Source organism: Rhinichthys klamathensis, unplaced genomic scaffold, assembly GCF_029890125.1.
Source record: "Rhinichthys klamathensis goyatoka isolate OS25496 unplaced genomic scaffold, OSU_Roscu_1.1 h1tg000510l_1, whole genome shotgun sequence".
Lineage (NCBI taxonomy): Eukaryota > Metazoa > Chordata > Actinopteri > Cypriniformes > Leuciscidae > Rhinichthys > Rhinichthys klamathensis.
Genome location: NW_026606991.1, coordinates 49,592 through 118,686, shown reverse-complemented (window position 1 = coordinate 118,686; position 69,095 = coordinate 49,592). Strand labels below are relative to the sequence as shown.

At 37.9% G+C, this 69,095-nt stretch overlaps 7 protein-coding genes, 1 long non-coding RNA gene and 2 other non-coding genes across 25 annotated transcripts in view; 9 read left to right on the top strand and 1 right to left on the bottom strand.

The window, feature by feature from the left end:
• Positions 1–7,645, top strand: part of rnd1a (Rho family GTPase 1a) — an 8,040-nt gene extending 395 nt beyond the window's left edge. The window contains exons 2-5 of the mRNA XM_056238222.1: positions 254–341; positions 5,506–5,615; positions 6,884–7,018; positions 7,102–7,645. Of these exons, the coding sequence (XP_056094197.1) occupies positions 254–341; positions 5,506–5,615; positions 6,884–7,018; positions 7,102–7,347 (579 nt within the window). The 3' untranslated portion in view covers positions 7,348–7,645. The remainder of the gene's footprint in view (positions 1–253; positions 342–5,505; positions 5,616–6,883; positions 7,019–7,101) is intronic.
• A 13,398-nt stretch (positions 7,646–21,043) lies between these two features.
• On the top strand, positions 21,044–24,884 carry prim1 (DNA primase subunit 1). The gene is made up of 13 exons (XM_056238242.1): positions 21,044–21,246; positions 21,487–21,644; positions 22,068–22,174; positions 22,294–22,367; positions 22,472–22,608; positions 22,746–22,804; positions 22,882–22,991; positions 23,087–23,178; positions 23,293–23,428; positions 23,968–24,037; positions 24,140–24,246; positions 24,347–24,445; positions 24,787–24,884. The coding sequence occupies exons 1-13, from the start codon at positions 21,138–21,140 to the stop codon at positions 24,804–24,806; spliced, it is 1,278 nt and encodes a 425-aa protein (XP_056094217.1). The 5' UTR covers positions 21,044–21,137; the 3' UTR covers positions 24,807–24,884.
• Positions 24,885–24,909: 25 nt separating this feature from the next.
• On the top strand, positions 24,910–25,066 carry LOC130072914 (uncharacterized). The gene is made up of 2 exons (XR_008804184.1): positions 24,910–24,946; positions 25,001–25,066. It is a non-coding gene; the product is annotated as an uncharacterized LOC130072914 (long non-coding RNA).
• Positions 25,067–25,266: 200 nt separating this feature from the next.
• On the bottom strand, positions 25,267–34,201 carry tfip11 (tuftelin interacting protein 11). The gene is made up of 14 exons (XM_056238241.1): positions 34,090–34,201; positions 33,245–33,454; positions 32,949–33,108; positions 32,310–32,463; positions 32,042–32,169; positions 30,288–30,443; positions 30,007–30,198; positions 28,625–28,939; positions 27,545–27,651; positions 27,302–27,470; positions 26,953–27,196; positions 26,728–26,870; positions 25,780–25,945; positions 25,267–25,687 (listed from the first exon to the last, which is right to left on the bottom strand). Exons 2-14 carry the CDS (start codon positions 33,448–33,450, stop codon positions 25,326–25,328), a joined length of 2,502 nt encoding a protein of 833 aa, XP_056094216.1. The 5' UTR covers positions 33,451–33,454; positions 34,090–34,201; the 3' UTR covers positions 25,267–25,325.
• On the top strand, positions 34,113–45,336 carry naca (nascent polypeptide associated complex subunit alpha). 12 transcript variants are annotated; one of them, XM_056238237.1, is made up of 11 exons: positions 34,113–34,234; positions 35,101–35,176; positions 39,471–40,904; positions 41,052–41,102; positions 41,151–41,870; positions 42,243–42,328; positions 44,001–44,078; positions 44,177–44,323; positions 44,604–44,732; positions 44,867–44,989; positions 45,216–45,336. In XM_056238237.1, exons 2-11 carry the CDS (start codon positions 35,107–35,109, stop codon positions 45,228–45,230), a joined length of 2,853 nt encoding a protein of 950 aa, XP_056094212.1. In that variant the 5' UTR covers positions 34,113–34,234; positions 35,101–35,106; the 3' UTR covers positions 45,231–45,336. The 12 variants fall into 12 exon arrangements, with proteins under 12 accessions (XP_056094212.1, XP_056094209.1, XP_056094207.1 ...); XM_056238234.1 differs by adding an exon at positions 40,953–40,976 and having other exon boundaries at positions 41,052–41,870; XM_056238232.1 differs by adding an exon at positions 40,953–41,003 and having other exon boundaries at positions 41,052–41,870.
• LOC130072917 (small nucleolar RNA SNORD59) lies at positions 44,449–44,524 on the top strand. Its single transcript, XR_008804186.1, has one exon. It is a non-coding gene; the product is annotated as a small nucleolar RNA SNORD59 (small nucleolar RNA).
• Positions 45,068–45,143, top strand: LOC130072916 (small nucleolar RNA SNORD59). The gene has a single exon (XR_008804185.1). It is a non-coding gene; the product is annotated as a small nucleolar RNA SNORD59 (small nucleolar RNA).
• Positions 45,337–46,791: 1,455 nt separating the features above from the next.
• LOC130072897 (uncharacterized) lies at positions 46,792–47,958 on the top strand. Of its 2 annotated transcripts, none has more exons than XM_056238214.1 (3): positions 46,792–47,077; positions 47,279–47,464; positions 47,629–47,958. In XM_056238214.1, exons 1-3 carry the CDS (start codon positions 46,961–46,963, stop codon positions 47,818–47,820), a joined length of 495 nt encoding a protein of 164 aa, XP_056094189.1. In that variant the 5' UTR covers positions 46,792–46,960; the 3' UTR covers positions 47,821–47,958. The 2 variants fall into 2 exon arrangements, with proteins under 2 accessions (XP_056094189.1, XP_056094188.1); XM_056238213.1 differs by having other exon boundaries at positions 46,792–47,083.
• A 139-nt stretch (positions 47,959–48,097) lies between these two features.
• Positions 48,098–57,293, top strand: LOC130072898 (calcium-independent phospholipase A2-gamma-like). Its single transcript, XM_056238215.1, has 10 exons — positions 48,098–48,380; positions 51,549–52,997; positions 53,762–53,911; positions 54,011–54,168; positions 54,886–54,980; positions 55,526–55,697; positions 55,777–55,834; positions 55,911–56,105; positions 56,184–56,379; positions 56,936–57,293. The coding sequence occupies exons 2-10, from the start codon at positions 51,702–51,704 to the stop codon at positions 57,196–57,198; spliced, it is 2,583 nt and encodes an 860-aa protein (XP_056094190.1). The 5' UTR covers positions 48,098–48,380; positions 51,549–51,701; the 3' UTR covers positions 57,199–57,293.
• A 6,566-nt stretch (positions 57,294–63,859) lies between these two features.
• nfascb (neurofascin homolog (chicken) b) overlaps positions 63,860–69,095 on the top strand; it is a 12,231-nt gene continuing 6,995 nt past the window's right edge. For 2 of the 4 annotated variants that reach the window (XM_056238207.1, XM_056238206.1), the window contains exons 1-11: positions 63,860–63,983; positions 64,112–64,217; positions 64,444–64,634; positions 64,713–64,835; positions 65,752–65,922; positions 66,197–66,308; positions 66,425–66,609; positions 68,212–68,343; positions 68,425–68,568; positions 68,657–68,768; positions 68,925–69,088. In XM_056238207.1, the coding sequence (XP_056094182.1) occupies positions 63,884–63,983; positions 64,112–64,217; positions 64,444–64,634; positions 64,713–64,835; positions 65,752–65,922; positions 66,197–66,308; positions 66,425–66,609; positions 68,212–68,343; positions 68,425–68,568; positions 68,657–68,768; positions 68,925–69,088 (1,540 nt within the window). In that variant the 5' untranslated portion in view covers positions 63,860–63,883. Of the gene's footprint in view, positions 63,984–64,111; positions 64,218–64,443; positions 64,635–64,712; positions 64,836–65,751; positions 65,923–66,019; positions 66,065–66,196; positions 66,309–66,424; positions 66,610–68,211; positions 68,344–68,424; positions 68,569–68,656; positions 68,769–68,924; positions 69,089–69,095 lie in introns of those variants that run through there. The other 2 variants (XM_056238208.1, XM_056238209.1) reach the window with 2 other exon arrangements.

The following is a 69,095-nucleotide window of genomic DNA, read 5'->3' as shown; positions in this document are numbered from 1 at the left end:
TATACTGCGAAATATATTACGCTTATCCTGGATGTTCATTCATCAAGGTGATAAGTTTCTCCATGTATCTTTCTCGTGTGAGTTGTGTGCTGTGCACGTGTTGACGCGTGGGGGGGGGATCAACACATTTGCAACAAACCATAACCTAGGATATATACTATGGCCTTTTATGCGACATGAACAAATTGTTTTTATACAAACTTTAAATGATTAAGTCATTATGTAACGTTTTATTTCGTTCCCAACCTCACAGACTTACGTCCCAACAGTGTTTGAGAACTACACAGCTGGACTGGATTTAGAGGAGCAGCGCGTGGAGCTCAGTTTATGGGACACGTCAGGTGAGAGAGAAAGACCGACTATAGCACATAACACAGCATTTAAACTGATGAACACATTTGCACTCAATCATTTTAGCTAATTAATACAGTTTTACACATGAGACAGCACTTTTGAGAAATATCATTAAATGGACCCTAAATTGAAAACTATGTAATCATTTACTCGTTCCAAACCTTCTGTGGAACACAAGAGATGCTATTCTGAAAAACGGATACAAGAAATACAAGGGAAAAAAATGTCAGTGTTGTTTTGGACGCCATTTACATAAACTGTCTGGATAAGATTAACATGAATAAAACAACCATTAACCGCTTCACTATGAAATGGAAGAAAAGTGTAACCCAGGTCCCTGATTGACTATAAATTGAACTTTTAATTCAAGGCATCATATGTTGCATTATTAACTTCTTTATCTTGTTAATGACTTTTTAGTTAGACAAAATGCTTGTTTATATTTTAAAGTAGATTTAGAATAGATTTGATTTTATTATGTTTTGTTGGATAGCATTACAACAAACTTTCACTTTACAAAATGACTTTCCGTAAATCATCCATTTTCCATCCATCCATCCGACATGCATTTGTTTGTGTGCATTCCCGGCTCTTGTGTTGACTGTTCTTGGGCTAGTTAGTAGGTCAGTCAGACGTTACAGGAAAGACACACCATCAACACCTGAGCCCTGAGTCAGGGAATGCAAGCAGACATATGTGAAGCTGCAGTAAGTGCGTGAGAGTATCTGGCATCTGCAACACCTGAGACCTGTCCTCAGGCGTGAGACGCTGCAGTGTGATGTCTTCACCTTCTGTCTGCCTCTGGATCAGACAAGATCTCTGATTGGTTATTAAAATAACCAGGGCTGTGTATAAGACTACACAGTGAGACATTCCAAAACATGACAAAACCCTGTGACATGCAGTCTCTCTGAAGGGGATTACAAAGATCAGCTCCTGTTTCAGTGTCTGTGATTCAATATAGTATCAAGTTATTTGGTCAGGGAATGTTTAGTCTGTGTGTTTGCCTGTGTATCTGATTAAGATTAGGCTGGTAGTAGAACGCCGTGGTCCAATGACTGATAGCTATAGCTCTTATCTAGTAAAAAGACATGGAATGCTCTTCTGATAGTCTAATTTCTTTAGTCTGTGTTTGGATTCACAGAGCTTTAAGTGAAAAAAAAAAGACATCTCTTAAAGAGATAGTTCCCCTCAAAAAGAAAACTGTCATCATTTACTCGCCGTCATATGGTTTCAAACCTGTATGACTTTCTTTCTTCAGCAGAACAAAATATATATATATTCTGAAGAACCTTTAAACAAAAACAGTTGAAACAATGAAAGTCAATGGGGTCCAAAACAACATTATGGGGGTGAATTAGTGTTTTTTGGGGGGTACTAGTGTGAACTGTGAACTATCTCTTTAAATAGGATTTAGGTTTCTTCCCTCAAATTTAATATTACTGTTATCATACCAATTATGTACCCAACCGTCTATCTGGCTCTAAACTTCTCTTTTAGTCCCATCTTTACTTCATATATCATTATCTTTCTACTCTACTATCTGCTCGAGTATCACTGGATATTGTTTTGGATATTATGTCATGCCCTCCCCAAATGTCCTTATTTTATAACTGATATTTCAACTGAGATTAATCTTTGCAAGTGTATAGGTTTAATATTTTTAAATCCCATGCTGTCATATTGGGTGCCGAGTGAAAAGCGGAGTTCTTTAGGGTCATGTTGTGTAACGTATCAGTCAGTGATGCCTGATGGATCTGAATCTGTTAATTGTCATGCCTGACTGCTTGACTGAGTGCCTACTTTTAGGATGAGTGGATGGGATATTGCTTTTCTATAATAGGTGCCTGGTTAGGGAGATTATTAGTTTTTTTTTCCCCTAATTTTGTTGTTTGCTATACAGAATCTTCCAATGTGAGACAACTAAGTTTTTTTTTTTCCCACCTGTGGCAACTGGGACATTTTGCTAGCAAAATAGAACATTTCAGCTTTTGTTTCAAAATTGGTATGAATTTTTTCATTTGTTCACATTAGAAATAGACGGACTTAGCAGCTGGGAAAAAACAAATTATTTTTATATACAGAACTAAATAATAATTATTGTTTAAATTTAGCTTTTTAAAATAAAACAATTTAAATTATTAAAATGTAAATAATAGTTTATTAGTAGTAGTAGTGGTACTTTGATAATAAACATGATATATATTTATATAATTATATATCTTAATCATTTAATTGTTGTTGTCATTAATACTAGTACTAGTAATACTTTATATATATATATATATATATATATATATGTATATATATATGGAGAGAGAGAGAGAGAGAGAGAGAGAGAGAGAGAGAGAGAGAGAGAGAGAGAGAGAGAGAGAGAGAGAGAGAGAGAGAGAGAGAGAGAGAGAGAGAGAGAAAACGTGGTTGTGCAAGGCAAGGAGGACTTCCTGTCTCAAGGTATTTCCTGCTATACATTTCATCTTATTATGGAATGTTAAAAACACTCAGATGGAATTTCCCTGTCATATTGACCTGGAACAGTGAAACAATACTGGAAAAACTGTCAAACAAACTACACTGAAAAAATATATATATTTTTGCTGCTTGTTCAAATTACTTCATTAAAATGAGCTAAAGCAACACAGTTGCTACACATTTTGTCCTAACTTAATTTCATTGTGGTCAATCTACTTAAATATATTTATAATTTAATTTCAGATTTTTTGTTGGGATTACATGAATGATTTTTGTTGTATTAACTGAAAATAGACAGAGGATTTTTAGTTCCCAGCATGCTTTGCATATGGCTGGATCAGGAGAGTAAATGTTGAAATGAAGTGTTATTTTATGTGTTTTTGAGTGAAGGGAAAGACCTGTGTGAGTATTTAATGTTTAGTTATGTTTCACATTTAAAAGAGGTTTTATGGTTACCATTGTGCTGAAGAGTAGAGTCTCTGGTTATGTTGTGGATGGCTGCATGTACAAAGACTATGATGCATGATGCTATGTCCAATGAGCAATAGCTTTACTAATGCCAGTGGAGTAACAAGTATCTTTTTACTTGTGCTGTGCTAGTTACAGACAGTCTTTCAATTGTACAATATGAATGTCAAATACAAACAAGTCTTTTCCATTCACTCAATCGCAGACTGAATATATTGGAAACTACTCAATATATATTGGAAACTACTCAATATATATTATATATATAACTGAAATAACTTAAAAAACATGATTTAAGTTCAAATCAAAATGTTTAAAATGAAGATAAATTAATTTAGTGTAACCACTTGCCTTAATTTTTTTTTAGTAAAATCAAAAAGCCATTTTTTTTAGTGTAACCCCAGACACTGAATCCAGATCAGAAGAGAAAAGAGTAACTGTGTGGAGGAACATACATTTTATCATGTTCAAGAACTGACTCAGAATCTTGCATATAAGATCAGAGCTTGAGAAGACAATCAAACAGCCCCCATCTATTCCCTCATTACGGCAGTTAGGCTTTGTTAATTGTGCACACAGCCTCGTTAGGTGGCGACGCACAGGAGGAACATTGGCAGAGCGGTAGATGCTTGTGCACCCACACGCAAACACTCATCAGCATACATGCACAAACACACTCTAATCACGACTAATTACAGAAGCTTTAATTGAATTTGCTCATCTGGCTCTCGCTGCTTCAGGCATCTCTTCACACACTCTCCAGATCAAAGAGGTGACGGGCATGAGAGGCTGCTCTCTGGTCTGGTGTGGGCCACTTCTGTAGCTCTTATCATTGGAAATTTGATTCAAGAGGAATATACAGTGTTTTAATTTGTTTTTCAAACAGTCAGCTGTAAAGAGCAATTGCCTCCTAGAACGGATACAGGAAGATGTCCTACCATTGAGGTTAATGTCTAAATAGATCCATGACCCCTCGTAGAGAAGATCTGCAACCCAAATAAACTATATATTTTTGTCAGAATAACATATATTTATATATTTCATTAAAAAAAATATTTACAAAAAGATATGTATATATTTAAAACCAATGAATTATGTGTTATAAGTTAATTAGCTATTTCAAAGTATAACTATAATACAACAATTCATAGTGATAGTTGTAAAATCATAATTTTTCAACGAAAAAACGAGAGAGAAAAAAGATATTAAAAAAATATGTAATTGGTTTTAAATGTATAAATAATTTAATTAAAATTAAAAGCATAATATATTATTTACAATGACAGCTGTAAATAAAACAATTTTCATTAAACAACTTTTCTTTACAGAAATGTATAATAATTGATTTAAAATATATAAAAATCATCAATTAATAATATAATATAATTAATAGTGACAAATTCATGATCAATAGTCTTTTACTGGAAAAAGATGGTACATGGTAACTACATGGTTTATGATTGTCAACCTCTTTTTAATGATACTTTAGTTGAAACAAACCTCATCTCTGTTTGCAAACTAATTCATTTGACCATGGTGACATTTAAAGCAGTTAAACTGGAATTAATTCGCTACAACGACCTTACTGTTGAGAGCTGTATAGTCTAGTTGAGTGCATAGACCGTGATATCAGGATTGCATGTAGATTCATTGTTTTGTCTAGTCATATCTCTCTTATCTTTCTGCTGGTAAGCCATATACTCCGTCTAAACCTAGTAGGCTGAGTCACTGTCTACACATAATACAGCAGTAGTACGTGACCCAGAGAGGCTCACACAACACCCAACATCTGAGCTGAGAGTCCATACTCTAAAAAGCACAAATACATAAATATTGGGTGAAATGCGTATTTAATGGACTCGCTTTATTTGCTATCAAATAGAGCTATAGTGTGGCAGTGTTTTTGTGTGCATCCTTCAATTCCGTTGCCGTAGTTACTACGAAATGAGATGAGGTTTGCTGTGTGTGGGGGACAAGACCTCCTCGGCAACTCATTCTGTCAATATAAAGGAATCTCCGAGATTCGCCCACACACACCTATTACAAGACCTCCCATATGATTGCTATTTACATTACTATGACCGTCAGATCCCCTTCGTAACATTTGATATTCCATATTTAGTCACGTTTGTTTCTTTCTCACCAGTATAATGTTATTTGATGCTAAGTTTCCATTACTGATGTTTGTTGTGTGTGTGGTTGCTCCTGCAGGTTCACCATATTATGATAATGTCAGGCCTCTCTGCTACAGTGATGCAGATGCGGTTCTGCTCTGCTTCGATATAAGTCGCCCTGACACCGTCGAAAGCTCTCTGAAAAAGGTGAAGTACATTTTATGACTTCTTAAATTTAAAATATTCTATTTTGTTACTTTTTTTTTACAGTTAAAATCAGATTAATTCATTTGAATAAACATTGCATAAAATATTAAGACCTTTCAGAAAATGTGTGTATTTTGTCTCATTGCACTGGCACTTATTTTAGATTAAACCTATCAAAACACAACTTAAAGGGATAGTTCACCCAAAAAATGACAAAAACATTTTTGCCAACTACTACAAGAGAACTACTTCGTACATAGTGTTGCTTTTCAAGAAAAAAAATACGCATTAAGAATATGATTTTGCAGTATATTATAGGGCTGTGTTGAAAAAATCGATTCACCAATTCTGAATCGATTTTCATATTAATTTCTGAGGATCGATTTAATAATAGGCTTACATTTTCCCCGTGAACTTTAACTTGCCGCGACTGGGAGATCCCTGTATGCGCATTGAAAGGCTTTCACTCAGCGCGCACACTGTTACAACAACGGGCTTTGAGTGAGTCATTCGTTCATTCAACGAACACGTTCAAAAAAGCTGATTCATTAAAAGAGATGTAATGAAACAAGGTGTTAATTATTTTTTAACTTTGAGTTCCACTTTTCAAGGCTCAGCTGAGCTGCAATGCGTCGCATGGGTAACGCTGAAGCTGATGCTTCACTTATTAGAGACCAAAATGGCATTGATTCAATGCGTGACTCGCTGATTTTATTTCCCCGCGGCTTCCTTGCGCTGTGGAATGCTGACCAGCGCTGCTGCTGACGCGCATTTATGGTAAATACCCGTGACGTGAACGTTAAAAGGATGATACGACAAATATTTCGCTTTCCTTTGACACGGCAACCTTTTTCACGAATACATATGACTTCAAAGACAGACGCAGGTAATCCGCACGCGCTCTGCCGATCTCTCTCATTCACTGTCTGTGCGAAGCCTCTGTAGGCTACACATCACCACGATAAACAGTCTTGTTTGTTATCATTATGAACTTGTTTAACATTCAATACACATGCATGAAGTTCAAAACAAGCAGTTAAATGTCTATAATAGCCTAATAGTATCAATATGTTGCATAACTACAGTCCTGTAATTCACTGGAAAAAAACAAGAAAACTAATTTCTAAATCTCGAAAATCGGATCAGATCGGATCGGATCGAATCGAATAATGATAATCGATTCAAGATCTTGAGAATCGGAATCGAATCGATTCTTGAAATTTGAATCGAAACCCAGCTCTAGTATATTAACAGTTCTCTCCCTGCAGTGGAAAGCCGAAATCATGGATTTCTGCCCCAGTACTCGAATAATCCTAGTTGGCTGCAAGACAGACCTGCGAACAGATGTTTGCACACTGATGGAGCTGTCCAATCAGAGACTGACACCCATCTCCCATGAGCAGGTCAGTGAATTGAACCCTCCCTGTGTAAACTAGACTCCTCGGCTCTCTTTTTCCATCTCTGACTGCATTCTGTCTGTATGTAGGGCACCCTGTTGGCGAAGCAGGTAGGAGCGGAGGTGTACCTGGAGTGCTCTGCGTTCACATCAGAGAAGAGCATCCACAGCGTGTTCCGCTCAGCGGCGCTCACGTGCCTCAACAAACCACAGCCCCCCATAAAGCAAAGTCCCACCCGCCGGCTCTCCAAACGCCTCCTTCACCTGCCCAGCAAGGCAGAGCTCCTGACCTCCTCCTTCAGCAAGGAGAGAACCAAGAGCTGTTCCATCATGTGAGCCCCACGCGCAACGCCCCAGCTCCAGAAAAAGAAACGCATTTTTGCTCTTCGTGAGGGTTGGTAGGAGGGGTTTGAGAGAAAGGGAGGTCATGACCTTTCATGACCCCTCCCTCTCTCTCTCTACACTTATGTTGTTCTTCTTCCATTCTGACACCCCACCTGCAAACACACTCATCCCTACGACAAAGAGCTGCTGCCATCGTTCAAGGTTTTTGCCTGTTACACATCCTAATGCTAAAGTATCGATTGATTTCCCTTTACATGAACTGCATTTTGTATTAATGATCAATCAATCAGACGAAGAAGGAAAAGCAGAATATATTGCACATTGTTGAATATTTATGTGGGTAGTCATATTTGTTAGTGTGCATACATGTATAAGAATGCGGGTTGAGCTGTGAACGTAATTTAATATTTAAGGGAAGAGAATGAGTTTCTGTTTCACAGTACGCACTTTAGTGAATATGGATGTGATTGTTGATTGGAAAGTGAGAGGATGATTTAATACAGGTTGGCATTAGTTGCTGTTTCAAAACAGAATTATGCATTGCTTGTACTTGCTGAAGTCTCTGGCACTGATCTACAAAGAATCAAAATATCAAGCTATCCTGTTGGAAGTCACGCAAACGTTTGAGGAGCCAAACAAGATTTTATGTCCTCCTGAAAAAGGATGACAGTGTTATAAATCTGCTAGATGAAGCATCCAATCACATTTGTACAAACCAGATGTATTGGACATGCTGTCTCTCTCTCTCTCTCTCTCTCTCTCTCTCTCTCTCTCTCTCTCTCTCTCTCTCTCTCTCTCTCTCTCTCTCTCTCTCTCTCTCTCTCTCTCTCTCTCTCTCTCTCTCTCTCTCTCTCTCTCTCTCTCTCTCTCTCTCTCTCTCTCTCTCTCTACCTCTCTCTACCTCTCTCTCTCTCTCTCTCTCTCTCTCTCTCTCTCTACTGTAGTCCTTCTGATTGATTTCTGCCCCTATAGAATGGGTCATAAATCTCAGTCAATGAGGAGAAACCCAGCATTGCCCAGGCCATTTCTATGTATAGAGCAGGAGTTATTTCCACAAAGGTCCCTTCCAGATGTTCCAGGCATTCTTTTCTAGAAAACAGAATCTTTCGCTGAAATAATTTTAGAGATGGACTGGGAAGGTCATGGGGGATTACTAAGAGACTTTGCTGTTCATCAAAACTAATCAATGTTGCATAATCAAGAAAACAATTTGAACGCGCCAGATAACTTTTTTTAAAAATTGCCCCAGCACCTAATTCTCAATAACAGGCCTGTAAAGAGTTATGTGGTGAAGCTACTGGTTATTCTCTGGGTTGGGCATTAGATTGCATTGTAATTTCAGCGATTCTGATGTATTCAGTTGGATCACTGTCACAGGACTCTCCTCTCATTTTTTTAACCTCATTCTGGTAATCTCTGACTTAAATCCCACAACCCCTGGTTGTGTAATGCTTAATCGTAAAACAACTAAATCCTCACTTTGGGCTTATAAATGGCCAAATAGTAATGAACTGAGAAGTCAGACAAGACAGCATTACGAAAAACCTGACCTCAGAATCAGTGTTCCTACTCAAGTAGTTCATCAAATTTAAAATGATCAAAGAAACGGTTTAAGGGAATAACATAGACTACCGTTTAAAAATGTGGGGTCATTAAAGGCCAAGTATGTCACTTCTCAAGACATTCCAAGACCAAACAAACTCAGATTAAACACGTTCAATTGGCGAAAGCCAGACCAGACCAATGCAGACAGAACCCGACTGTCAGCATCAGTGTGAATTGGCCTTAAGAGTTGTTGTTTTTTAAATAAATCAATATTTTTATTCACCAAGGATGCTTTCAACTGATCAAAAATGACAGTTAAGACAGTACATTTACAAAAGATTTCTATTTCAAATAAATGCTGTTCTTTGAACTTTATAATCATCAAAGAATCCTGGAAACCCGTATCATAGTTTCCACAAAAATAGTCTTCAGCATTGATAATAACAATAAAATGTTTCTAAAGCATCAAATCAGCATATTAGGATCATGTGACACTGAAGATTTGATTTTTAATTGTAATAATATTTTTGATCAAATAAATGCAGCCTTGGTGACCATAAGAGACCAAAATTTTACAGAACCCAAACTTGTGAACGGTTGTGTATGTTTGATGACTTAGTTTTCCTCATTCATTGAACTTAGCTGATTTTCTTGGCGATTTGTCTAGTTATTATCAGTTGACATTGCCTGAAACATTTCGTGATCTCTTGAAAATCGAAATATTGCATCAAAATTACACGTCACATTATTGAGGATTTTGTTTTGCGGGTCTAATAGCTCATTAAGCAGAAATTTTGTCTAAAGAATTACGTTTTTAAATTACTAAATTACTTATTTTAATTAATGTCAACCCAAAATGTTGTGAAAACTCCGTCACTATCTGAAGAATGAGTGAAAATACTGTACATAAAAAATGGTCTTGCCTTAACTGCACCTCAGAACTACATTAATATATCATTCTCATCTGAAAGGAACTTTAGGAGTCAAACATTGACCTGCATCACTTCATGCTACATACCGATCGCCGTTGCTTAGGAACAGACAAGTCAGATAAGCTGGACTACATGTCGGAAAAACCACCCAAGAGAAGTTGAGAGAGAGAAAGCGGGTGTAAACAAAGGAAAAATAAGGGCAAGTTTTCTCACTGTAGCATAACAAATGGCTTTTTCATGGCTATAGTTTATGAGTCAGTCAACATACAAACCATCATCTTGATATGAATTTGTTACTGTTGTCTGGTTTAGTAGCACTCTTATATGTTATATGTTTGAAGTGGTGAAACTCCACAATCTTCCTTTTGTTACTTAAGTCTCTGGACGTTGTGCATAATCAGTTTTGTACAGCCCATTAAATGATGTCTGTGTGAAGCAAACAATTTCAAAACAGACATGATTGTGTGTGCTATGTAATGTGTTTAACTTATTAATGGTTGATGCTGGTTCTGTTTTATTCTTTAGTTTCAGACAGTCTATTTTATATTGAATATGTTTATTGGTTATTTTCCCTTGTCTTTGGTGTCATGTGTCACTCTTAAATTAATTAAAACCTGGATTTGTTCAGTAAGTTGACACATGTTCCCTTCTTTTCCACATTCATTAAGACAAAACCCTTCATCTAAAGATATGTTGCATCTTCCTGACCTTTTTACATAGGTTAAGATCCAGATCCTTGCAGATCCAGTGGCATTACAAAATTTGAGAAGTTTAACATGTCTAAATAACATGTATTTAACATGCAAATAAAAATGTTTGGCAGCAGCAGTCTCTGTAAAATGAATTTAGCCATCATTAAAAAAAACTGGAAGTCATGGCAATTCATTCAAAAAAGCATGGAAACCCGATGTCCTTTCAAAACAGACAACCACCTTATATGACAGACTCTTAAATTAGCCATTTATTCACACAGCATTCAAAACTAGGCCAACATGTCTAAGAAAATCCAGGAGCAAAGCAAGTCATGTGGTTCTGCAGGAATAGCAATGAAACAGCATAATACTAAATAATGAAGTGTGTGCATCTTCACATCTAACAGAACTTCAGTGAGTGCTGCACACTCACAATCAACAAGCAGACAAGGCTCTGTCTGGAATATATGCTGATATAGTTAGGTATAAATAGCTTTAGCTAAGTAAACCATATTCCAATCTGCAGTCAGTGACATGCACTGCTTTTTAATGTTTTTGAAAGTCTCGTGCTAACCAAGGCTGCCTTTATTTGATCAAAAATTCAATAAAACCAGTAATATTGTGAAATAATGTTAAGGAAATGGTTTTCTATTTTTCATATATTTTAAACAGTGACATGCAGTGGTGTTCTGACATATTTTCCAGGTTAAATAATAAGTAAATAAACATTACTTACACTGTCAAAAACTAAAAAACCTACCCCATCAAACCCACAGCATGAATTGGGGGTATATAACATCATATTTCTTAATATTGGCATTGTTTTATTTTTGTGCAATAGATTTTTTTTCTCATCAAATTTTCTGACACTACCTCCTGGAAGGAAACATTTTAAAATGTAATTTATTCCATGACAAAGCTGAACTATTGATGGACAAACAGAGCGCTAGTATAACACATCATGTTCAGCTCTTTCATTTAATACATTAGATCCAGACAACCTTGACCAGCCACCGCTTAAAGGCACGACTTTCAAAGGCTATTTCATTCATCATATAGAATAGAACCTGAATAAAACAGCAGAGTCTGTTAAGCATGATTTTAGGAAGAAAGCTATAAAGGAAAAATACAGCATCAGGAAGGGAATGCTTATGGAAAGAGCTGCCGCTTCCAGCTGCTTGAAGTCTTCTACACCCCAGAGCTTTAGAGAGAAGAGAGAGACTGGGGCTGTTTAGGTGGAAAGTAAGGGAATGACAGAATGCCAGCTCATTACCAATGACTCACATCTATCAGGCAGAGACCTAGAGAGAGAAACTGGGGAGAAATCAGTAAAGGAGGGAATGAAATGATGGAGGGAGACTTATTTTCTCCAATTACTGATGAGCTGCAGTCTGCCATATAGAGATGCACACAAACACACACACGCGCGCGCGCGCGCAGCCATCAAACCAGCCACCGTGACTCCAGTGCTAACAATGCCATATATCGTCTAGAACCGCTGCAACAATGTGGGATCATAATGACAGGAGAATGTGTTCGGTATGCATTCAGACCTTCAAATGTGCCGATGTTGTGTTATTTGCCTTCTCACAGTCATATTATCAGAGGAACATTGCTTTAAGGTTCATAAGGGACTTTTAGAGATGTTTAAATGCAACAAGCTCAGTCAACCCTAGTTGAATCAGTCAGGGTGACTGTCTGTTCACTGGAGCAGAAAGCATGTCTCAGACACACACACACACACAACTGCAGGCCTTGTGGTCTCAGGGGAAATGAATGTACTGTACATAATCAGCATATTAAATTTATTCAGATATTAGCATAAACAATGTGAATCCTCTCAACTCACATCATCATAAATTTCTGATTTATATTACTAGCATCCCCTTTTAGAGATGCATTATATATGGGCAGCATATTGGTCATTGGACAATATTGGATATCTATCTATCTATTTATATTGAATAATTAATGGTACATTTTACATTTGGATTACCACTACCATCACCTAATGCTCAAAGCAGCGATTCATACTTTTTTTGTTAGTCAAACTCATTTGATGTAAAATACTAAAAATATAAGAACTCTGACAAAAATAATAATAATAATAAATATAGCTGCAAGCAGCCATTACCGGGGCCAAGCGCAAAAGCAGACGACAAGACATGCCAACATGGCTGGGAGTTTCAGACCAACTGCAGCAAGGAGCAATTAAAGACATTAAAAAAATGAATTTAGGCAAAATGGCTCAAAAATTACATAAACAGTCGCTTATAAAATTATTTAATGGTTTATCACTTTCGACCAATAGGTGGCAAAGTTATGAAATCGATGCATTGTCATCATTGAGTCACCATTGAGTGAGGTGACAATGACACATACAAAGTTTGCTGTCAAAATGTAAAGGCATTGCAGAGATAAAGCCTGAATAGTCATTTTGGCAGCATGCCTCAACTTTGATGCTGTGGTATACGAAAACGGTTTCGTCAATCGTCACGAAATCAATAACTTTTAGTCGGCACGGACCACGGTCTGGAGATGACACGATTCGATTTTGGTGAAAATCGGACCAACGGTCTAGGAGAAGTTTGAAAAAGTAGGTATTGAATGAAAATCAAGATGGCGGACAGGAAGTTAAGCCAAATACGGCAAACTTGGTATCTATGTTCTCGGGGTGACCCAAGGAATCTATTAAGACCAGTGACATTTCAATAGGCAGAAAATTCAAAAGTTATTAGCATTTTTGGAAATGTTATTACAACTTTGACCAAAAGGTGGCGCTGTCTCAAAATATTTTGAGTACCTTCAGTGCATGGTGCTGGTGGCACATTCTGAGTTTCATAAAGTTGCAGCAATGCATTTGTTAAGTATAGCATTTTACATCACAAAACTGTATTAAATTTTCATTAAAATTTCATGTTTTGTTCTATTATAGCGCCACCAAGAGGCTCAGTCCCACCATTTTTTATGTGTCCTCAGAGTGAGCCCATACATCTCTGTGTCAATTTTGGTGAATCTATATCTCAATTCGCTTCAGAGTTATAGACATTTATGTGAAAAAAAAACATCAAAAATGACTGACACGTGACTTTGATTGGATTTTACTACCCCTTAGTATCAATATTTTGACATTTGGGCATTAGCAAATAGCCAACGACCTATGTTTCCAAACTTCTGACGGTGGTTTCATTTCGATCGGACTAGCGGTTTCGAAGATATTGGCAAATGTTTTTAAGCGCTAAATTACAACGCTGCACAAACCATATGCCGAAACCTGGCAAGTCTGGTATCGTTGGACTCGGCAAGGATTCATGAGTCTAATGATATCACTCCTGTGAAAATAAGTCAACCACAGCCAGAGTTATAAGCATTTGAAAATTTTACCACTAGGTGGCGCTTTTTCGAAACTTCTCAGGCTCCTTCAGGGCATCGTACTGATGACCCATACCGAGTTTCGTGACAATCCGTTTATGCGTTCATAAAATACAAAATTTTAGCACATAATTCAAAATGGCCGACAGCCAGAATGGCCGACCTTGGAAAATTGGATTATCCAATTTGGATATCACTCGACTCGGCATGAAGCCCTGAATCTAAAAATACAACTTTTATGATTTTTGGGCAAACCGTTCAAAAGTTGTAAGCCAAAATAGCCATTTTTCATATCTCCGGACCAGTAGGTGGCGCTGCGCCGAAACGCAGCATGTAGCCTCAGGTCATGCTTGTGATGACATGTACCAAGTTTGGTCTGAATACAACAAAGCGTTGCGGAGATACAGCCTTAAGTCTGTTTTTATGACGGAAAATTACATCATAGGGTGCGATCGAATCGTCATAAGCTCAGGGATCAGAAGAAAAGGGAATTTTGTTGATAGGCCTTACGGTTTAAAAGTTATTAGCATAAATATGAGTGAAAGCCAGCAGCCATATCACCCTGTAGCCCAAGACTGATTGCCCACTGAAGCTAAGCAGGGCTGAGCCTGGTTAGTATCTGGATGGGAGACCTTCTGAGAAAACCAGGTTGCTGCTGGAAGAGGTGCTAGTGAGGCCAGCAGGGGGTGCTCACCCTGTGGTCTGTGTGGGTCCTAACGCCCCAGTATAGTGACGGGGACACTATACTATCAAAGAGCACCGTCCTTCGGATGAGACGTTAAACCGAGGTCCTGACTCTCTGTGGTCATTAAAAATCCCAGGATGTCTTTCGAAAGAGTAGGGGTGTAACCCCGGCATCCTGGCCAAATTTGCCCAGTGGCCTCTGTCCATCATGGCCTCCTAATCATCCCCATATATATATACACTGATTGGCTTCATCACTCTGTCTCCTCTCCACCAATAAGCTGGTGTGTGGTGAGCGTTCTGGCGCACTATGGCTGCCGTTGCATCATCCAAGTGGATGCTGCACATTGGTGGTGGTTGAGGAGATTCCCCCTTCCATGTGAAGCGCTTTGAGTGCCTAGAAAAGCGCTATATAAATGTAATGAATTATTATTATTATTATTGAAACCTTGGACAGGTGGTGGCGCTAGAGGGAATGAGTTAGACGCACCAAAATTGGTATATTTGATGTTGGGACTGTCCTCTATCAGAATGTCAAATCGTTACAACTTTCCCGCAAGCGGTTCTATGGTCTGCCATAGACTCCCAGTCGGAAGAAGAAGAATAATTTTGAGAACGCCAACGGATACAATAGGTGCCTACGCACATTCTGTGCTTGGCCCCTAAACACTTGTATATTCAGAATTTTTCCATGTCAGTGGTTACTGGTCACATCATATACAGGTAAACATAAAGCACTTCATCGGTTTAGTGCCTATTTTTAATTTTCTTTTTACTATTTATTTTATTTAACGTTTCATCAACTCACAAACCCCCTACAATTCCCTTACAAACCCCAATTTGGAAAACCCTGCTTAAAAGGATAAAAAATAAAAATAAAAAAATTGCCATTTGAAGACCTGTTTTTGTCCAAACAATGAAAGTAAATGGGGTCCAAACCAATATTAGATACCAATGACTTTTACACATTTTTCAAAATATCTTTCTTTGTGTTCCACCAAAGGAAATAAGTCATACAGATTTGCAACAACATGAGTGTGAGTAAATTGGAGATTTTAATACTGTAGACTAGTGTTGCAAGTCTCTTGCACAGCTGATTTCTGCTGTGTTGGCAACAGAACAAAATAACCGCACACACGTTCCCTCATACAAGCATCCCTCTCGCACTGCCATAGGCCTTTTCTTCCCAAGGGAGTCCCCAAGGCTGCCCTAAAAACCCATGAGGTACGCCCAACCCCCACTATCACTCACTCTTAGACATATGTACAGTTTGTCATGGTGAACCCCTAAGGTATGTTGATAATGGATGAGCATATTTGGCTGTTTAATTAGCCAACCGTGCTTTTATGGCATCTGGGTCTCGGGTCCATAGAGAAGGAAGAAGGTGTGGGTTGTGTTTGGACAGTCCAGGATGCCCATGCGTGTCTGGTTTAAAACAGCACAGGTTTTTTGCTGGTTACAGCTGAAAATATAGGCAGAAATACATGTTTTAGTGTAAAAAAAATACTGACCTATTTTAAGGGCTACAAACTGCCCATATGTCCTATGCCCAGGCTCAGGTGCTTGATTTCGATTGACCTGTGTAAACAAACAATATAAAGTTAACTAATATGATATGGTATGCTAAAGCTGTTTTATGAACATAAAGTTGCATGTACTGTACGTTTTAGTCTTGATATGGTACTAAAAAAGAGATTTATGTTTATTAAGGACAAATTTGAACATACGGAGTCCAGTTATGCGTGAAACTGTAAATAACTAATTAGGTCAGGGTGCATTACACATGCAGTAGTGCCCACAATCACAGCAGGGTGGGGCAACTTCCCGGAATGCCTGAATATGCTACAATATCATGAAAATATTAGTAACTTTTTTTCTTACATAAAGAAAAAAGAAAAAGTTTCTTTGTACTTCCATGATACAATATTTTTCTTGTAATAACAGGAAGCAAACAATCATATACAACAATGAAGCCTGATTGCTACTCCATGTGTATAATACGCTATTAATCAAGTATCACAGCAATACACAATACGCCAGACAATGAACTGATGAATGAAGATACAGTATATTTTAAGAAAACTGCTTTTATAGCTTATATCAGCACGAGCACTAAAGACTTCAAAGTTATAGATTATAGAGAACTTGGAGTTGCTTCAGACTAAAGCAAGGGTTTACAACAGGGGGTCCGAGGTGGTACTGCAGGGGGTCTGCCAATTACTGTTTGCAAAAACTCATTCTATAGAAAAAATAAGATGCAAAAAAACTAAAATGTTTCATATTATTAACATATTTAATATAATAATATATTTACATTCAATTTAAATTAATTTAATAATTGTTTTTAAAAGTATTTAAATTATTATTACAACATATTATTTTAATATATATAATGTTAATATATATAATGAGACATTAAGAAACAAATTGAAATCAGCATATGTAAATATGTACACACACTTAATTTAAATATATATATAAAGCCAAGTTAATCGTCTCTCACATATTAAATGTATTTAGTAAAAAAAATTAATAAAAAAGAACATTATCAAGTTAAGTATAAGACAAAAAAAAAAAAAAATTATAATAGCTTTGCATCATAAAGTATGTGAATAACATGGTACTATAAATATTTCTATCCACCAAGGTATCCAAAATGGTTAAAGACCCATCGACTAAAGTAAAATTCATAAATATATTCACAATTCATCAAGATATTCAAAGCATTACTACTACTTATGTGTAGAGTAGACTGTTCACAACAAACACACACATACAGAAAGATCGGTATTGTAGGGCGCTCTTTAAGAGTCTCAAGGTCACACAAAGCTGTAACCAAAATTACCCACAACCTTGAGAGGAGCAAGTATGTGAGAGAGAAAGAAAAGACAGGAGTAGATATGAAAACACGAGTATTCTCTTTGACTTTACAGTGTCAGACAACACATTTACCGCAGAAAGAATGTAGTCATAGCAACAGCAGCGAAGTCTTAGTGCATGTGTGTAGGTGCGTATGTGTGCACACACGGAATTACTTTCCAACGGAAAAATCGCACAAAATGAAACATTTAACAGATTCAGGTCTCTTTTGAGCACGCATATATTCTCTGTGTGAAGATGAAAGCGGCAAACAGGTGCTTATCAGGCCAACTAAAACGGTACATTTTAATTAACACCTGTGCCCAGCGTTTATCAGTAATCGAAACCGTATCCACGCAACCCTTTTCGTGCGATGACCACGTTTGTAATTCATTTGAATTGAATAAAGAAAAATGAGGATCAAGACTCAGAAGACTGTGTATTATTATAATACTCCTATAGCTTTTGCTGGGTGATATACCATTAGTAATTGATGTTACCTGAAACTAAAAACTCAAACGGCAGGCATCCTCCTTAGATCATAAGTGTGTCAGAGCACAACCCCCCCCCCCCCCCCCCCCCCATCCCCCCCATCCCCCCCATCAACAGTCTGCACCTGTTTTGAAGGAAGTTCTCTTTCTTCCTCAGAAGGAAGGGCTCATAAAGGTAAGCCCAGCTTTGAGATTTTCCACTGAGGGAAAAGTCACTTCCACCCACACACGGAGAACACCACTGCAGGAGGAGGAGGAGGAGGAGGAGGAGGATGTGAACTGAACAATAGAGACTCGAATGTCGGTGGAGTTCCATAGTTGAAGCCCTGACATGCTTCACCCTGTCGCCCAGATAACACTCTCTCTCCCCTCTCATGCTTCACCACCAGCCCCTCATCCTGCCCCGCTACAACAGCTATTGTTGTAGGACAAACATTACAGTCTATTTCTGTCAAAGCTGATCAAGTAAACAAGGTAGTGCCAACCTCATTCTCTTTATCTCTGTGCCAAACAAACACTGAAAAGGGGTTTGCAAGCTGCAATTTCAGTAATATAGGGGGGAATGGGGCTAGTTGTCACAAGGACTGTGTGTCAGTAACTAAGGAGGTTTTGAGTCAAAATCCCAATGCACAAATGTGTGTTTTCTCTAGTAGAATATTTGATGTGGTTGTGTTTCAAGCACTGTGCTCTTAAATTAGAATCATTTTGTGAATTATGAGCTCCAAACTTCTAAAATCATTATATCTTTTGCTATAGCTAAACCTGTGAGCATTATAAAACCACATTAGCATATAATGAGGTGAAAGTCAACCATAAAATGCAGGAGATTTTAACTGAAATCTTGAACTCTCGGGACAAGCATATTTTTTTAATATCTATTTCATGTCAGGGCAAGTTGTTACATTTTATAAATTATTATACAAGTTATTAATTACATGGTTACTTTTTACACTACTGTTCAAAAATGTGGGTCGGTATAATTTTCTTAATTTTTTTAAGTCTCTTATGCTCACCAAAGCTGCATTTATTTTATTAAAAAAAACTGTAATATTGTAAAATATTATTACAATTTAAAAGAACTGTTTATTTTTAAAATGTAATTTATTCCTGTGATGCAAAGCTGAATTTTCAGCATCATCACTCTAGTCTTCAGTGTCACGTGATCCTTCAGAAATCATTCTAATATGCTGATTTGATGCTTAAGAAACATTTATTATTATTATTATCAATGTTGAAAACTGTTGTGCTGCTTAATATTGATATATTTTTTTCAGGATTCTCTGATGAATGGAACGTTAAAAAGAACAGCATTCATTTGAAATAAAAATCTTTTGCAACATTGTTAAAGTCTTTAGTCACTTTTTGATCAATTTTGTCCTTGCTTAAAAATATTAATTTCTTTCAAATAATACTGACCCAAACCTTTAAAAAGTAGTGTATATTGTGTTATTTATTGTTTCATAATTGCTTTACTGTTTTAATTGTGTGACAGCTTAACCCATTCAGTATGACAACATGCTCTGCTATTAGGAGATTCTTCAAGAACAGGAAGACATTTATTCAACGTGCTGAAAATGGATCCGCGAAGGACTACAGGAAAGGCATTTGTTCAGAGAAGAGTATTATGTCTAAAATAGCTTTGACCAGTTGCTACATGAGGATGTCTCTGTTGAGCCACTCGGGAAGCTGGTAGTAATTAATATATAGACTTGCAGACAGAAGTAAAATCCTCTAACATGTATAAGGAACACATAGGCCTTGCTTAACGTGAATGTACTCAATTCAGCACTGAATAAAAAGACAGACAGTGAGAGGTGGAAATGAGACTGATACACTCAGACACAAGTGCTCTCAGTCAGACACTCTCCCTGTGAGAGCTCTTACTTGTACAAGAGTTCCTGTGAGCTGCACTCCATTAGGATTTACCTTCAGTTATTCACATAAAATAGAACGTTTCTTTAGAGGGTTTTGAGAGATTAAGAGAAACAAGACACACACCCCCTCCCATCTCAAAAACACACATTCCAATATGTTTCAATACATGAGGCCAGAGACAGTGTATTTTTCTTTCCGTCACAGAATGCCTTCATTTACTGGCACCAGAAAAAGGCCTGGGATAATATTCCTGGTGACGCCACAGTGAAAAATCATACCCACATATGTACACATTTATATTTACACTTCACCTGTTTACTGCGGTGACTGTGGACTCAGCAGATCGGATCAAGCTCTAGCTGCAGAATTATCAATATGCATGCAGTCACATGACTGTGTGTCGCAGTCTGTCCAGTACTCAGGGCATTTCTGTCCTTGTAAGATAGACATTCTGAAAGGAAAAGTTGGGGGAAAGTAGTTTAGTGTTTCATGGTTTTATGCCGAATGGAGATGTAAAACAGGTAGACTGTTTTTTGGGGGGGGTTTTTTTCAAAAGTGAGCCATTGTATTACAATATATTATTTGTCCATCAGTACACATGGTTTACGTGAAAATTCTGCCATATATAGATATATATAGGTCTATATATATATGGCAGGGAAAAATTCAACTCTACTGTTTAGCTAAGGCTAATTTCACAGGTATCATTTCATTACCCTTAATACACACAATTAAATAATATATTCACCATTCTTCCATAATTTGTCAGCAATAAGGACTTGACATGAATGTCTGGAAAAGTAGCCTATCTAACTTATATTCTGTTAACCCCTGATATTTACCTTGATTTTTCTCTGTTCTCCACAATTCACGTCTCATTTTTCTCAAGCTCTTCGTTGTCACAGTTTGCTCCCTGGTAACTAGTTAACTAACTTTTTTCCACACAAAAAAAACCTTTACTTTCAAAATTGTTAAGCTCGAGTCTTCGCTTGATTTGAACGGAATCATACATAAACATTCGTCCACACGTTTATCTTGCTGGAGTTCATCCCAGCCTAACGGTAGGACTCCGTAGGCTACAGGTGGCCTCTGCCTGCCAGTGACATTCCATCAGTGATTTTAATCATTATTGAACAACATATAATCATAATAAAACACTGTTATCCGAGCCTTGAGGTGGCAGCAAAGCAAGTAGAAAACAGTTCTGTGCGCGAGACCAACGAATAAGGACACAGTGCGTCATTTCCTATTTACGTAAATTTTCCCGCGCTGGTTGGTTGTAGGATCAACTCAGCTGTCATTGAGAATAAACAACACTGATAAACTTAAAAATGGCAAACGCAGATCATAATCCAGCTTGTTTGCCTGACTTGTTACCGCTGTATTATCGCAGACTCTTCCCGTTTCCACAGTACTATCGCTGGTTAAGTTATGGCGGTGGTAAGTAAATATCCGAGGCACTAACTCAATCTCTTATCACACACAACGAGCCATTCACTGTTTCATTCACTGTAAGCATTCATTTTCAATGCTTTTTTTGTAGTTTGTGTATAGTACAAAATCTTTCTATAAATATTTCAGTTTAATTAATATGGCTCCTGCATGGGTGCATATATATTCAATAATATTATGTCGCTTCAAGCTTTAAATTCATATTCTACTTAATTTTGCCTCTTGCAGTGTCTAAAAACTACTTCCAGAACCGTGAATTTTCCTTCACGCTAAAAGATGACATTTATGTCAGATATCAGTCCTTCAGCACTCAGAATGAGCTGGAGAAAGAGATGCTGAAAATGGTTCCCTACAAGATTGATATTGGAGCAGTCTACAGCCACAGGGTAATATATAACTCATCATGTTTCTATATTCTATATTGTATTGTATGGAAAGTTGGCATGTCACAGCATTTTGCTAATTATTTTATACTGTTTATTATTTTGCAAAGTTTTTATGACTAGAAATGGATATTATTTGAAAGACATAATGGAATATGCATACTTCTAAATATATAATAGTACTATAGCTATATAGAGAATAGTATTGTATTATTATATAGTGATATAATATAGTCATTACATTTGTATGAATAATTTCATATTTTAATTTATAGATTCAATGAATATTGAGTCTTGGATTATTTGCTGTGTGATTAAATTGGATAAATTCTCAAGTTTTTGACTCTTTAAACTGCTTCATATTTCTTTTGGAAAATGAAATCCCTTATCAAAGAGATCCTAATTCTCTGTTTCTGTGATTGACAGCCCAGTCAACACAACACTGTGAAGTCTGGAACCTTCCAGGCCCTGGAGAAGGAGCTGGTGTTTGACATTGACATGACAGACTATGATGATGTCAGGCGTTGCTGCAGGTATACAGATGCCTTCTCCCCTTTCACCTTAATACGCCTGATGATGCTTATGGAGTAGTGTTTTAAATGCAGTTATTTTGTGCATTTTCTGTTAATATATTCATATTTTTGTTCTTCAGCGCTGCTGATATCTGCTCAAAGTGCTGGACTCTAATGACCATCGCAATCCGAATTCTGGACCGGGCACTTCGGGGTAAGGGGGACCTCTCATCAACAGAACATTTACAATTTAAGTAACATCATAACAGATACAGATAGAACAAAGTTAACCTGCATTGTGCTGTATGTGTGGTTCAGAGGACTTTGGATTCCATCATCTCCTGTGGGTGTATTCGGGCAGGAGAGGAGTGCATTGCTGGGTTTGTGATGATGCTGCTAGGAAGCTCTCGGTGGCGGCGCGGTCTGCCGTGGCAGAGTATCTCAGTTTAGTCAAGGTATTCAAATATCAGTTAGTTCATCATTCTAGAAGTTGTATCCTTGGTTTGTTTACTATATACACGTATCTAGTCCAAAAGCTTGACTTTTTATGCTGTGTTTGAATTAATTGTGTGTCCTGCGCATGTTTCTTTAGGGTGGTGAGGACACCGTGAGAAAAGTTGTGCTGTTAGATCCAATCCATCCTTTCATCAAGTAAGGGGAAAAAATGGCCCACCTTCTATTGTGTCAACATAGTTGGTGTGACTGTAGTCTCTCTCTCTTTCTTTTAGGTGTTCTCTGTCTGTGGTGGAGCGCTATTTCCCACAGTACGCCATTGTGGAACAGGACATTTTAGGCAGTAAGGAGAGTGTAGACAAAGTGCTCGCTCTGCTACCTGAAGATATCCTTTCATCCCCCGTAGTGTTGTCACCTTAACAAGATTTCAGTAGTCGGTACCAATACCAGTACTGTTTATTTCTTTAAGTCTGACTGCACATATCAAAAAGGACCTGACAACCTTTTGTCAGAAGCAGAAAAACCCAATGGAGCGATGGGAAGAACTCTGCACTCTGGTTGAACATAAAAAGGTAAATGCAAATTGGTCGGAAAGCAACACTGAGAGCACCTAATCTCAGGCAAAATAAATCTTTCAGCACAAAATGTAGTTCAGTTTCCCATTATTGTTCTTTGTTTGTGTTAAGTCGAGTTCTAAGAAGGGTGGTCAGTACTTCGATAAGGAGATCATGTTGCAGTACTGTTACCCTCGCCTGGATGTCAACGTCAGTAAAGGAGTCAACCACTTACTGAAGAGCCCCTTCAGCGTGCACCCCAAGACAGGCGAGATCAAAGTTTATTTATACAGTACCATTCAAAAGTTCTGGGGTCAGTAATTATTATCCAGCAAGAATGCATTCAATTGATTAAAAGTCACAGTAAAGACATTTGTTGCAATAAAATTCATATTAGAATGATTTCTGACGGATCATGTGATACTGAAGACTGGAGGAATGATGCTGAAAATTCAGCTTTGCATCACAGGAATAAATTACATTTAAATATAAATCAAATATATTAAATATATATAAAAATTTATTTAAATAGAAAAAATTTGTATTAATATTTCACAATTACTGTTTTTTGCATATAACAGATTGCATATATTTGATCAAATGTATGGTGAGCATAAGAAGCTTCTTTCAAAAACATTCAAAAGTCTTACCGACCCAAACATTTTGAATGGTAATGTGTGTGTTTTTAGTCTTATTTTGCATGAATCATTTTTGTATGTTTTACATTTAAAGTAAAATGGGTTGCAAATGTCGTTACGTGTTGATTTTAAACATCTTAATTCTTTTTGTCTTCAAATTTTTCTTTAGGTCGAATCTCAGTGCCAATAGATTTGAAAGAACTGGACACGTTTGATCCCTTTGAGGTTCCTACGATCAGGTAAATGCTGAATATATCAGTGTCCATCTTTGTGGGGTAGTTCCATATAAAGTTGTAGGACGTGACAACTGCTTTCATATCTCCACTCCTCTGTCTCTGTAGTCTGATCTGTGAGGAGCTGGAGAAACCCAGAACAGATGAGGTGGAGGACGAGGACATGAAGGACAAGGAGAATGAACAAGATGCTGGAGAACGACGCAGAATCAGAGGTGAGCAAACATGTATGACTCCCCAATTTAACTTTTCAAGATTCATCCTCAGTTCTGTGGGCAGGTGCTGAGTGCTAAACATGTTTTTGGTTATGTGTAGACTATAAGCGCACCAGCCTGGCCAAGTATGTAAAGGTCTTTGATAATTTTTTGGAGGCAATGACTCGATCTCGGAAAGGAGAGATGCTGAAGAAGAGTGGTGAGTTGCAAACAAGCTTCTGTTACACATACACTTGATTGGATCCCTAATACATTTGTAATGTAAAGGCTGCATGACACATCGGTTATCAGTCAATTGTATATGTAATTCTGCATGCTCATTTCCTGTTTTTTTTTTCATTTCAAATTACTTTTGAGCATTAAATGACGTTTGTCTTTAAAAACACTTAAATGCAATCTTTAGCAAATATCAAAATGATTATTCAGTTTTCATTCTGTTGATTATAATGCGAGTTAATTTGTAGCATTCTTTCAGAATGATTGATTTTAGGTTTTGGTGTTACTTCATGAATTACTTCAATGTGATTTATTATTTTGCAGATCTTCAGAAAGACTTCTAAGACTGATGAGCTGGGACATAACAGCTAATCAGCTGTTTTTCATAATGCATTTACATGTTTGTCTGCCAACCATCTTTTTGTGAAGATACAGGCACTTTGACTTACAAAGAACAAGTCATGTTATGTATGAATTAATATCAGTTATTTCCATGTGATACTGTTCCTTTACTTTTCTAATAAAATGTTTTCACTAGTTTTGTACTTTTCTCAGGATGGTTTAATTTTTCTACAATCTTAATAAAATAACTTTTACAAATATATTATGTAGCTGTCTGGTTTGGGGGGGGGGAAATCAATTACAAATGAAAGTGGTTGTTCTTCTGACATTTGAATTTAGAGAAAATAATAAGTGCTGGGTAGCTGAGTACAACACACTCAAGTATGATGTTAATTTAAAGCACAAATTTATTCAAAAGCATTTCTTCTGTGTTATAAAACAACAATGATAGACAAGATACAGTTTTAGAAGCAGACTAGACAGCAAAATGTAAACGGCTTGTCTTTGACCAACCATCAGTCTCATTTGGCCATGTCAATTAGACTCTGTAGTGATGTTGGAACCCAGGTTTTCTCGCCTTGCACAAAGACCACTCCACGCTCAATGTAGATGACTATTCTGCCGAATGTGAACAACTGTTTTCCCATATGCCGCTTGGCTACCAGTGGCATGAAGACGATGCCGTTCTCCTCAGCCTTGGCCTGGACTAGATCTTTAAAGTTGGTAGGTACAGCTGTTGGTACCGCTGCGGTGCCTGGTGGGCGTGTGGCAGAATTGTCCACTTCACGGCGCTCAGGCAGAGCCTCGCACTGGAAATCTTTCCTTCTCTCCGTCTGAATCAGATATGCAATGTTCTCTCTTGCTCCAGGTTGCATATAGCCACCTGCAACAAAAAACATGGTAGAATGAGACACCTGTACAAAGCTATAAATATGTTTAGTGGACTTCATGTTATTTTTCTAGAGGATGACTGACCTAGTCCAGTGGCTACGGCACGGTTCATAATATCAAGGGCCTCGTTCAGTTTTTCTTTGACCAATGGGTGACTGAGCAGGTTCTCTGAGAATAAGCTCTTCCAGCCAAGATACCATTTAGTGATCTCCTCATAGTTCGGGTTGTTGCTGAGCCAGGAACACAACACCTGCAACAGGAAACAAAATAAACTTTTAGTACTTCATTCAGATGTAGGAGTGCCACTTAAACGTAAAATGAAGAAATATATTTTTTAATTAAAAAATAAAAAGTACATAAATAAACTTGTAATTTGTAATAAATAAAATATATAACAAAATAATTCATGTGTATGAATTAATGTAGTTCAATGTAACAGTAAAATAATAAAAAGATCACAATTTAAACTTTATATTTAATATTTAAAATATAAAATATTTAATTCATGTTTAAAATGGAGACAATAAACTGATGAAAAAAAAATCAATGCTTTTGCATTCTATTGCAAAAGATTTGCATTTCCACAAGAAACTTTGCGTACACTCACAAAACCTTGATGTTCCCCCAAGAAACTTGTGTGTTCTTTGCAAATGAACGCAAAGTTTTTAAGGGGAACGCAAAAGCATATTTGACATGATTTTCCCTCCAATCTCATATTTTATCCTTTACAATGTCCCTTTTGTGATGTTAGTTAGTTACCGTAAATGTAACAAAATTAATTTCATTTTTTTTTTTAAAGCACTGGCCAATTGCTTTTCTTAAAATAAGTTGATAAAAAACAAAAGGTGCACCGCAGTTCGAGTACGTATGCACTATTGTATGCCATTTTGTAGTATAAATAGTGAGTAGTCTGTTCACACTTAAAATTCCAAAAAGCAAAAGTGTACTTTTTTTTCTCTCTTTTTTTTTTTGTTGCCCAAATGACACACTTTTGTATTCTTTTGACTGATTCTAAAAGACTGTTGGACTGACCTGTAGCCATTTGGGGAAGAAATTCTTATCCAGCAATCCAACCATGGAGGAGACCGAGAGCATCCCCTCCCAGTCCATCACCCAGTTGAACGGCTCCAGCAGTTGCTGATGAGGATTCACCACCAGCTCTCCTAAACATAGAGCTGCAACACAGTAGCAAAACCTTCAGAGACTCCCTCAGACTCCAAAAGTCTGACACTGAAAATCTAGCAGATAAGTGCATACCCAGTTTGGGGACGATATTTTTGACCATGAAGGCCTCCCAGGCCCCAGGTGTGAAGACCTCCCTCCAGGGTTGCAGAATGAGTCTGGCAGAGGAGTCGCTGGGGTGCCAGCGTTGCAAAGCATGGGCTAGTTTGCTGCGGATGGGGGCGTACAGCGGCTCAAGACGGGTTTGCATCAGGGGTAGCCAGGGATGAATCCATGAATGGATTGGCACTGTGTCGGTCAGTGGGTTCCAGTTGTCCACCTATCCAAAAACAGACAGAGAAGTTACATATTGCATGGACACCCATACTTGCGTTTACCAAAAAAAAAAAGTACAGTACACATTGGTCATATATTCAGCACAAACCTCTCTCTGTAGTCGTGGGAAAATAAGCTGCTCCAAAACATTGTCCAGAATCCACAGCGGTAATACAGGAGCCCAGCATTCCACACAGTCCACCATGGGCCCCACATTTCTGGGCTGCCACTGCGACACACAGGTCCTCATGACTGGAACCCACACTTCCCATATCAACCTGCACAAAAAGCTCCAGCTCAAGTCATCTGCTTCCAGAGACACACCACATACACACTCTCAGATATAGTTTACCTGTGATAGTGGTCCATGTTAGAAGTGTCTGGTCCACCGTGAAGAGATTGTGAGCTTTCAAGAATGGCCCTCCATTGACCGACTTCCTCTAAACCATCTGAACAGTCCTATAGATAAACAGAGAATGGGCCTCATTTATCAATCTAACGTAGAAACGAGCACAGATCCGAGCGCAGAAATCATCTTACGACAGGGTTCACGTGTGATTTATGAAACATTCGTATGCTGCCAATCCCATCGTACGAATGATAGTACGTTGATAAATGTGGCAGCTGAAAACAATCGTCATTTGAATAGCACGCCCATAAAAATGCATGATTTAGATGCCTTAAATACCGGTAAATAAAACGAAACATTTACAAACATAAAAACTATAAACTAGGCTATTTTCCCCTCACTCAACAACAAATTCTTCAAATTTAACAGTATTCATAACAGAACAAGAATGAAAAATAAGTAGCTATAAATTATATATTAAACTATAAAACAAAACTAATTAGGCTATAGTGGCATTCATTATAAACAACAGGCTAATGGGCTCACCTGTTGTCATATTTGCAATGTAACATTTGGTTGCTAAACTATATATTAATGATTTTATCGTAGCCACCGCTCATGTCCATATTGATAAAAGTTTTACGTGGAAATGGCCATCCGCCCAGTTTTCTGTCATACGTTTGATTCACAAATGAGGACCAGAGAGTGTAAATGAGTTCAGAGCTTACACACAAGGTGAACACAATAATAAGATCATGAATAAAATGATCTCATTCCAACATTCCCTGTATACACTACAGTTCAAAGCTTTGGGGTCGGTACGATTATTTATTTTAGAACAAGTCCCTTATGCTCACCAAGGCTGCATCTATTTGATCAAAAATACAGTTAAAACAGCAATATTGTGAAATATTATTACAATTTAAAATAACTGTTTTCTATTTGAATACATTTTTAAATGTAATTTATTCCTGTGATGGCAAAGCAGAATTTTCAGCTTCATTACTCCAATTTTAAGTGTCACATGATCTTTCAGAAATATTCTAATATGCTGATATGCTGCTTAATAAAAAATGTTTTTACCTTCAGTGGATCCCAGCTGCGAAGCTTCTCTTTCAATAGAGGATGCACAACAGACACAGCTAGATCTCCCAAACCCAAAGTCTTATATTCCTGATAGAACTCTGTCTGCAGCTGCTGGAAGACCTTCGCACACTCCTGAAGGCTAAGCGCAGAGCTTCCCTCCATATCGCCTGCTTCAAAGCTCTCCACTAGGTTCATCACCTGCTCTAGCCGACCAAGAGACTCTTCCTCCTCTGCCAGCCGGACCTGCAGGGCGTCGCTCTCATGGGTCAGGGTCACCACAGTGTCCTTCTCATGCTGCAGACGTCGTGCACTCTACACACACAACACAAACCCACAGACCATTCAGGTGAAGTACGCGGACATGAATCTTTTTCTACAAGACAAATCAATAAAAAACTTGCTCTATGTATCCGTCATTGACCAAAACAAGAATTTATTATTAAAGGTGCAGTAAGCAATTTCTGAGAAAAGCTGTTGAAAGTGGATCGGACCGAGCAGCACATCACATCTGTAGCCAATCAGCAGTAGGGGGCGTTTATACTCATGATGGGGGAGGAGGGAGAGTGAGCAAGAGGGAGATTTGAAGTCTGTAGAATGAGAGATGGCTGAGAGACATTACAAAAGAGAAAATGTCAGAGGAATATCGCTGGAAAAAAGAAGGTTATGATCAGACAAGAGCTTTAAGACCTGCGTTAATTTGAGAAAATCTTTCCAGCGCTGGAGAGACCTGAGCAGAAAGGCCTGAAAATGGATGCAGAGGTTGCGTTGTTATACCGAACTAAGAGATGCTGTTGTTGTAAAGTTAGCTATAGTAACAGGACAGTTGTGAGTGTCATTGTTTGTCTGGAGATGGTGTGCCACTGGCGACTCACAACCAACCCTTGCTTGTATATACACTTGTGTACTGTTCAATGTACATTTTTTGTTCTTTCTTGTCGTTTGTTCGTCATCTTCACTTTATTTTTCTCAAAGCAATATTTCACTTCACTTCAGCTATGATAAAGAGATATCCACTCTTGCATTGCGTGTTTGTGAATTTTGGGGAGGGATGTGTTTGTTTGGGTTGATTTCAAATATCAACAGTGTTTCTTAGAAATGGCTAACTCCACCTTTAAGTGAATTACACGATTAAACATCATAAGTAAAGTGTGAAGGGTTAGAAGGAATGTCCTACTATATAAAAAAAAAAAAAAAAAAAAAAAAAAAATTATACATCTTTTTTCTCCTACACTACGGCTCTCAAATTCGGGCTTTAAGGAGCACCCAAGTGGTACACCACATGAAATGGACATTTACAAATATATTAAATATTTATATTGCATAAGTGTTACTTTTTGCTAATTTACTGTCGGTTTAGTGCAGGTGTATGAGTGCTTTACCTGTAGGATGTCTTGCTCTGTGAGCTCAATGAGCAGTTTGAGGTTGTGTTCCAGCTCCGGGAGAGCGAAGCCAGTGCTCTTCTGCTCTCGCGCGGTTACGCTCAAAGGCGCCTCCTCAGGAACACTGTGCTTCTGACTCATATGACTGTAGCTATGATACACCTTCTGCTCTCTGCCCGTCATATCGATCACCTGGAACACATGAGGGATGCGTTCATCGTTTACTCTGGGATATATTTAAATGGTTATTGTGCATTATTCTAATTGTTTTGGGCTCTCACCTTGACCTGAGCAAGTTCTCCAGCGGGTCTGCTCATGCTCTTGTTGGCCAGTTTGCCATGAGCTTTCAGCTCTTCCACAGACTTGTAAGAATATCTGGGCTTTTTCTTTGTCGTTCCCGGGTCTTTACGCCATTGCCCCAACTCTCTCTGAAATTCCTGCAAAGATGGAATGAAGAATAAAAGGACAATTGAAGCAGTGCTAGTAAAAACAGTTTGTGGACCTACTGTTGAATTGTTTAGTCCGAAGCTTTTGTTTACTGACCAAAAGAAAAAACTATGGAGTTTTCTCCATGCTGTGTTTACAAGTATTGCTTTAGATCATTGAAATTGCTTATTTGGATATGTGAATCTTTTAAACAACAGTAATGAAGAATTTGAATTTGATTTGTCCAATGTGATCAAGAATTTGATAGCAATCAAAACATAACCATGTCATAAAGCTAATAAAGTATATTATTAAATATTTTTGAGGTTTTTGCAGTTTTGTTTAAATATTTCAGTTTATGATTTTTAATAAAGTTATACAAATAATAGTATTTTTAATTGTTGTATTTAAAGAATAAAATGCCTGATCCAGGGTGGTGCAGTCACTATCATTAAAATTAAGAGCCTTTTTCTAAAATAATACTGCGTCTCAAACTTTTGTATTACACTCACTGTCAGGTTAGGCACTGGTTACTTCGTTATTGCTTATGATTGCCCGTGTGGCTGTGAGAATTTTACTTTCGCTTTCGAATTATCAGCAATTCAGGGGGCGGCAATTGCTTGAATGCTGGGTTCATTATTATTCTTAATGAAAAACAACAACAAAACAGTACAATGACAAATATTGCCAAATAGGTGCTTTTACATATCGCTTTGAAACCAAATCTTCCGCCATCGTCTTGTCAGTCAGCTCGCCTAACACTCATCACTTGATAAAAGAAATTTGCCTCTTTCTGCTGATCTGTGCTGCGACTCTCGTTTGGTTTAAGCTGAATTGAGCAGACGCGTTCAGTTTTTATATTTTCCGGACTATAAGTCGCTCCGGAGTATAGTTGCATCAGTCAAAAAATGCGTCATGAAGAGGAAGCATTTTTCCTCGCATTTTTCCTTCCTTTTCAAGTCGCACTGGACTATTAAGTTGCATTTATTTTCCTCTCCCGGCAGCACGTTGTTCGAGCACCCATCTGTGGACTCGTTCCACCAGCTCTGACCATCTTGCTTTCAGCCCCCAGCTAGAAGCTTTCTTTGTTTTCTTCATTACAGTTAGAGTAACCTCTGCTTTTCACCAGTCTCTCACAAGTTTCTCACTCGTTTCTCACTCACTCCAAACTTTCTTTCTGCTGCTCGATTACCGTTTTCGGCTGCATATTTTACTACCTGCAGTTTGTAATCTGCAGAATAGGATTTTCTTTTTGGGGGCATTTTTTTGTGTTCAGTCTTTCTCGGTTGTCTTTAAGTTAATATTTCAGTTAACAGTTTTCAGTTGTTTTCAGTTAATTTTTTCAGGGTTAGGCTACAGGAGCAGCAAAGAGCGCCCTCTCGCGGCTGTAGATGGTAATTGTAGTGTCTTTTCTCAAAGTGAACTAAATTACTTTTATTAAATTAAAAAAAATCTAAATGACAGTGGGGGGCTGTGCCTCTATGGGCAAGTGATGTAATCGTAGTCCTGCTGAACACCGTGTAACAACGGTAACACGGACTAATCACAGCAAGCCTATTATATATTGGCCAGACAGCACCAAAACCCATGTGTTATAGTGTAGACTTACTTGCTCCTCCTCTTCCTCAGAGTCTATAACAGGGAAATCCTGCAGGGACTGCTGGGTCCTCTCATTACCATATGCACCAACTGCTCCCTTCCCCTTCCGCAGCTTAGCTTCAATAGGATTCACAATACCTGCAGACAAAGATATTCACATTATGCTACCGGAAATGGATTTCCGGGTAAGCACACAATGCATAACATAATTCACAATAAGCTAAATACACTAAAAGCAGTATACTGTGGTATGAAATAAAGGACTGAATTTTTTTTACCCTGAGCATTTTTGCCCAATCCTTTTCCTGGAACGTAACCCATCTTCTGCAGAAGTTTTTGACCAATGCCTCGTGTGTGTTTCTCCCAGGATCCCAGGTCCTGGCCTGTTCTAATACCGCCTGCAAACCTCTGGGATGTCTTAAAGCTCCCACCCTAAAAAGAATTCAAAGACATTTACTATACAGTTCAAAGGTTTGTGGTCAGTAAGACTTTTTTGAAAGATATAAATACTTTAGCAAGGACATATTAAATTGATCAAAAGTAAAGAGTAAAAACATTCATAATGTTACAAAAAAAATTATACATTTCAAATAAATGCTGAATAAGAAATGTTTCTTGAGCACCAAATCAGATTTCTGTAGGATCATGTGACTGAAGACTGGAGTAATGGTTGATGAAAATTCAGCTGTGCATCACAGAAATAAATTATATTTTAAAATATATCAAAATAGAATAATATTTAACAATATTACTGTATTTTACTGTATTTTTTAACAAATAAATGCAGGCTTGATGAGCATAAAAGACTTCTTTCAAAAACTTTTGAATGGTAGTGTATGAAGATATATTTGGACCCAATATTCAAGACAAAGATGCTGTTCTTGTGTAACATTTGTAGGCTAGGCATCTCAACATACCGTTTGGAGCTTTTTGGGAACTGCAGTGCGAGGTGGAGGAGGTGGTGCATCTCCACTGTCATTGGAGTCATCTGAACCCTCCTTCTCCGCTTTCTCCTCAGCTGCAGTCTTTCGTATGCCACCACTCACAAAGTTCACAGGAGCTGAATAGTCTTTTGCTCTGTGTGGATACAAATATCAATACTGAATGCTGAATTAAATATATGACGAATAAAATTATATTCATTCACTACTTAGTCAACAAGGTCTCTAGCAATTTGACAGCTGAAACATTTATCAACAACAAGTTAACATACCTTTTCCCCCCAAAGCTGGGCCGCTCATCATCAGAGTCATGCTCTGCCCAAATCCCATAAGTCGCTTCTTCTTTAGTCTGTCTGTGTCTGCGTCTGTCTGGGTTGAACTCATTGGCCAAGTCCCACTCAGTCACCTCAAACTTTTCAATTTCCACACCATCCTCCTCCTCCTCACCTCTACGCCCATACAAATGGGACATAGACATATCTCTGTTGGGATGAAATAATAATGTTTAAGGCCAGGGGGTTAACAAACTGGGGTCTGAGGAGGAGGAATAACATTAATTAGAGTACTAGGAGGGTCATGGAGAAGTTTAGAAAAAAAAAACAGTGTAACATGTAAAAATTAATAAATAAATAAAATATTAAAATAAACACATAACACAACTACCAGTATTATAGAGAGTAGAAAAATGTAATATAGTAACTATATACTCACATACTTATAATGTAATATTTAGCCGTATAAATTGATTTGAGTCTTTATACATGTATGAATATGTCGAGCTGCCTCTTAAAATTTTAGGATGTGTGTGCCATGCAAGAGGAAGATGATATTTGGGGGTTCGTGGAGTCTAAACGACGGAAGTTACATAAAGGTGAATCCGCTTATTGTATTTTTTTAAAGCATACCCACATGATAAAAGGGAGTGTTTTGACCCTAATATTAGAACGCCACGCAATCGTTTTCAAAAAATATTCAGGTTAGTTAGCTTAGCAATGCTATTTATAATGTAAACAAAAACACCTGCCTTTCTTCAAAGCATTTTTGTGACTTTTGTGAAATAAGAAATAAACACATTTGTATTGAAATAACATACATAACACATAAAAAAATATTTTACCCGAAAATGCGGTTCCTCACTGCCAGCAAGAGTGCATCGAAAAATAACTTCCTGTTGAAGCCGGAAGACAGAGCTGTGACATCAGAGCGACGCAGAGGTCAGAAACCCTCTCTTACAGCCATCTTGGATCCTGTGCCCTGATCTAGTGAGTACTTCTGTGTTACATCTACTGTCATCCAACATTGCATTCGTGCTTTTGCCCTCTCATTTACTACTTGTATTGATGCTTTAGTGTTCCTCTGTACTAAACGGTAAAGATTTCTTGGTTTGACTTCTTTATTGAGGAAATATCTTAATGAATACAGCCGGCAGACTGTTCAAAATGGGGGAGCGAGACGCACCGCAGCTCGCTTTATGCGAGGACTTCAACCGAGTGCTTTGTATCTGAAGAACCGGTTAAATCGTGTGAAATATATTATTATAAACAAATACAGCAATATTTATGAGTCGTCTGTAATGTAATAGTTAAAATAATTAGCATTGTGTTGGACAGTAATCACTGATTTAAAAGTTGATCTCGCGTATTAAATCGTTTAAAAACAGAGTTAACGTTACACGTGGTATGATAACATTACATTATTAATGCTTTTTGTCCACGGTGTTTTGTTTTCGTTTGGTTATGAGTTACTCATACACAGCAGCAGCGTGACAGTGCTGCTCTGTTACACACGTGAAATGTGCATCCTCACTACACATGCACCTATGAATGGCTTGTAAAACTAAGTTTGTATGTCGTTATGATTCTAAATAGGCCATACTCTGTATGTGTGTTGATGTAACGGTGAAGCTCACCGTTTCTGTACAGTGGACTTGTGAAATGTTTTATCATGTGAGCTCAATGCTTGTGAAATGTAACAGTACTAGTGGGTTAATTCAGCTGATAGCAGAGGCCTACAGGAAGAGGCCTGGTGCGCTGGTCTGTCTGAATAGTAAAAGCCACATGAACTCAAAGACCCAGACTAAAACTTATTGACTTTCCTTTTGCAAAGCTATCTCTCATTTCTGTTGCAGTCCAGAATGCCAGGCGAAGCCACAGAAACTGTCCCTGTTACAGAGCAGGAGATGCAGCAGCCCCAGGCTGAGACGGGTTAGTAACTATCTTTAAATGTGCATGTCTGACACTAAACAAAAGTTGAGTGAGGGGTCCTGGAGCAATATTGTTTTTCACTTTTTAAAATATAAGGCAGATACTGGAATGTTGATCAGTCTGTTTAGGCTATTTTTGCACCTGTTTCAGATGTCCTTCGTGTTTCTTTTATGGTACTCTACCAGCTGTTGTAGAGACTTCACAAAGCCAGTTTCTCTAGTTGGATGGGGTGTCATGTTGTTTTGTTGGGTGGGGATGTAGTTTGAGTCAGTTTTTCTCCACCTAGAGGTTTTTAAAGTTAATTTGCTTGAGCCCCTCCCTGTATTGCAAACTACACTAGTTTTATAAAAGGGAGAGTTCAGACAATTTTCATGTTGGTCCAAACCTGTATGACTTTATTCTGTGGAACACAAAAGATCAGTTAATGCAGTTTAAAACTACACTGGAACCATTGGCTTCCATTGTACACTACAGACAAATAAAAAAAACCTTTTTTTAAATAACCCCTTTAAGCTGCAACAAATACCTGCTGTGTATGATTTAAGTATATAGTGATTGGTTATGAGGTATTGACACACAACATTAGTTTTTGAAAAATAAGAGTGATCCAGGACGGCCTTGCCCAACAGTGTTAGCCTGTACTGTTTAATATGGTACTTTTTGTTTTGTTTGACATTGAAAGCACATGCATCCTTAAATGTTTTAATGGAATGTGGGCAATGCAACACTGCATGAACGTTTTCCTAACATTTCATTGAATTTGAGTGATCTACACCTGAATATTTATACACATTTTTTAACCATTTTTTTTTTTGTGTGTGTTAGAATAGAAAGTGTTTTGTTCTTTTTCTGGAGGGATTTATTGTGTTCAGGAATGTATTTGCCAGATCTTCATGAGAAGCATGAATTAAATATGTTTACAATGTAAGAAGACTTATAATGATCCTGATCTTGAGGAACACTCTTTTCTGTTCATATCTTGAGTACAAGGTTTTTAATTTTACAATGGGAATGTTAATTCTTGAATTTATGTAGCAAAATTAAGTTTTGTAAAGTACATTTTGATTAAGCACACACATCTCGGTCAAATATCTGACAAGTTTAGCCAGTTCATTCAATCACAGGTATGGAACACTATCTCTTGGATGGTACACTGATAGTAAACTGCAGTTATGACAACATGGGAAAGAAATATGATTGCTTGCATCTGTTACAAGGAATAACAGAGGCATCTTTGTCAAGGGGAAGACAAGATAGGTTGAACTAAATATATTTCTATGTTTTTCACTAGGCAGAATGTGATAGCCTTGGTTTTTGAGATTCATTTTATTTCTCCTCAGATTAGTAATTCAGGAGCCAAGTATTTAATACATTCTTTGACTAAAGTTCACATATTTCCTAATATCCTGACTGGGGTTGTGCCGATAGACGATTATGTTGTTGTTGTTGTTGTTATCAGACTAGTATTATCAAATTAATATTAGGACCTACAATTAATTTGCCTTCCCTAATTTCATAACATAACCACTTGCGACACCAACATATGGGGATTGAGGACTCGATGATAATGTTTTTAAAACCGACTGCAAAATTTAATTGGAAGGTGATCAATTTACAAATTGTCAAGGGTCCTCCTTATAAAAGACGCATCATTATTATACAGTCGTTGTTTAAGGCAAGTAGAAAATGACAGTTGTCTGTTTCGTTTCCATAGCACATTAACAAAACATTTTAAAGGACACTAAAAATACAACTTCAAATTATTATTTATAATATTACTAAATAATATAGGCCTAATAACAGTCTTCTTTAGATCAGAAACGCAGCACAATAATAAGTTATAGATGAAAATGAAAAGCAGCTTAGAGCACCGACTTGAACACTTGTTTAACAAGAAATATTGATTCTTCTCATTGTTTCCCTATCATTAATGTATAATCCACAAGAGAAAGTCAGATGCCAAAAGCTTGGTCATTTTTTTTTTGCTTTCACTTTCAGGGAACAATTAACTGGTTTTAGACACTTTCACCGGCATAACGCTTGTGCAAAGTTTGTATGCGTGATATGCGACATGGCATTTTTCTTCATCACCAACTCGATCTTTGCTTAAGAAATGATTCTAATTTCCCGTGGTGATAAAACAAAGTAAACAATTACATGAGCAAATATAATGGTTTTAGGGGTGACCCCGAATAGTCGAAGATTCGATGCTTCGATAGGAGGAGCCTGATTCGACTACCAATCTCATGGTCGAATCTTCGAAGATGTGTTATTAAACGAGGATTATGTCATTTTGGCTATATGAGTGTGCTCAATGTCTGATTTCACATAGAACTACTGGTTTTCTGTCAATACGTTAATATACAGCCTATTATGATAATGCTGTCAATAAAAATGTGCAAAGAAAGAAGCTTTTAATAAATATTTTTTTAACGTGCGTGCAGCGTGAATAAATCCAAACGCCCAGTGACAGATTTAAGTTTCACTTTCGATCCGTGACCAACAGAGGAGCGTCTTGTCGGCAGGGATTTAAATCTTTAAAAATGTCTGAAAATCTAAAGATGCACACAGCACACCATCAGAAAGGATATTCTCCAAGGCTGGATTTAGCATCAGGAAAACCATGATCGCACTTCTGCCGGCCAACGTTAACAGGTTGGTTTTCCTCGGGACATTCTAAAACGCTTAACGTGAAAAAAGCTTTTAAAACGCTTAAAGGGCACTTTTACGTGCTTAATGTATGTACACAGTAGGCTACACACCTTAAGAAAGCATTCTATGTGCAAATAAGCAGATGAACCCAGAATATGAACGCAACGCATTTCTCCTATAGAAAGTCACGTAAAGCTTTTTCTTTAACGGTTTTCTATGGGAGGAAAATGCTTAACGTAGGCCCTAGCCTATAATAAAACGCGTTGCGTTCATATTCTGGGCTCATCTGCTTTTCTGTAGGCTATAGTAGGCTATGCTTTATTAATAATTTGATCTTTTAATATAACAGTTTTAGGACAAAGCCGTTAAGCGTTTTAGAATGTATTTTATCCGCGCACACAATTTGAAAAGACTCAAACGGACACAGGCCGAGTGAAAGGCTGGATTTTGTTTTCTCGATCAGTTATGGGTACAAGTGATTTCAAAACATTTCAGCCGGTTCTAATTTGATTTTTGGATACTGTGAACACGTTTAGCTAAAAAGACTGCCACTCCAGTTTAGCGTTTATTGTTGTTTCTGCAGTTAAAAAGACAAAGTTGACAATCCTGGCCATACTTTCGTTATTTTAATAATTTCTTTATTTTAATTTTATTAATTGATCACTCAGGGTGATCTTATTTAACTATTTGTGACTTGTGTTTTGAATATTTGTTCCCCTGCACTTTAGGCATTTTGTTCACATTTGTTCTGCTTCTTGTGACTTGATTCTGACTTATTTCGTTTTGTATTTTTATTTATTATAAATGTATATTGTGTTCTTAATTGTTGATTATTTTTCAGTGCATCGATGTTGCGTTGTAGGCCTACTTAGAGTATGCTCGTACAGGCGATTCAATTTGAATTTAATTTGATTTGCATGTGAAATGCAAATCCTATCTGCAGTGTGGCCTTTCTGCAGTTATTTATGTTATTTCTTAGTTTTATTGATCCAAAATGTTTTTATACATTTTCTACTATATCTTTGTGTGATGTTCTGTACATCGCGGCTTTAAAATGTTAAAGCCCCTCCCCAACACCACACACATGATTCGACTATTAGTCGACTATAGGCAGGACTTGACTAATCTGATTCGACTATGAAAATCCTTAGTCGGGGACACCCCTAAATGGTTTATTTATTTACTATTGTGTATAGTGTATTTATGTAATACAGTGTATCGGCTTTCTTACAGGCTGACGATAGGACTATATGACTTGGAGTAGGCAATATTATACTTGCTTTTAACTGGGTGATTGTCCTTTCAGATTTTTAATATTTTGTCTATGTAAGAAACATTATGGTTAATAAATGTGCCAGAGAACAATGTTAATTTAATAGGCTAAATGTTTTTAGATGTTGTTTATTGCCAGTGCCTGATGGTTCACGCATGTGCAGTTGAGTGGTTTTTACAGAGTCTTAACAATTCTTAACCAGATTTCAAGGTGTGTTTGATTTGCTTTAGTAGCCATTGCTTTCGTGGAACAGTTTAACATTTGAACAATTGAAAGCATCCCCTCATAACCAGCATGGATGTGACGGTTTTACATCATGCAACTTTTTAATTGCCAAAAAAAGTCACTCTAGCATTTTATTTCCATTAGCCACACCTGCTGCTGCGGCCCCTACTACCTCTCAGGCAAAACCTAAAGAGGGCAAAACTAACCCCAAGCTGTCCTCTTCTCACGCCACCACTCCTAAGCCAGTTCCTGCTGGACGCAGGAAGCGCTCCTCTCTATCTGCCTCCTCAAGCTCCCCTACCTCTCCTAAATCTGCCTCCGGCCCACGTGCTACCCCTCCATGTTCCCCTTTGGCCTTCCCTCCAGTTGAGACTCCTGTAGCTTTGAAAGCTGAGCAATCTGCTCCCAAGGTGGTAAAGGCTGGCAAACAAGGGAAGCAACAGAAAACAAAGAATTTTAAACCTGCCGAACATGAGCAGGCGCCTCCCTCTGCCTCCAAGCCTGCTCAAGAGCCTGCATCAGTGGCAGCTCTGCCATCTCTTGCTGTACCAATTCCAGAGGTAGCAAAACCAGCAGCTGATGCTTCCCCTGTCTCTCCCAAAGTTGCTGTGGCTCCTGTGGCCTTTAAAGTGACTTCAAAATCTGCTGTCCCAGCACCCAAGTCATTTTCAGAAGCCGTGGCCACCTGTCCACCCAAAGTGGCTGAAACCCCCAAGTTTGCCTCTGAAGCTCCAAAAGTAGCAAAGACTGGCCCTGCCCAAGTGCCAAATGTGAATCCAGCCACTGCTGCTCCATCAAAACCTGCTCCTCGGGTTGTGCCTGCAGAGTTTGAGGATGATGATCTCCCACCTCTCTTACCACCCGAGAATCCTTTTACAATGCCTGCTTTCCCCCCCATGCCACCTAGTGTAATTTCTGTAGTTACCCCAACAGCTCCTAAAGCTGAACCTGTCGCCTCCAGTAAAGTTGAATCTGGCCCTGCCCTTAAAGCGAAGGTTGCTCCTAAAGCTAAGCCAGCTCCTAAAGTTGAACCTGTCCTCACCCCTAAAGGAGTGACTACCCCTGTACAGAAAGCAGTTCCTGCACCTAAAGTTGAGCCTGTCTACACCCCTAAAGATGAGTCTACTCCGGCCCCTAAAACTGAGGCTGCCCCTAAGATAGAGGCTGCTCCTGCACCTAAAGCTAAGTCTACCCCTAGCCCTAAAGCTGAGCCTGCTCCTGCCGCTAAAGTTAAACCTGTTGCCTCTCCTAAAACTGAGGTGGTGGCCCCTAAAGTTGAGCCTGCTCCTGCTGCTAAAGTTAAACCCGTTACTGCCCCTAAAGCTGAGGTGGTGGCCCCTAAAGCAGAGTCTGCTCCTACCTCTCAGGTGGAGCCTGCCATTAAAGTCGAGACTGCTGCCGCTAAAGTTGAGGCTGCTGCCCCTGCCGTTAAAGTTAAGCCTGCCCCTAAAACGAAGTCTGATCCTTCCTCTAAGGTTGAGCCAGCTGCTGCCCCTAAATTTGAAGCTGCTCCCCTTAAAGTTAAACCTGTGCCTGCCCCTAAAGTTGAGGCTGCTGCCCCTTCCCCTAAAGTCAAACCTGCTGCGCCTGCACCTGAAGTAGAGGCTGCTGCCCCTAAAGTTAAACCTGTGCCTGCCCCTAAAGTTGAGGCTGCTGCCCCTTCCCCTCAAGTCAAACCTGCTGCGCCTGCACCTGAAGTAGAGGCTGCTGCCCCTAAAGTTAAACCTGTGCCTGCCCCTAAAGTTGAGGCTGCTGCCCCTTCCCCTAAAGTCAAACCTGCTGCGCCTGCACCTGAAGTAGAGGCTGCTGCCCCTAAAGTTAAACCTGTGCCTGCCCCTAAAGTTGAGGCTGCTGCCCCTACCCCTAAAGTCAAACCTGCGCCTGCCCCTAAAGTCAAACCTGCGCCTTCCCTTAAAGTTGAGGCTGCTGCCCCTTCCCCTAAAGTCAAACCTGCCCCTTCCCCTAAAGTTGAGGCTGCTGCGCCTTCCCCTAAAGTCAAACCTGCCCCTTCCCCTAAAATTGAGGCTGCTGCGCCTGCCCCTAAAGTTGTGGCTGCTGCGCCTCCCCCTAAAGTTGAGGCTGCTGCGCCTGCCCCTAAAGTTGAGGCTGCTGCCACTAAAGTTAAACCTGCATCTGCCCCTAAAGTTGAGGCTGCTGCGCCTGCCCCTAAAGTTGAGGCTGCTGCACCTGCCCCTAAAGTTGAGGCTGCTGCACCTGCCCCTAAAATTGAGGCTGCTGCGCCTGCCCCTAAAGTTGTGGCTGTTGGGCCTGCCCCTAAAGTTGAGGCTGCTGCCACTAAAGTTAAACCTGCACCTGCCCCCAAAGTAGAGGCTGCTGCGCCTGCCCCTAAAGTAGAGGCTGCTGCCACCAAAGTTAAACCTGTGCCTGCCCCCAAAGTTGAGGCTGCTGCCCCTTCCCCTAAAGTTGAGGCTGCTGCGCCTGCCCCTAAAGTTGAGCCTGTCCTTGCCCCTAAAGTTGAAGCACCTGTTCCCAGACCACTTAAAGCCCCATCTATACTGGAACCAGTCATCAAGAACGACAAGGGTATCTCTTTCTGTCTGTCTTTGCTTTCTGCGTTTGTTGTTGTTGCCAAATGTTGTCCCCCCATAATGCTTTAGGGTCACATTATCAGTGAAAGTAAGCCTGCTAACTCCAGGATCTGAAAATCTATCCTTAGTCTTTGAGTGAAGTTGAAGTTTAAGAAAGTAGGAGCATGTGCCAGTAGCTGAATGTTTTTTGAGTATCAATATGAATATTGTTCAGCGTTTCATGTATAATTGGAATTTACTTTAAATACTTTTAAACAAACTGCAAGATAGAATATAAAGAAAGTATTTATTTTGATCATTTCAACAGTATTCTGGTGAAAATGTGTTCTGTGTGTCTAATGGCAAATCAATGTAATGTATGTTTTAGGATCTGGCACTGAATCTGACAGTGACGAATCTGTTCCTGATCTGGAGGAGCAGGACTCTGCACAGACACAGACACAGCAGGCACAGGTAATATTATTTTAAACGGCATCCACCTGTAGGGCTGGTCCGAATACCATTTTTTGAGATTCGAGGCTTCGGTAGTAATCAACACAGAATATTCAAAGGTTCAGACAGCTAACAGATAACAGCATCATAAATTTCAATTAATGAACAGTTCATTTAAAATTAAATGAATTCCCTTATATAGAATAAAACAAACTGCAATAGGCTAAATAGAACAAGGTAACATTAGGCTGGCTAACGTTCACTCGTGGGCGATTTTACTGGGGCATATGACGTGCCAGTAAAATCTCACGTTTGAGTTTTAACAAGCTGCTATATTTCGCAGTAGATTAATTTAGATTGATAATAATGGGTAAAAACGCTAATACATTTTGTTTCTATTGTTCTATTTTGCATCTGTATTTCGCCAGATTTTAGTGAAAACATATATAAGCGCGAATAGGGATGGGAATTGATAAGATTTTATCAATATCAATGCCACTAACGATTCTGCTTATCGATCCAATTCTTTAACGATTCTCTTATCGATTCCTGATAGCACTGTGAGGGAAAAAGTAGTCTTTTTCGGGGGAAAAAACAAGTTGTTTTATTTGTTTTAAAGCTTACACTTGACTAAGCAAACTGTACTTTTTATGTAATAAATGGAACCTTATTTGTAAAGTGTTACCGATTAGTTATACACCGATTAAACGCCCCGTGAGTTCAGTGTTGGAAAGATCAGTTGTTTTAACCATTCATTAAAACGAATCGGTTCAAATGAGTAATTAGTTCGCGAATTGGACGTGTCATTATCGGACGTGTGCTCGTTGTGTGATTATCCCGGCAGTTGGGACATCCCACAAGATGTGTGTCATCACAGAAAACATTTCATCACTGGATCGTTTTTTTCGTTTATTTGAAGTGTGATTATGTCAGCTGAATGTGCGGAACACTTTTCAGAGAAGATAAGGCAACGTATTTTAGCACAATTCACACCCAGCGGCAATTCAGGAAAAACAAATCTCCGAATGCTCCACAAAAAACTTTAGTCTCCCTACCTTACCATCGTGTCGTTTATTTTGATTAATATGTGCGAGGGAGAGAGGAAGACAGCGCTTAGTTTTGAGACGGTGAAGCCTACTTTCGCCTTGCTCCGAAGAGAGAGAGTGCGTGCGCGCGACCGAGGCTCTCTCGCTCTCTCTCTCTCTCTCTCTCTGCTCGATCAGTTTAACATGCGCCCTGTCACAAGCGCAGCGGTTCATCTACATTACCAGAGAGAGACCATTTTACTCACTGATCAAATAAGACTTTGCAGGACAAAGATTAGCTTTGGACGCGGTGCTATGGTGCTTGATAAAGGACAAAAGGGACAGAGCAGGAGCATCGATAAGAGGACTCGTTAACGTCGAGGGCATACAATATCGATGGATCGTAAAATTTAGAACCGGTTCTCGAGTGGAACCGGTTTTCGATTCCCATCCCTAAGCGCGAATGAGAACAGTTTCGAGGAGGATGCCAGGTGTGCGGGGAACTAATATTTGAATCCCAAAATTTAAAATCGAATACCAACCCACCGAGCGAATATTCGGGTCCAGTCTTATCTACCAGTAGCATTATTTGCCCTCCACTTTTTCTCACACCAGTTCTTTTTCAATTTTACATTGATATGAACTGAAATTGCATTACCTTTCTGTAGCTTGCAGCTGCAGCTGAAATCGATGAGGAACCTGTCAGCAAAGCAAAACAAAGCAGAAGTGAGAAGAAAGCCAGGAAGGTAGGTCATCCTCAAACCAAATGAATGATTAGAACACCTAATTCAATTAGAACGCATGCACTGTTGTGTTTAACTGTACCCTTGCTTCCCTTTGCCAGGCCATGTCCAAATTGGGGTTGAGACAAGTTGCTGGTGTTACCAGGGTAACCATTCGCAAGTCAAAGAACATTCTCTTTGTCATCACCAAACCAGATGTCTACAAAAGTCCAGCTTCAGATACTTACATTGTCTTTGGTGAGGCCAAGGTAAAGATTAGAAAAAAAAAAATGGTTTCTTTAAGTTTGGTGTGCACTCCTGCTATATCAGCCCTGTTTTGGTAGAAAACTAATTCTACAGGGCAACCTTTCCTGGTTATCTCGGCCTAAGTGACCTCTCAATGATGATTTAAACAGTTTGACTTTCGTTCTTCTGAGTCTGATGAAGCCAAACTTTCTGTCCTGAAAGGGGAAACTTTCACAATGATGTGAGGAACACAATGAAGCTTACAAAACAAACTAAAATCTGGATTGTTTCTGCTGTTCTCAGATTGAAGACCTGTCACAGCAAGCTCAGTTAGCAGCTGCAGAGAAATTCAAGGTTCAAGGAGAAGCCGTTTCAAACATCCAGGAAAACACACAGACGCCCACAGTACAGGAGGAGAGCGAAGAGGAAGAGGTGTTTATCAACACTGTTGTGATTCTAACACAGAATAATACTGCTTTCATGAAAGGTCTTGTGCTGATGTATTCAACAAATGTGAAAAGTAAATATGTCCTCATTCATTGAGTGATTTGATTTACCATTTACAGGTTGATGAGACCGGAGTGGAGGTCAAGGACATTGAGCTGGTCATGTCACAGGCCAATGTATCGAGGGCGAAGGCTGTGCGTGCACTAAAGAATAACAATAACGACATTGTCAATGCTATTATGGTGAGTTAAGCTGATAACGTCTCACTTTATGCAGTTAAATGCATTTTACAATTTTTATATATATATAAATGTCAAAACTCTTCTGTGATGAATCAACATATGACTTTCGTTCTTCTGAATTTGTCCTGAAGCCAGTTCATTTGTCCTGAGAAGAGCTCAGGCTTTAAATGCAGTGTCATAATATGAAGCAGTCTTACTCAATTTATCTTTTTCCCTGTCTTCACAGGAATTGACGATGTAGATGGAGATCAGGGACTGGGTCACAATAAGATGTTGCTGATTTGATCTACACTATTGTTTGTACAATTTATACCCAAGAGAAATAAAGGAGTGGATTGAAGAAATGATTTATGTTGTTGTATTTTGTTTATTTTATACTATTGATGGAAATTTTCATTGTGTGGTGAATTTGTCCAGAGAAGCACAAATCATTATTTGCATTGAGGAAAGGTATGAACTAGCTCCTTTCTCTGTCTGAGGATGGATCTTTGCTGTGATTAAATAAAAATAAAAAGTTCTGGTGTAGCTCTTGTCTTTCTCCTGGAAATCAGCTTATTAAACTGTGATTAAAGACCCATGGATTACTTGGACTATGTCAGTGAAGATCAATATTTTTATATATACATGTGTGTTCTTTGAAACGCATTAATCTGAAGTTTAACCTGCTTACTGGTAGGTTTCATTTAAGTAAGTTTAGCCCTGGAGTAGCTCTTAAGTCTTCCTCCAGGAAATCATGGTCATCTGGTATGTTCTCCAAAGGTTGCTGGCTCTCAATTATAATTGTACCTTTATTTGCAGGACCGCCAGTCTTAAACCTCTCTTCGAGTGTCAGCAGCATTTTTTTTTAAGGTTTATTTTTACATTCTTCCACAACACTGTATTGAATAACTATTGTAATGTCCACCACAGATTTCTCAAAACAGCTAGGTAATATAGCTGATGATTATGTCTTGCCTGAAGTTGTAATATTCTTGCTTTAAATTAATTACAAACAGATTTCCAGGCATTCTTTTTATTTGATTCATCAGCTGATGTGTGCATTTTTCTTTTTTTGATTAAATTATTTTACATAGATTAGCTTCTCAATTGGCTTTATGCCACAGCTTCACTACTTCCTGAACTTCAGCCAGCCCTTTGTTTCCTGTCTGTCATTATTGGACAAACTGATTAATCCAGGTGTGCCTGGCCTCAGTGACAATAATCAGGCACACCTGGATCAATCAGTTTGTCCAATAATGACAGACAGGAAACAAAGGGCTGGCTGAAGTTCAGGAAGTAGTGAAGCTGTGCATAAAGCCTATTCCGTACAAATTTAAGATTTTCTCGTTTGATTCCATGTGTATAGGCTACCTCAGTCGTGCTAATTCATATTAGCACAGTTAGTTTTAAATTAATCTTGTTTAATTTAGTTCAGGACTCCATGTGTTAATTTGTTTTAGAAAGCCATTAAGACATAAACAACTATTCTAGATTAATACCTGCTCTGTCTTTATTTAAACCCTGTTTGGGAAACCGCCCCTAAATGTTTAAAATATTTTTTTTTATTAAGTGTGAGATAAGGTCATAGGTTAATTTTAGTCTTGGGTGTATAAATGTCTGAAATTTAGTTTTAGATTTGTACAGTGTGAGGGACTTTTAGTTTGGAAAAGGAACAATGTTTGTGTTGATCTCACGTGTGCACTGGCGTTTGTTGGATTTGGAAGATCAAATATTCACAATTACTTTTACGCCGCTATGAATTTTAAATTCTCTCCAGCAGCACACATGCTTACACACATGCTTACAAATACTCGATAAAAAAATTGTACAAAAAAATCGTGTTAAAATCGTAATATCGCGTTACTTTATGTGTTGTGTAAGTTCTTAGCGAATCAGCTAACAGGCATCGGATCCGGACAGGTCAAATCATAAAGTGCATGAAGGGAGTTTAAATGGTGCGTTCTGTCACTCAAATCCATTCACAAGACTGAAATGGCTGTCAGGATAGCTTTGGTTGGAGCTTTACGTTATGTGGGCTCCAGGACGAGTGTGGTTAGTTCACAGCGACTGCTCTGCTCTCTCGAGAAAGGACGAGGATCATCTGGCAGTGTAAGGGTGAGAAGATCTCACTTCTCGTTCTCACTATAGTTTAGCAATGACCTAGTTTACTGTCATGCTCGCATGTTTCTTGTCACTGCGTGTACTAGTCAAGAATGAAGATACTAAAACCTAGAGATCTGCCCATCCAGACATCACTAAGCAAGCATGTGTATTGTGTGTTAGGCTAATCGTGTTCATTTTGTGTCATAGGTACTGTATGATGGAGAATGCCCAATATGTGTTAAAGAAATTCGCTTACTTCAGTTTCTTCAGAGAAACAGAGCAGAAAAAGTTGATTTTGTGGACATTTCACTGCCAGAATATGACGGGACGAAATATGGAGTCAGTTATGAGATTGCAATGGAGGAAATGACAGTGATTGATACGAATAACAAGGTGAGTGATCAGTTTCCCACTTTTATCATGTGAAAAATCTCAATAGCATTGTGTTTCAAATGTATTTCAGATATTTGTATGGTGTTTATTTTCAATACATTTCACAATACCTGATCAAATATGTGATTATTATCCCTCAATGCTACTGTTTCTTTTGAGGGCAGATTCATCGTGGTGTGCCAGCTTTTACAGTCATGTACAGTGCGGTGGGTTTGGGTTGGCTTGGACGGTTCATCTCTCTCCCACTCATCAGGCCTGTAATGGATCGCGCCTACGTGATGTTTGCAAGAAACAGACTGAAGTGGACCGGCAGAGAGGGCTGCATCACTGGACGCTGTGTTAAAAAAGAGACATAAGGGTCTCAGAACTTTAAAATGGGCTCCATGCTATACTATCATGTCAATGGATGTATCGTCGTTAACAGTTGTTGTTACTGTACGTTAAAGCTTACTTTTTTGCATCTAATATTTAAAAGAGTCTGAATGTAACTGTAATATCCATATATACTCAGAACAAATTATTTTTTATTAAGTAAACTTTAAAAAAAAAACTTTAACTACACTTTAAAAAACAATGTAATATCTGTATATACAATAAATTATTCATACTGGGAGGGTAGTCAGAGTATTGAACAACTTTAATGGTACATTTTCTAAATTTAGACGCCTCCTGACTAGTCATCAACTGTTGGGATATGGTAGGACAGATTGTGCTTTAATGAGGAATGTCCAGGGGTTTGGGCAGTACTCCTTTAAACCGACCAATAGGGTTTGAGTAGGGCGGGATTGCAAACCACAACAGAAACAAGTATAAACACCACAGGAAGCAATCCAAGCAATATATGTGTTTTGGAAGGAAAGTGAGCATTTATTATTCTCCTTGAAGTCAAGTTCAGCAGAAGAGGAGAACGCAAAAGGTAAGACAAAAGACAAAATATATTTAGTTTATTTAGGGCTTCAAGACCTACAAGTCACCCTCAAGGTTAAGTAAGTATGGTTTGTTGAATTGGAATTAACTTGACCTTCTGTCTAGGTGAATATAAAATGCTTTTTTATGATGACTAGTTATAATCATTGCTTAAGTTGAACATTTTAAACATTGAAGCCCCTTTAATTTACAGAATAGACATGATAATCACAAGTCAGTTCATGTTAATGTTGGTTCACAGTGCAGTAATGTTAACAAATACATCTATTGATCTTAAATGTGTTATTAAATGTTAATAATAATACATTTTATTTCTAAATGCGCTTTTCTTAAACCCAAAGCACTACATGTTAAAATGTTTAATTAAATGAAATGCTGTAAAAGTATTGTTTATTGTTAGTGTAGTTAAATAATTTTAACAAATGAAACCTTTTAAAGTGTTACCTTCAAATATGTATTGCTTCTTAATATTATCTTTTATGAAAATGTTTCTCATTTCATTACTAGTGCTGTTCTAATTTTTGAATATAGGTCTGGGAATAGAGGCAAAATTTTGTGTTGCATTTAAATTCTCATTTATTTATAGTATACATAAAGGTCAGCCATGTCACAAAACATTAACAAACTCTCTACAAAAGAGAATGCAGTCGTTTGGTCTATTGGTGACTGTCTTTCATTTTAAATAGAGGACTTGTTGATTCCGTGTGACCGAGTCTAAGCACGTGGAAATTGACATGTGGAACTGAATGTACACATCGTGATGCAAAGGCCCGTGCCAGTCCTCAGATCACAACAAAGACATGTGGCAGTTCTCTTCTGTCTTGTCACGTGACAGATAAATCTGTACTGGAGGTTCATTGAAATACTAAATAGGCTATTTCTATGACCTATACAGTTGACACTTTGGTGTCCTATTTCACAGTTCTGAGCATAGTTAACCTGTTCTTATTCACAGAATGGCTTGTACATAACATTCACTCTGCAAAAACCCCTTAAAGGGGTCATCGGATGCAAAATTCACTTTTATATGGTGTTTGCATATAAATGTGTCTTTGCAGTGTGTGGACACAAACAATGAAACCATACAATGAAAAAAAATCCATTCACTCCTTTTTTTTTTAAATTCTCAAATAGTCTAAACACTCTCAATGAGCACTATGATGTCATAATGCTCATGCTCCACCCACGACCACTGAAGGACTGTCCCGTATTAGCATATTTAAGCCATTCGACACCCCCTATTGAAGAGAGAGGTGGGGTGAGCAGTTGCTTATTATCATTTAAAGAGACATGCACTGTTTTTGACATGAACACCCTTAAAGAATCATACCACCTTGTGGAAAATGGGCATCCGATGACCCCTTTAAGGGGTTGTTGAATTAAAGGTTTAAAAGGATGGTTCACCCAAAAATGAAAATTGGCCCATGATTTACTCACCCTCAAGTCATCCTGGCTGGGTGTATATGAATTTTTTTCTTTCAGACGAATACAGACAGAGTTATATTTTAAAAAAAATGTCCTGGCTCTTCCAAGCTTTATAATGGCAGTGAATGGCCATTTCTGTTTTGAAGTCCAAAAAAGTGCATCCATCCATCATAAAAGTGCTCCACACCGCTCTGGGGGCTCAATAAAGGCCTTCTGAAACGAAGCGATGCGTTTGTGTAAGAAAAATATCCATATTTAGAACTTTATAAAGTGCTTCCGGCCAAACAAACATACGGATTGCACTTAAGTGTAAAGCGTAACTTATGCGAGTAATGTGACGTACTGTTGATATTTACACATGACGCACTACGCTACTTCCGAAGTCACAAGTTGCGTAAGTTGCGCTTTAGGTTTAAGTGGAATCTGTATGTTCTTTGGCCGGAAGCTAGTTATTTTACTTTTTTATTTTACTAAAGTTTTAAATATGGACATTTTTCTTACACAAACGCTTCGCTTCAGAAGGCCTTTATTAATCCCCCGGAGCCGTGTGGAGTTTGTTTATGATGGATAGATGCACTTTTATGGACTTCAAAACAGAAATGGCAATTCAGATGCTATTATAAAGCTTGGAAGAGCCAGGACATTTTTTAATATAACTTGTGATTGTATTCGTCTGGAGGAACAATGTAGTATACACCTAGGACACAAACTCGTCTCCATAACAGCATGATGACTCCGACCTCCAACCAGATGGAACTGGATAAATATTGTGAATGTTCTGATCCAATCTGACTTCTGACCTGTAATATTGCCTGAATCATAATCATGCACTGTTCGTTCGTTGGCCAGAGGAGAACTGGCCCCCGACTGAGCCTGGTTTCTCCCAAGGTTTTTCTCTCCATTCTGTCACCTGATGGAGTTTTGGTTCCTTGCCACTGTTGCCTTGGCTTTTGGCTTGCTTAGTTGGGGACATTTAATATTCAACAATATTATTGATCTGCCTTACTTAAGGTGGACGATAACGCAATTTTCTTCTAGAAACAATCTTCTTGTATTATTTTCATGTTATCACTGTGAAGCTGTTTTGATACAATCTGTATTGTAAATAGTGCTATATAAATAAAGGTGACGACTGACTAGGATGACTTGAGGGGGGTAAATCATGGGCTAATTTTCAATTTTGGGTGAACTATCCCCTTAATTGGAAGTAAGCTAATTAAAAAAAACATCACTGTTGAAAGAATGTAATACTTATGAGTCAAATTGGCTCAGACATTTTTTGTCATTATTTTGTGCATGATCTATATTAGAAGATTTGCTTATGAATCATTATTTATACATTAGAAACATAAGTACAAATTTCAAAGAAACTGAATATGAAGTATTTGCATAGTAAGTGCCATAATAATAAAACTTTAATTAAAAGTGTAAATAAATGCATAACCATTGGCCATAGATGCATTTCTGACATATTCCATGATTTATTTTTGACACAGTTCTTGATTTATTTTTTATAGATATTTGACCTCCATAATTGACCAGGAGGGGGCGTCCAAACATAAATCAACACTGTGGATTAAATTATTAAACATTATTTTGATCTTTATAGATTTTCCTGTTTGTAGGAATAAGTTCAAGAACTGACTTTGTTCTTAAATACACACCACAAGAACAGATCATTATGATTAAATATTTTTATATGTTTTTATGTTTCCTTGATATTTCATTCCAGACATTCCATGATTCTGATTCTGCTGCCAAAGCTCATCCAGTCCTCATTCAGATCATCTGCTTGGACCCTGTAGGCACTTCATTGATGGGTTGGTATCTTGACAAAACACAGGTCACTTACCTGGGGTCAAGGTAGCTCTGGTAACTGTGCAAGATGAAGTATCTCCTCACAAACATCAGTAATGTGTCTCACCTTGTCAGGAGTATCGGCTCCTCACCTCAGTCAGCAAGGAGGATTCCTCTCAAATCACACAGATCAATAAAAACTAAGAGACTTTTTGGAGCTGTTAGCCGTAATATGAAATATGAGAATGGATTGGGGCTTCAGATGTACCATTTATACTCAACCTCCAGTAGAGAGACATTCAAAGCAGAAGCACCCATTGGAGTTTACCAGAACAGTAGGACTACTTTTCGGATGCACTTACTTGGACTGAGATTAGGAGAGTCTTTTGATCGTCTTTCCCAACACATTAACTTGTACTTTAAGCAGAAACGGGTCTCTGTGATAGATTATGGGCAGATTGAGTTGATATCTTCAGTGCAGGAACCATTTACCAGAACTCAGAGACGAGTTCAGAGAGAGAGACGCTCTGGAGAGTCCAGAGCATTTATAGGGACGCCTTCTATTGAGCAGGCCCATCAAACATCCTCAAATCAAGCCTTGACCTCGGCCTATCCTGGACTACAGCTGTTCCACATCAGCTCCTTGGCAAACAGATTTGGGGAGACTTACAGCTATGTGGCCAATCACATTAACTCTGTATTCTCTCGAAATCCAGCTGAGCAAATCCATGTGGAGGTATCACCAGATGATGGCTTCAGAAGGTCTAGAAGCAGAAAGCGAAGAGTTATGGGTAACAAAAGTGCTCTTTGTTGGGAAAATGAGCAAACACAGCAAAACATTAGTTTGGGTACAAGACCAGAGATTGATAAGAATGTATCTAGTTCCTGGGAAGAAGGATACCTTCACTTTGCCAGTCACATCAATCGATACTTTGGGGCAAAAGTAGCAGATACTGTTGAGGAATCACCAGGTGTTGATCATCAGTTGTCAAAGACTTCAGTCTCACTGGACCCTCTAAACAAAACTAAAGACCCTACTTCACTTCTTCTTCAGCCTAAATCCCCGGGCTTGTTCCACATGAGCAGCCTCGCCACACACTTTGGGGAAAATTACACTTACATGGCCAACCACATTAATCGGTACTTCAACGGATCTGCAGCTTTAGAGAATGAGGAGGTGGGTATAGAGCTATACACAGAAGAACATTACAGAGGTTCATTTGAGGACATGGTGAGCCAGGAAAAACCAGTGCCCTTCTTTGAGTGCCTTTTGAAACCCTCAACTTTACCTGGATTTGTGGGCAGATACCTGGGAATGGGCTCTAGCAGGCGTAGTGACCATACAACTGTAACAAGGACCCCAGAGGAAATGCTGGACAAAATGGTGAGTCTTGCATGACCAGAAATCATAATTTAATCAAACACCTGAACTCAAGCATTTGGGACTCATATGAGTTTCATATGTTATTTTGCTTTGTGTGAAAAAACTACAACAGTAGTCTTCACACAAAGCAAAATAACATATGAAACTCATATTTCCCATGGATGCAGAATACATGTACCATATCGGTTATTTGCTGATATTTGAGATTTTTAAACGATCGGTCAATATTAGAAATGTAATTGTTCATGCTGATTTCTTCAAATTTTTAAAAACAAATTAGTAACTCGTTTAAAAAAATTCACTTGTAGCATTTAAAATGATTGATTTTAGTGATGTATTCTTAACTCATTTAGACAAAATAGTATAGAATTTTATTATCGGGTATCAGCACTGACACAAAATCATTTTCAGCCTATCAAATCATATAAATTTTAATATCGGTGCATCCCTTTGCATTTGTCAAAATGTTTTTTTCAAAGTATTAAATAAAAAAGATAATAAAAGTAAGTTTTACAAGAAAATACTATTTCAGTCTTTCAAAATTTCATGTTTCAGTGTGTTACTTGTTGTCATGTTTACTACAAATGCAGTTTCTTTGTAATCATTTCTGAAATTAACTTGCAATTTCTGAGTGAAAATTGTTTTAAAGTAAAGTAGTAAGTAACTACAGATTTATTTAGTGTATCCTGTGTGAAAGCTTTTGTTTTCTACACTGTATCTAGTCAATGAAATGGATTGAATATAGCAGGAAAGCTGTTTTTTAGGTTTTTAGGAGGAGGAAGGCAGATGAGATGACAAGAGTACTACTGAACAGGCTTGAAGAGGCTAGCGTACCGTCATCCATCACTTCTTGTGTGGAGGAACTGAACACTCACCTCATTCAGCACCCAGCATGCAAGGCTGTGGTGTGGCAGGTACAATACAAGACTCAAATCCATTAAAACCAAATGTAGAACACAATATGTAACTGCAGAAATTTAGATTTTTCAATTCATTTCTTTGATGAAATCCAGGAAAAAGCAGCACTATGTCTCCTTAGACGACGCCGGATCTTTTGGATGGATGAAAAACTTCAAGAAGCCATTAGGGAGACTCTTGCTCTGATTGGCTATGTGGATCCAGTCAAAGGCTGTGGGGTCAGAGTGCTTTCCATTGATGGAGGTGGAACCAAGTAAGAAACACCACATTTAGTCAACGTGCTCTACAGGTTTTGCCTGTAAAACGAGATGGTCCTCAGAACACGAAATCCAGGGGGAGGAGTTGGATCCAGATCCAACTCCTCCCACCTTACATATACCTAAACCTACCAATCTCTGCCCCCTGATCCCTAACCCCACCCCTAACCCTACCCATCTCCACCCCCTGATCCCTAACCCCACCCCTAATCCTACCCATCTCCACCCCCAGATCCCTAACCCTAACCTAATCCTACCCATCTCCACCCCCTGATCCCTAACCCGACCCCTAACCCTACCCATCTCCACCCCCTGATCCCTAACCCCACCCCTAATCCTACCCATCTCCACCCCCAGATCCCTAACCCTAACCTAATCCTACCCATCTCCACCCCCTGATCCCTAACCCCACCCCTAACCCTACCCATCTCCACCCCCTGATCCCTAACCCCACCCCTAATCCTACCATCTCCACTCCTTAGATCTGGATCCAACTCCGCCCCCTGGATCTCGTGTACTGCAATGAGGTGTTACTGTGTAAAACTGGATAAATATGATTCAATGTCTTCCAAAAAAGCTTTAGAGATACTAAACATCTGTTTGGAATTTTAGGGAATATAACAATTATTAATGACAATACTTTTTGTCACTCGTACAGAGAAATGTGTTTATGCCAAGATGGCTTTTACTTACAACTGTTTCTTGCATTACAGAGGGTTAGTTCCATTACAAGTGCTAAAACAGCTGGAGGCTCAAACAGGAAAGCGAGTGTATCAACTTTTTGACTATATATGTGGAGTCAGCACAGGTAAAAATGCACGACAAAGCCTTTATTCACAAAGTCTTTTAAAAATATTTTATTCAGTAAGGACAAGGACTTTTATTCTGGATTAAACTGACAAAAAGTGACAGTAATACTGTTACAAAAGATTTCTATTTCAAATAAATGCTTGTTTTTTCAACTTCATAAAAGAGTCTTGAAAAAAAATGTATCACGGTTTCCATTAAAATAATAAGCAGCATTTTGTTTCTTGAGCATCAAATCATTCATATTGATTTTTGAAGGATCATGTGACACTAAAGACTGGAGTAATGATGCTGAAAATTCAGCTTTGACATCACAGGAATAAATGACATTATAAAATATATTCAAATAAGAAATGGTTATTTTAAATACTAATATTGTGACATATTTTTTACATTTGACTGTGTTTTTGATTAAATAAATGCAGCCTTGGTGAGCACAAGAGGCTGCAGTGTATATAAAGTAAATACTGACTATACTCTTATTATTACATGGCAATATATTATTATTATCATCATATCTTTTTTATCTCTGTGTTTGATGTACAGGAGCAGTTTTGGCTTTCATGTTGGGTCTAGCTCATATCTCTTTAGATGAGTGTGAAGAGATGTATCATCGTTTTGGGACAGACGTTTTTCGACAAAACCCCCTGGTTGGTACAGTGAAGATGGGCTGGACACACTCCTACTACAACACAGAAACATGGGAGATGATTTTAAGGTTGGATTTAAACACTCAGTGGAAGTAAACTATTAATGCCTGCGATGCTTTCTTAACTATTCCCATATGTTCATCATAGGGAGAAGACGGGGGAGGAGATTTTAATTAAAACAGCAAGAGATGAGCTGAGCCCAAAGGTGAATCAAATATACCATCTGTCTTTTAAAATCCAGATTTTCATGATCTCCTGACTGCTGATCTCTTCTTACACAGGTGTCTGCTGTAAGTGCCGTAGTGAACTGGGGGAAAAGTCCGAAAGCATTTATCTTCCGCAACTATAACCACGCTCCAGGAAGATTGAGCCGCTATTCCGGAGGATCAGGGTACCGGCTGTGGCAGGCTGTCCGCGCCTCATCTGCTGCTCCGGGATATTTCCAGGAGTTCCCTCTCCACGGTGACATACACCAGGTCAGAACAGTCAAGTTTAGTCAATTTCAGGACCAAAATATACTTGTATCCAGACCTTTTCCCGTTTGTTTTCTCCAGGATGGTGGTCTTATCCTCAATAACCCCTGTGCTCTGGCCGTCCATGAAAGCCGATTGCTGTGGCCCAATCAGCACTTCCAGTGTGTGCTGTCACTGGGAACGGGACGCTATGACAATGCTAGAAGAGGGCCTGGAACCTCCACTAGTCTCAGAGCCAAAATCAGCAACCTGATCTGCAGTGCCACCGATACTGAGGGTTAGTCTGGTACCACTATAATTGAATAATTGTACAGTTATTAATATTTACATATAATCATTTTATGTTTTATACACAATTTACAATTATTTAATCATTTAAATTTTGTGTGGAGTACCACTATAAGGATATTTTTCACAGTTATTAATACTACAGAGAATAAATGTGCAATTGTTAATTGTTCATAATACACAATTTACAATTATTTAGTCATTTTAAAATGCTCTCTTTTTTATTTGTCTTGTACCACTATGAATATAATTGTAATATTATTCATATTACAGTGAATAATTGTGCAATTATTAATAATTATTATTTTTGACTCTCATGGTAAAATAAATACTTTGGATAAAAGCATCTGTTAACTGGATAAATGTACATTTAAATCCTGAAATAAGTATTTGTAATAATAAAGATAAAAAAATATATATTTTTGACTACTTGCATTTAGCCAGTCAACATGGTGCTCTTTTACACACTTGCATATGTCCTTCACTTTTAAAAAAATTATTTGGATATATTGAGGTGCTGATATTGTTCATATTGTCATGTTTAGGAGTTCACACTCTATTGGATGACCTCTTATCACCGAATGTGTATTTTCGCTTTAACCCGATGCTGAGGTCAAACGTGACACTGGATGAAAGCAGGCCTGAAGTGCTTCAACAGCTGCAGAAAGACACACAGCTGTACTTGGACCGGAACCGACCCAAACTGGAACGTCTGTGTGATGTGCTGATGGTAGAGCGCACAGCGATATGGAAGACACGGGACTGGATCGGTGGGAAAGCGTGGGAGCTGCAGCAGCGCTGGGCTTGAGTGGACTTTACACAGTGCTGACCAGAAATCAGTTGAATGTATGCATTTTTCTGGATGGAAACTAATTACATCACAAATTTTATTTTGACAAGTTACAAATCATTGTTAGAGAAGTTACAAATCAAATCAGTATTTCATGTCCAAATATGCAGCCGTGTACACAGCCATGTTAGAATTAATGTACTGAGTACTTCTGCCATGAAAGCAGATTACATATGTAAATGTAAATTCTGTATGAAAGTCAATATTTATAGACTGATGTATTTATTTCTTTATTTCTGTTTTACATTTTTCAGAGGTTTATGTAATTAAATAAAAAATGCACTTTTCTTTGATCAAACTAAGGGCACACTACTTCTATTCATTAGTTTATTTTATATTTCAATAAGATGACAGCACATAACAAATAATGTAAAGTATAATTAATAATTCAGGTGCTGTTAATGCTTTACCCATAAAGTTTAGACTATAGAAATAAGGGGACATTATAAATGTCATGGGATTGATTTCAAAACAAAACACGTGAAAAACCTTTGGATATTCTCCACTAGTCCCATTATAAAGGTAATAGAAACAACAGCCGTTACCAAACATAGAGACAACTTATTTGAGTGTGGCCATTTAGATGGTAAAGTCACTAATCATCCTGATTTTAGTGATGTTTTCAATGCTTAAATGACCTGAAGAAGCCACATAGTCATCAGTCATGTGACCAGTGGTGACTGGGACATCAGTCAAGAGCGTTGTTTGTTATTTTGGACAGTTGAGTAAAATCTTCCCTCAGAGAAGTTATTTTACTTCAGCCTCTGCTTTTAACAAACTAGTGGACTCCTTTTCTATCATAATAAGGTTTTTACTGTCATGGCTTTGGAGACGAAACATGGACAAAGAGCACAATGATTATGCTTTTGTAAATTGTAAATAGACTGCAAAGGATCCTCCATTTGTACCGAACACTGAAATATCAATTCAGGTAAGTAAAGACAATTCTATTATTTTTTAAAAAAAAAGAAAAGAAAAAAATATATATATTTTTACGTGTATGATTTTAGCATACTTTCTTACCAAACCAAAATAAAATACACATTTATGTAGTTATTTTTAGAATATTTTGATATTAAAATGTTTTGTATCTATATAATCTGGCTTTGCTATTTGGGATTGCATTCCACCGTGACTGGTTGTAATGTCACTGTCAGATAAACAATGTATGTTTCATTATAATGTCATCATCCTCTCTGACTTGAGCTGGCAGTTCTGAGTCAGCTGCTTCATCTGAATTACACTCGTCATCCTAGACAGTGTCAACAACGCAGACAGATATAGAGTCTTATTAAAGACTTGCAAAAATTACTGCAAAAATAAAAACAGAATTTGTTTTCAAATGTAAATGAATGCCAATTTTTAATTAATGAAAGAGCCAGTTGTTTTAGTACATGCTAATTGCTACCACAAAGCAAATACAAAAAAAGGGTAATTCATTTAACAGTTTGGCTTTTTTTTTTTTTTTTTTTTTTACCATGCACAATTCTTGATGTTTATGTTCATAACTACCAACAGTCGGTTTTTTAATTTGCTTTGTGGTAGCAATTAGCATGTAGTAAATCAACTGGCTCTTTCATTAATTAAAAAGTAGCATTCATTTACAATTGAAAACAAATTCTGCTTTTATTTTTGCAGATTCAGTATCTCAAAGCTACGGAGCCCGGGAAGTCACCTGTTGAAAAAAAAAAACAATTCGTGGCGACGGTTTTGCAATCCGTCCGCTCAGTTTATAAACCGTACTCACGAATTCTCAATCTGTTCCCTCGGTTTAACAAATCGTGCTCACGGATTAATAAACCGTACCCACGAGTTCCTAATCCGCGCTCTTAGATTTGTAAACCGTGCCTTCAGTTTTTGCAATCTGTACCCACAAATTCATAAACCGTGCCCACGCTTTCGCAATCCGTTCCCACGGGTTTGTAAACTGTACTCACGGATTTGTGTCCTCTCCCCCAGTCTGTGCCAACCATGCCTTCTGTGGGATGCATTTATTATGTTTAAACTTAATTCTTTTGATGGATAATTTCTTGAATATTCTAAAAAACGACATTTAGGCTACTTGTATCTTTAGAGTCCATTTGTTTAGGAGGAAAAAGCTCAGTATAATAGAATAAGCAAAAAAAGACTTCACATATAAAAAAGAAATATAACACAAGGTTAGGTTATATAAAAATAAAAAAAATAAAATTATTTTATGATTAAAATATTACTGTCTTCAGTGAACTCATTCATAGTTATAAACGCAAATGATAATAATATTATTATTATTAGCCTGCATAGGCCTACATATTTAGAAGGCGCTTTTATCCAAAAAGGAACACAGCAATTAATCAAATGTCAGTCATAATACAGGTTTGACAATAATAATACAGGGCTAAGATTATCACAAATAAACACAAGATTTTGAGCATATAAGTGTGTGGGAGTGTGGAGCGCGCACTGCATGGCACGGGGCGGGGGCGCGCGCGTGAACACTTGCATTTTCTTATCAACAGTGGAAACAACTTTTACTCTATCATTTCTGGTCAAACAGAAAAGAATAATACATAATTCGCAACTACTTTTATTTGTCCAAACTCACATTACAAGAAAATGTAATTCCCCTTTATTAAACATTTAAAATATTCACAAATTAATATGGGGGAAAAAAATCGATTTTACTGGTTTTCTAAGGCCAAATTAGAACCTGGAAATAATATTTTTCCCGCAGTGCTGAATGTGAAGAAGAGCCATGTCTCTGGAACCTTAGAGAGATGATTTATAGGCTAATGCTAATACATGTGTCTGAAAAAATAACGAGGCATTTTAATTGTTGACAAGAATAATAATACAGGGCTAAGATTATCACAAATAAACACAAGATTTTGACGCATATCCAGTGTTTGTGGGAGTGTGGAGCGCGCACTATGCACGGAGGCGCCAGCGCGAACACTTGCATTTTCCTATCAACAGTGGAAATCTATAATTTCTGGTCATACAGAAAAGAATAATACATTATTTGCAACTTTTATTTGTCCGAACTCACAAGAAAACGTTGTGCTTTTGTAAAATAAACAATCAGGCGCGCTTTCATGATCTGCGTGAACTGGAGCGCGTCTCATAAGAATGAACTAAATGAACTGAAACAAAATATAGCATAGCCTACCTATATAAAGCTTGAAATGTTCACTTTTAAACGAACAATTAAAATGCCTCGTTATTTTTTCAGACACATGTATTAGCATTAGCCTATAAACCATCTCTCTAAGGTTCCAGAGACATGGCTCTTCACATTCAGCACTGCGGGAAAAATATTATTTCCAGGTTCTAATAGGCTTTATGCACAGCTGCACTACTTCCTGAACTTCAGCCAGCTCCTTGTTTCCTGTCTGACATTATTGGACAATCTGACATAACTGACAAACAAGGAGCTGGCTGAAGTTCAGGAAGTAGTGCAGCTGGGCATAAAGCCTATTTGGCCTTAGAAAACCAGTAAAATCGATTTTTTTCCCCCATATTAATTTGTGAATATTTTAAATGTTTAATAAAGGGGGATTACATTTTCTTGTAATGTGAGTTTGGACAAATAAAAGTAGTTGCAAATTATGTATTATTCTTTTCTGTTTGACCAGAAATGATAGAGTAAAAGTTGTTTCCACTGTTGATAAGAAAATGCAAGTGTTCACGCGCGCGCCCCCGCCCCGTGCCATGCAGTGCGCGCTCCACACTCCCACACACTTATATGCTCAAAATCTTGTGTTTATTTGTGATAATCTTAGCCCTGTATTATTATTGTCAAACCTGTATTATGACTGACATTTGATTAATTGCTGTGTTCCTTTTTGGATAAAAGCGCCTTCTAAATATGTAGGCCTATGCAGGCTAATAATAATAATATTATTATCATTTGCGTTTATAACTATGAATGAGTTCACTGAAGACAGTAATATTTTAATCATAAAATAATTTATAAATGTTTTATTTTTATATAACCTAACCTTGTGTTATATTTCTTTTTTATATGTGAAGTCTTTTTTTGCTTATTCTATTATACTGAGCTTTTTCCTCCTAAACAAATGGACTCTAAAGATACAAGTAGCCTAAATGTCGTTTCTTAGAAAATTCAAGAAATTATCCATCAAAAGAATTAAGTTTAAACATAATAAATGCATCCCGCAGAAGGCCTGGTTGGCACAGACTGGGGGAGAGGACACAAATCCGTGAGTACAGTTTACAAACCCGTGGGAACGGATTGCGAAAGCGTGGGCACGGTTTATGAATTTGTGGGTACAGATTGCAAAAACTGAAGGCACGGTTTACAAATCTAAGAGCGCGGATTAGGAACTCGTGGGTACGGTTTATTAATCCGTGAGCACGATTTGTTAAACCGAGGGAACAGATTGAGAATTCGTGAGTACGGTTTATAAACTGAGCGGACGGATTGCAAAACCGTCGCCACGAATTTTTTTTTTTTTTTCCAACAGGTGACTTCCCGGGCTCCGTACAAAGCAAGTTAACCAGCAGCATCTGTTCTTCCAAACAAGCTGTAGTGCCACTTTAAGGCTGAACTGATAAAACCCCTCAGAGATATTCTGTATGAATAGAGCCAGCTTACTGCGTCCATTGGGACAGAGGTTTCATTGTCTCGTCCATGGAGGAAGCGGTTCATTCAGGCTCAGGTTGTGTGCTGTACAGTTTGGTGCTTGGCACTGCAGCGCTGCTGATGTCATATGCACCGCTCAGGATACTGAAGCATGGGGAACATGACCACAATTAGATCATACTTGAGTCTCTGTTCACTTACTGAGCTGACTCAAGAACTTTTTTGTTCTGTCGTGACCCTCAATATCGTATTAGCTCATATGTGGAGTGTACAGTAAGACCGTACTGGCGTATCAGGCGTCCCTGGATGCCTGAGCTGATGTGGGATGAGAATATATCTTAGTGGCTGAGATGCTGTTTCCACCTACATCATCTCTTCTGAGTCAAGATTTGCCTTCTGGGATTTTGCGTGTTCATTCACATTCTATTTCTGTTTTTGACCATGCAACTCACGTTAACAAAGCTTTGTACAGTTAAAGTAAAAACATAAATGAGAATCAAAAAAGCAGTTTATCACAAGCAGATTTAAATCTCTTTTAGGTGCAGTCACGAGTCGCGTGACCACCGCATTTTAATTTTTACTCAGAAACAAACATTTCATTCATTGAGTTAGGTTAGTTCTTCAGGACAAACAATGAGGCCCACACATTGATGTCATAATCAAAAAGAATGCAAAATATCTTTCAGCTGAGTTTGGCTATATATGGACTATGGACCTATATACAATATAAAGACTTGTATATTGTATATGTATATATAACTATTACAATAAAGCCTTTGTCACTGTAACGAGCACATATGTTTGCAACTATACTGAGAGAGAGAGAGAGAGAGAGAGAGAGAGAGAGAGAGAGAGAGAGAGAGAGAGAGAGAGAGAGAGAGAGAGAGAGAGAGAGAGAGAGAGAGAGGAGAGGGAGGGGTTGGACGTCATTCATGGTTCATGGGTAGAGTGGGCAAATGGATGAAGACAATGAAGAGGGATGTTAGTTGGAGAGGTATACATTTCAGAAAACATCTGCTTGGTTTGACATTGTTTTGGACCTTTTTGAATGCAGCAACAATAACAAAGCATTCAAGATTGGAATTACATGTTTGGAATATGGGCCAATGATGACAAATGAACATTACCATAGTGAGGAAACATATAAAAGGTAACAATCTCCAGATGTACTACAACTTGACAAATGTGAACATTTGTGTAGTAGAATATTTTTTTTAAACCTTGTTTTTATTTTAGGATTGTGAAATGACCTGCTGAAACAGATAAAGAAGATTTTGTGAATTCTGGATACTCTACTTCAGTTGGTAGGTTGCTTTGCATAATTACGTTGATAAAGATTACGGTGACCTTTACAAATGAACTGTATTGGATCACAAAAATTATGTATACTTAACTTAAAGCCTAAAGTAGAATGCAGTCAGTAAACAAAAGTAGAAAGCAGCCTAAAGTAGAATGCAGTCAGTAAACAAGGCTATTTTACAAGCAGACTCTATGTATTTTTTTGCATATATATATCGTACTGAATTATTCATGCAAAGGAGTAGAACATTTTCTTGTTTTGGGTCTTTTTGTCTTAGCTATTTATAAAGCCATAGCTATATCATATAATAGCCTACTATACTAACATAAAATTCGATATAGCCTAATGAAAACAATCACTGCGTTATACGATAAAATACGACAATAAATGTGTTTGTTGTCCCCTTGATGTAACACGAACTTTGACGCAGTGGAATTAAGCACAGGATATGCAGGTGCGTGAATGCCACCGAATCACAGTTGCGGAAAGCGGAAGGGGGCGGAGACTTAAAATAATACCAGTGGTACATTTGCATATGAAATAGTTTGGTTTGCCTGCTTCATTTCATTATATGCTACAGCCGTCAGCAACGAGCGCTTTCAGGGTTTAGCATTAACCCTTGCACAACACAAACAAAATGATACAAAAGCATTAGTGATGAAATAACTTCAAACAAGATGTTTCAAGCATTATTATGTAAGGGCAACATTTGAGTATTTTGGTGCTCGTATTTTCCCTGTTGTATTATCACAAGGCGGATGCTGTACACGATGAGAGCTCTGAAGTGTTGGAGGATTCCTGCCATATTTACGATCCTACAGCAAATTTGGATTTTAGCAATGGAAATTCCTCCTGAGGGTGAGGAACTGTAGTTTTACCTCAATTTTAACGTTGGTCCTTGTGACCAAAGGAAAGGCTACAAAGCATTATTTACTACATTGTCCTTTTAATTTGTTAAAACATTATATTTGTATATATCCCCACAGTCAGACAACCTCCAATGATCATTAAAGAGAGTGTTCAAGACCACATAGTAGATCCAGTTGACCCCATTATAGTGGAGTGTGAGGCAACCGGGAATCCACCTCCAGTGTAAGTAGGCCTACCAAACTTCAAAGTGTCCACACTTCATAATACATGTAATTCATTAGACTGACTTGATTACTTTATGATTAGCATTTGTTTGTTTGTGTAAAAGGTGCTAAAATATTGACAGTGATTCCAATGTAAAATGTATGCAGTTTTAATGCAAATTCAAATGATTTTGGACAGTTGTGTTAGAGGAAGTGTGGTTGACAGAGAACATGTACTTACATAGCTTCACATGGACACGTGATGGGGTTTACCTGAATGTGGCACGGGATCCTCAGGTCAGCATGAGGAGGCGTTCTGGCACATTAGAGATTTTCTTCTGGGGTCGCCCTAATGACTATGAGGGAGTCTATCAGTGCACGGCGACTAATGAGTTTGGCTCTGCTCTGTCCAGTCACATCCATCTGCGTGTCTCCAGTAAGCCTTTAAATACCATGCAATTGTTAATATAAAACAATTAGTCTATAGATTTTTAAATGTGAATGCTTTGTTTAGAGGCCCGTACGTGGTTGAAGGAGTATCTGGAGCCAGTATCAGTGGTGGTTGGACTTCCTCTCATCCTTCCCTGCAATCCCCCAGTAGGCCCTCCAAATCCTGACACCTACTGGCTGAACAGCAGTAAGTATCTGCCTCAGATGTTTTTGATTTGAAAGATATAGGCCCGGTTTCACAGACAGGGCTTAGATTAAGCCAGAATTAGGCCTTAGCTTGTATAACCGTGCCTTAGAAAATAAAATTACTGGTGTGCATCTTGAGACAAAACAATGGCACTGATGTATTTTAAGATCTGTCAGTGCAAGTTACTTTCTGTTAAAACAGCTCAAACATGCATTTTAGTCTGAGACTAGGCTTAAGCCTTGACTGTGAAACTGGGGGTAAATGATCTAGAGTTAATTCAGTAGCATCAAAATCATACTAGGATGTGCATTTCAAAAGTCAGTAAGATAAAAAAAGAAAAGAAATTAATACTTTTTTCAGTAAGGACCCATTAAATTGATCAAAAGTTACAGTAAAGACATTTATAATGTTGCAAAAGATTCCTGTCTCAAATAAATACTGTTCTTTTAAACTTTTCTATTCATCAAAGATTCCTGAAAGAAATGATCATAAATTCCACAAAAATATTAAGTGACACAGCTGTTTTCAACATTGAAAATAATAAGAAACATTTCTTGAGCAGTTAACCAGCATATTAGAATGATTTCTGAAGGATCATTTGACACTGAAGCCTGGAGTAATGATGCTGAAAATGCAGCTTTTAAACACCGGAATAAATTACATTTCAAAATAGATTCAAATAGAAAAAGTCATTTAAAATTGTAATAATATTTTACTGTTATTACTGTATTTTTGATCACATCTATGTAGCCTTTGTCAGCACAAGAAAAGAAAAAAAGCCCCCAAAATTTTGAACGGTAGTGTGTTTGGATCACCAGTCTCCATTGTAATTATATTATTAATGTTTGTCTAGCCTTAAATAAGCCTTTAAATATACAACCAGTATTTTGTATCCAAGTTCTTCTTTATTCCATAGCTATGACACCAATCCGACAGGATCGTCGAGTATCAAAGGCAGAGAATGGAGATCTGTTCTTCTCCAGTATCGTAGCAGAAGACGCTCTTACGAACTATGTCTGTGTCGCCCGCTTCCCCTTCACGAACACCATCCAGCAGAAACCGCCCCTCATCCTACAAGTGCTCACAGGTCTGTGTGAGGAACGATTTTTATCCTGCTTTAGAATTAAACTTTGAGCAAATTTGTTTTAATATTTCTACCTGTGCCTTTTTCTGTGTGTGTTCAGTTGAGGAAGAACCATGATTAAAACCATCTAACAGTCTAACACATGGTGAGTTAGGACTCTTTCTTATGTTTCTCTTTAGTGTAAACATGCAACAGTACTTTACTGATCCACTAACTAGTCAACAATGCTTTGGCCAGATTTGTAAAGGGTGAAGATTTCTATCAAATGTTTGTGTAGCTCGCATGGCAGCCCATACGCCACCCAAGTTTCTGAAGCCCAAAGGAACTGTCAGCACAAGAATTGCGATGCTAGGGGAAGAACTTATTTTGGAGTGTTTTGCTGCTGGAGTGTGAGTTTTTGAAGTATTTTGATGATATCTCCGTTCTCTGAGAGCAATTCAATGCAGTTGATTTTTGGATTGCCTTTTGAAATCGGTGCATTTCTGATTCTCTCTTTATGTTGTAGTCCGACTCCCTCCATAAAATGGACTAAAGATTGGGACGAGATGTCTATGACTGGAAAGAAGTTGGAGAATTTCAATAAGACGCTTCGAATAAAGAAGATCGCCATGGATGATGGAGGAGAATACATCTGCACCGCTTCAAACAGGATGGGCAGCCTGGACCACGTCATCACTGTCCGGGTCAAATGTAGAGTACTTCATTACTTTATTTCTATTGTTCATGTCTGTCACTATGTGGGTTCACCCATACATGTAAATTCTGTCATTATCTAATCTGTTTTATGATGTTTCAAATCCATATGCTGCCATTTTTTATATGGAACACAAATTTGAAGAATGTTCACGCATTGGCAGTTCATAGTGACCACATCTATCATTGAACAAAAATATATTATTAAAACACCACAATAATAGTCCAAACAACTTATGCTATATATTTACATTTTTATGTATTAAGAGTAATATAATATTAAGAGATTTGTTATTGATGTGTGAGGTACAGACCAAAAATGGCACCTTTACCATGCATCACAACTTATTGGACATTTAAAACATCATCAAACATAAATTAAACATAAATTATGTTTCACCTAATGCTATATTCACAGTACCACTTGAGCTGGTAAGACATGTTGTTACTATTTTTGAAAGATGTCTCTTATGCTCAACAAGGCTGCATTTATTTGGTCATAAACAGTAACATAGTGAAATATTATTACATTTAAAATAACTACTCAGTATTCTTCAGAAATTATTCAAAATATAATTAAGAATAACTGTTCAGAATCCTTTAGAAAGGCTTGTTTGATGCTTAAGAAACATTGTTATCAATGTTGAAAACAGTTGTGCTGCTTAATATTTATGAGGAAACCATGATACATTTTTATCAGGATTCATCGAAGAATAGAAAGTTCAAAAGAACAGCATTTATTTGAAATAGAAATTAGCAACAACTGTAACATTACATTTTTTTAATAATATTATCACTTTTGATCAGTTTGGTGAAGCCTTACTAAATAAATGTATTCATTTCTTTAGAAAAAAAACTTTGGAAAAAAACACAAACGGGGGTATTAGGCCGTGAGACAGAGGGTTGATTGGTACCATTTTGAGGGATTAAACCGCATGGTGATTTTTGTGTAGGTATATGACCCTGTATTTGAAAAATGTGTGATAGCATTAGATTCAAGGTAGTTTTTGGTTACGGAGGACGATTTTCAAACATATGTCAAGAAAAAGGATAAATGAATTTATCTTTAAATAAATTTTAAATTTTATAAAAAATTTATAAAAATTTTATAATAAAAAAAGTATTTTTTTTAAATAAATTTTTAAAATTATAAAAGGATACATTTTTCTCTCTTGTAGTCACTGAACACCTTACCTTGCGGTAGGATGATATAAGTGTTGATTTCTAATGAAAGCTACCATGGATCGGATGCTATCACACATTTTCCAACACTAGAGATGTGTACCTTCATGAAAATCAAAAATAAATTTAATCCCTCAAAATGGTACCGGTAGCCGAAATTTGGGGTCCCGTCTCATGGCCTATATAATTTGAGAATTTCAGCAGAATGGAATATTTTCAGTCAATAACAACTAGTGTATTTATCACACAAATCTATACCATAACAAACATTTCATGTTCCACAAAAAAAAAAAAAAAAAAAAAACAGCATACAGGTTTGAAACAATATGAAGATGAATAAATGACTAGATTTTATTTTCAGTATTCCTTTAAGAATGACAAAATCAAGATAAACATCTATTCTCAACCCTTTTCCAGCGGTTCCATTCTGGGTGGAGAAGCCTGAGAGTCTGGTTCTGTCTCGTGATGACAGCGGTAGTATAGTGTGTAGAGCTGATGGTATTCCTCGACCCCAGATACAGTGGCTGGTCAATGGAGAGCCAATCAGTGGTGAGAAAAACAGCAGCTTCATTAAGCAAACAGGTGCACTGCAACGCATATTAATGCTCACTCTTTCTGTCTTGTCTTCAGATGCTCCTAAGAGTCCAGGCAGGCAGGTTTCAGAAGACACTTTGTTTTTCAGCGCCGTGGTTCCAGACAGCGCTGCTGTGTTCCAGTGCAATGCTTCAAACCAGTTTGGCTATATCATGGCAAACGCTTTCTTGGCCGTAATGGGTAAGAGCTAGAAGAGGCTGGATTGAAAAACACTTCGTTTACATGCACCATTAGCTTTTAGCTTGCAACTGTGCACTGTTGTCTGCAGATATGAAGCCTCGTCTGCTTGGTCTCAGAGATGAACTGGTTAAAACAACAGAAGGCAATAATACTCATTTAGACTGCCCGTATTTTGGCTCTCCTAAGCCTGACCTGCGGTGGTAAATAAATTGTCCTACTATCATTCATCTTCATTATTTCCCAAAACGAATATGTCTATTGTGATGGTGTGAATGAACAAAATGAGGTGTAACTGCATAAATGATTTCAAAATTGAAGCACATAAAAAGTATCCAATTAATATGTATATATTGTAGGTCAAAAGGAGGACTAGGCACCTTAGAGGGAAATCGTCACATGATTCTTCCAAATGGTACATTGGAAATCAGTGACACAAAGCTACAAGATCAGGGAACATATGTGTGTGTTGCAAGCAATGTCATTGGACGAGATGAGAAGGAGGTCCAACTAGAGGTCAAAGGTCAGTC

Coding starts and splice junctions, on each gene's coding strand:
- prim1 (XM_056238242.1), top strand. CDS start 21,138: ATGGCAAACGCAGATCATAATCCAGCTTGTTTGCCTGACTTGTTACCG. Junction 21,247..21,486: donor CTGGTTAAGTTATGGCGGTG/GTAAGTAAATAT, acceptor TGCCTCTTGCAG/TGTCTAAAAACTACTTCCAG. Junction 24,247..24,346: donor AGAACGACGCAGAATCAGAG/GTGAGCAAACAT, acceptor GGTTATGTGTAG/ACTATAAGCGCACCAGCCTG.
- naca (XM_056238228.1), top strand. CDS start 35,107: ATGCCAGGCGAAGCCACAGAAACTGTCCCTGTTACAGAGCAGGAGATG. Junction 41,871..42,242: donor AGTCATCAAGAACGACAAGG/GTATCTCTTTCT, acceptor TGTATGTTTTAG/GATCTGGCACTGAATCTGAC. Junction 44,324..44,603: donor TTGTCTTTGGTGAGGCCAAG/GTAAAGATTAGA, acceptor TGCTGTTCTCAG/ATTGAAGACCTGTCACAGCA.
- LOC130072897 (XM_056238213.1), top strand. CDS start 46,961: ATGGCTGTCAGGATAGCTTTGGTTGGAGCTTTACGTTATGTGGGCTCC. Junction 47,084..47,278: donor GATCATCTGGCAGTGTAAGG/GTGAGAAGATCT, acceptor TTTGTGTCATAG/GTACTGTATGATGGAGAATG. Junction 47,465..47,628: donor TGATTGATACGAATAACAAG/GTGAGTGATCAG, acceptor TTTTGAGGGCAG/ATTCATCGTGGTGTGCCAGC.
- LOC130072898 (XM_056238215.1), top strand. CDS start 51,702: ATGAAGTATCTCCTCACAAACATCAGTAATGTGTCTCACCTTGTCAGG. Junction 53,912..54,010: donor GCAAGGCTGTGGTGTGGCAG/GTACAATACAAG, acceptor GATGAAATCCAG/GAAAAAGCAGCACTATGTCT. Junction 54,981..55,525: donor TATATGTGGAGTCAGCACAG/GTAAAAATGCAC, acceptor TTTGATGTACAG/GAGCAGTTTTGGCTTTCATG.
- tfip11 (XM_056238241.1), bottom strand. CDS start 33,450: ATGTCTATGTCCCATTTGTATGGGCGTAGAGGTGAGGAGGAGGAGGAT. Junction 30,199..30,287: donor GAGAACTTGCTCAGGTCAAG/GTGAGAGCCCAA, acceptor CATGTGTTCCAG/GTGATCGATATGACGGGCAG. Junction 27,652..28,624: donor GCAGCTGGGATCCACTGAAG/GTAAAAACATTT, acceptor GTTTATCTATAG/GACTGTTCAGATGGTTTAGA.